Here is a 53,386-nt window from a genome sequence, read left to right on the forward strand (position 1 = left end):
CTGTGAAATAAATGGAATAGTCCATAGGAAGACCACCCCATTGTGGCCACAGGCCAATGGAGAAATTGAACGTCAGAACAGATCAATATTGAAGAGACTGAAGATTGCACAAGCAGAGAAGAAAGACTGGAAATCGGAACTTCAGACTTATTTGCTGATGTATCGCTCATCACCACATACCACAACAGGAGTGAGTCCGGCCGAGTTGTTGTTCCGCCGAGTTATTCGTACAAAACTACCAGATATCCACACGTATCGTGAGACAGATTACCGAGTTAGAGATAGAGATGCGGAGAAGAAGGCAAAAGGGAAGATGTATTCTGATGCTAAGAGAGGAGCTACACTTAGCGACATAAAACCTGGTGATCTTGCTTTGATGAAGAAGAACAAGGAAAACAAGTTATCTACGATATTTCATAATGATCCATTCAAAGTTGTCGAGAAAAATGGAAATAGTGTTGTGTTAGAATCCATGGAGGGAGTTCATTACAAAAGAAATGTGTCTCATTTGAAAAAGTTTGTGAATTCTAAGGAATCTGTGAATGTGTCAAGTGAAAATGTGAATGAAAATGTGTTAAGTGAAAATTCCAATGGAAATGAAGATTTGTGTTCAGGAAATTCAGTTCCAAATCAAATTGCGAGCGATAAAAGTGTGATTTCAGATGATGTCCAGGAAGCGTCATCAGGAAACTCATCAGCAGAGGAATCCGACAGCAATGTTCAAGATCCGACGACAAGTTCACCGCAATTAAGCCGACCAGTTCGTCAACGCTCTTTGCCGGTGAAATTCAAGGACTATGTAATGAAATAACATGTTCTGTGTAACCTTTGTTCAAATATGAATTTTCAATGATTTATAAACACTGTAATGATTTATAGACTGTGTTAAAGTTAAATGATAATTAGATTTGTTCATTTACAGTTTATTTGAAATAATTGCTATTTGTTTAAATGAAAAGGGGGAGGATTGTAGTGTATGATTATTATAGTAAACTTATATTTCGTGATGTAAGAAAGATAACTCTCATTTATTTTATTGTGATTTATCTCCCTTTGTACTCAACCGGAAGTTGATGTTATAAATAAAAGTATGGCTGATTAGTTTGTGTTACATGTGGTTAAATCCGATAATAACTTTGTATGGGACACTACAGGCGGGTGTGACCGGTCGGTTATTTTATGGACTTGATATTGAAGACTGTTTGTTATCTCCATATCCTTCCCTGTATTACATTGTGATTGGTTTGTTACACATCGAGTTTATAAGAGATCAAAATTAACAATCATTTAAAAATGCGCTGCGTGAATTCCATTTTAGATTTTAAAATAGATGTGAAATTATTTATGGTAGGAAAGATAATATGCTTCCACTACGTTTAATTGATTTTTGCCCATGTCGACTATACTTTTTTAATTGTATATTTTCTCTAATTCAATGTAAGGTCAGGAGTTATTGTTGCATCATCATTCACTCTAGCGTGATTTATCTTAATCGAGCTTGATCGTTATAAACACAATCATGATGAATCAAAAAAAAAAAATACAGTAGTCTTCAAAGGAAGAACACCGCAACAATGATACAATTTGTTTAATTATAGCGAGAGCATACTAGTTGCAGTGTGATCTATAAATATGTCCAGTGATGACCCGGGGCTGTTGTAAAGTAGGTCACACGAGGTGAAGAAGTTTTAAACTTCCGCAAAAACAAAAAATATGAAATTTTCCTCAAAAACACAAGGAAAACACATAAAATCCTCACATATTTACTTAAAAATTAAAATTTAAAAAGTTTCTCTATATTTAACCTATAAAGACTAATAATGACATCAATATAGGATTTATTTATGTGATTGTTTTTACGTTGTTTTACGTTCGATTCTTTCCATTTGAAATATTCTCTATCTATCTTAGCTTGCGGGGCAAAATTGAATAAAAAAGGGCACTTCATCTTTGCAAATCTATAAAGGAATTTTAGACATTTATGTCATTCAGGGTTATCTCTCTTATCACAGTATCAATGAACCTTAAATTTCGAGCTTATGGCACTCTGGTTTATTGACCTTGAGTTTTACGGTCTTATCCGAAGGACCCACAACTTCCACTTCAAAGCCCCGATCGCATGGCGAAGGAACAGTTGCCATCCATTTTTTATTGACCTCCCGATCATTTAATTAAGTAGTTCAATGTACACACAGATTAGATTTGATACTGTAGATCACGAATTTTAAAAGTTTTCTTCCTACAATTTTCTATATATTCGATCAATGCATACTATCTTTGCAAGATATATAACTGTATTCAGCGGCAGCTCACACATATTGGTCCGACCAAAATAATTCCATCATGATAAGTAGATACAACATTATTGTTCATGATAAGAGTAAAGTTGTGTATGTCATACGTTAAAGAAATCAAAAATAACGTCAAAATATCATTAGAAAGTCACTTTCCCCCCGAAATGCAAATAAAAAATATCAATATTCCTACGCTCGCTCCCTCCTCAGCCTTTTTTTTTACGTGTTTGATAACAGAGAATAATTAGGTCATTCTTCGATTCATATCTTTTCACCAATGAATTAATAATACTATATCAACAATTGTATTAAGTACATGTTTATAGTCCGTTAATTATCATAAAATTTGTTCTTAAAGAAAAAATTAATCATTCTGTGTGTGTGTATTATTAAATGACGGAATTTTCAATCCCTGGCCTGCTCGTGTGTACACTTTGTAAACTGTAGGGTATGTGTGGCAAAACGAAAACTGCATGGGTTGGAGATTCGGGTTCGTGTTGAAGTTCAGCATACCATTATATATAGAACTTGAATAATGTAAGTAATTTCTGCGACAAATATATTAGTATATTTCAGTTATTTTCAAAACAAAAAAGGTTTTCCATGTTTTCAGTTTAGAATTTTCCGATCCGGTCCTGATTTTCCCAACCCGGCCATTTTAAACACAAGTTGTTGCAGATGCAAATGTTAGAACAAACTATATAAAGTTCAACAGGGATTGTATAATTTTTATTAATCAGAATTCGTATTTATATGATCTAATTAAGAAAAGAAAAGTTTTGTCTGACACCGTAACTTCTCGGCAAAACAAAACGTGTTTCTCCGAGCTCGCTGGATGCGTGTGACAGCTCCATTGCACGGTGTAGACCAAGGCTACAGGTACATGTAGGCCTATGTGTACTGTTTGTTAGGAGACTGGGTGACCGTAATGCTATGGAATCACGATATTTACAACAGTTCCATAATTAGATATCTTTGGATATGGGGTAACCCATATCTATTCTTGTTATAATCGTCATTAAACACTGTTAAACATATTAAATCTAAAAGTCGAATATCTTTGGATATGGGGTAACCCATATCTATTCTTGTTTAGATAGACAGTTGATATATTATACACGAGAAAAAAGTCATAAATTTTTCAATGGCTTTTGAGTCATGCAAACCTAGATGCATGTATATAATAAATATAATATATTCATTTTGAATGAATCTTTTGCAAGGAATTATTAAATTAATTTACATTATGTTAAGCAGTGTTCTTTTAAATATCCAATAGCTTAAACATGTTAAAAGAATAATACACATAGAAAAAAATAAATATTCACAGGAACAATCATATAAATTTTGGGTTTAAAATTCGAAATCAATATATCGTTGTTGTCTAACCCGCCTCCCCTAAAAAATCGCTAAATAGTAACTGTTTTAATAGAGAAATTACCCTATGATTGAAATAAATTTACTAAGTCCTCATATATTGGCCGCCCTCTGTTTCATTTGTTCAACACTTACTTGTCGGAATATAAAAAAATAAAATGCAGATCACAGAAAACAGAAAAATTTCTTTCACAACATTTATTCTTCCGTATTGGGTAAATCATGTGTTTGATATTTTAAGCTGCACGTTTGCTGTATAAACTGAACACAGAGGCTGGCGACACTGAAATTTAGAACTTTGCATTGTCGATCAAAGTTACATATGATAGACATGTGTGTAGTCCGCGGAAACACCACTCTGTGTTGGTGAATATCCCAGCTCTCCAACTCTTTGGCAAACATGGCCGCCTCCTGATGAAGGTGCCAGTCCTTCTCAGCTGTTATCACGAGAAAGTTCGGGAGATACGACGACATTTTGTTTTGAAGATGGGTCATTGGACAGGCAGACGACCAATCATCCGGGTCCTTGCCGAAGGTTGGGTGGAGATACAGAGGGCGCACCGCACGAGTGTTGAGCTTCTCTACGTGCAGAACCGCGGAAATTGCCACCACACCCTAGAAAAAGGGAAATAAAGAGGAGTGCAAGACTCATCAATGACATACAGTATTTAGTAGTAGATATTAAGTCTTCAAACTGACAAACTGTACAAAGAACAAGGAACAATAATTCTAAAAAAAAATGTATATTTTGAGTTAAATACTTTTAAACTATTTTCAAATATAGCTCATACATATGAAATTGTATTTAACTTTTAAGCTAAATTGAAATTTAAATTGAATTGTTGAAGAGGTTGGGAATTGTACCTTGATACTCGAGGATGGAACACCCACGTCCTCCAGAGAATTCGGACGGAGAGCAAGAAGAGAACAAAGATGGCCGCCGGCAGAATGCCCAATCAAGTATATAGAATTACAGTCATAGTAATTAGCGGATCTCCCTATTTCATAAACTTTCTTAAGACACTTTGATAAAGCAACAACTTGGTCCTCATGTGTGTAATCTTTCGCTTTTAAGTTCATATATAGCAACGATCCTTGAACTAATATAATGCTAGTCACCCACAGAGTCACAAGGCGGTGTTCGGTTAGCAATGCTGCGTACAGAAGACTGAGAAATGTCGCCCAGAGTGCTGTAAGACGGTGGGATTTTAGATCGTGTTTAGATCGCTGTACTGTTATCACAACAAGAGTGACAAGGTTAACTAAGACAAGATGACCCAGAAATATATCTGACACAGTTAAGTCGTGATGTCTGTACATCACAAAGTTCACAATGCCTAGAGGGGTCAAAAAATCTATCACAAGCACCGATAAAAACAACACAGAAAATAATACTCCTAGAAATATCACAGTTCCTAGGTAGGAAGTCGCTAGCTCTAGGAGCAGCCACAGAGTTTTCAGTTTAGTGAGGGGGTAAGAAATCACCGCACATGGAACCCCCCTCCTCGCGAACTCTCTACCTACATTCCCGTACAAACCATAGCACCAGTAAATGAAAGCAGCCAACAGATTAATGTCCAGAAACACAAAATGTTTCCACGTGTCCTTGTCGCCACGGCGCCACCCTCCACCGTGAACAAACACCACCATCGGAGGAACATTCCCTAGATCCGCGCCACACTTCGGCAGGTAGAGGTCAAAGAGCGACTTGTGAGACGTTTTATCCGATGTCTCGTAAGAAATATCCTCAAAAATTTGATAATCATCAGTACTCGTTTTCTTTCTACAGTCGATCTTCATATCTGATCGTCATGTATGTATATGACCATGTCAATGAACGTAACAGACGACAACTGAACAGGATAAACTTTATGTTTACATTCCGTGTGACCCGTGACTTTAATGACGCGGTCGTGTTTATATAGAAAATGTACTATTACCTGACGATCGCGGAATTGCTCTTTAAAAATACCAGACTTTGCACTCTAGAATTTATCTTCAAAATAAATGATTTTGCTTTAAATCTAGTCATTTTAAATTAAAGCAATGGACAAAAATAATTGAGAGACATTCCATTAATTAAATTCCTAAGGATACTGAAATCTTAACTGTTTTCTTGGCGGCTAATATAAATATTGCTAAAACATGATTAAATAAACACAGTTAATTAAGCAGAAGACTGTACAAAATGTCACTTTAACCGCGGGGTTTTCTTCTTTTCCTGAATTTCTCCAGCAAATTTAGTGATTTCAAATAAACAGGAGCCGGGGGTGGCTGCGTGACCCAGTCCCACAATGGTCAACCCCGCCACCCTGTGAGTGACCAATATATCCTCCCCAGCCATTCCTAACACAATGTCAGTCAGGGTACTGTGTCGGAAGCACGTGTATACCTGTCCGTGAACTTTAACCTTCATTAGGGAATTATGGCGACCGTAGAAGGTACTCCGGACGCTGTTAAGGTCCTCTTTGGTCACATTAAACCCGCGACTGGAGACGATCACGTGACCATGCTGGTCCACTATCGCCGCTTTTTCTACTTTCCCGTTTCTTGTGAGTCTGTACAGCAGATCAGGCCACGAGTTTGACATCATCAGAACTGGAAAAATCCAAAGTAACCTCTGAAATATCTACATTAACAGAGGTGATCACTTAAATGAACAGAAAATCCTGCTGTCTTCAACTTGCGATTTGTTTCTAATCAATATTCTTTTTCTTTAAGAACCGCAATAAAGTCACGCAATGGGACCTACTTATAGAGATAGACCGCGATAAAAAAAATTTCGACATCTGCAGATTTATCAATGAACAGTCTAGCTCTGTTCTGAGGAAGTCACGTAACACGGAATCATGGCTGGGAGTTCCGCGACACGGTCCCGTGTAACCGAGAGTCAATCCCCGGGTAACAGCCTCCAAGTCTGGTCACGCAATACACAACTAACATTGGGTAACTGTGGTTCCCATCCCTGATGACGGTCCTACACGATTCGACAGCGACTCAGGGCTTACACTGGGTGTCTTATAGGTATACCGACCTTAGTTCATTAGAGGATAGACCAAATTTAATAAAGCATGGGAATTTCTCAAGATGATAGATATTTGATACCCTGATAACATTGTTACTGTCGAGGGCCCCGTAAAAAGAATGTAATTTAACCTCGGGTTTTTAAACTTTATGTCTCTGTGTATGTAATATAAATTTCTTTTCTTGCATTTTTTTTTTATTTTCACTGCCTATCATGGAGTTCGGATTTATAGCTACTTATCCCTAAAGTCGGAAAATTTATATACATGTAGATAGAAGGTTGTCTATATTTACATGTAAAAACATAACCGGTATATTTTTCGTGTCTGGAAACAAACCATGTGTATTGGTTAAAGACGATATCATACACTGTCAGATGATTGATGGGTGAGTGTAACTTCTCACCTAGGGCTACATAAATTGTCAGCTGACGAGAGAGGGAGGGAGAGATAGGCAGAGAGAGAGAGAGAGAGAGATAGGCAGAGAGAGCGCGGAACTGTTCAAATATTTTAGTTCCGTTTGAAATGGTCCTTGTTCTTTTTTAGACAAAGGTTTGTCTGTCAGATACATTAACGTATAATGGCTGCTCTTTATCAAAGTATCAGATAAACACATTTTTAAAACAACATGCCATTTAATATGCATTTTGTAATCTAGTATAATGAGTAAAAATTGATTTTAACAAGTAATGGCTTTGCGTTGGTCTTTTATAAAATATTTAAATAGCTTTTTACAGGTACGTATAGTTTTGTCCATCAATATGAAGTGCAGTTTAGTATTGGTTCGTGTAAACTGATCGAACCTCATTACGATCACTTGAGCTAAAGACCTGGATATTTTAATATCTCCAAATTTATTTTCTCCAGACTATAATTCTCCAGATGGATCTACACAAGTTTGTACGTTTCTTGAAGACATTTGTCTATACATTATTAATTTTTTTACATGCCGTGGTGGTTAATTGATTTAGCCCATACTCAACTAAGCAGCCTCAACTTGACCTTTTACCTGATATGCCCTTGAATTGTAGTTACACGCAATATTAAATGTTATAAAAAATATTGAGTATATACTGAAATTCGAATTATTTGTATACACTGCTCATATATCTTGCATTATCAAATTATGAAATATTGCCATAGAATTCTTCTTAAAAAAGATAAAGGACTGCATTTTAATGCTGGTACTGCAGATGGCATTTTTGTGATACTATACAATCTCAGTGTATCTACAATACACGCCTTGGTGCGCTGCCTTACAGGTGACGCTTCATGACAAAGACCCAACACGCTCGCTATTCATTACGGGGTACCTGCTATTGTTTTAAGTGTATAGATAGGTTTATCAGCTGACTGAGTCTACACTTAATATGTGTCAATTACCCAACACGACTTTGTACCGTCGTGTGAAGAACTGAGCAAGACCTAGCAACCAGGCTCGCCTTTCCCCGTGTTGAGTTCTCTGTAGCGGACATGAGAGAGATGTAAGCTGAACAGTTTACACCGTCATTTTAAATGAACAAAGGTTGGTTTATAATCGATTAAATCTCCCGAACAATGTATAAGTAGTTAGCGGGGAGAGAGTGGATTATCGGATTAACGGGGGCCGTGGAGACCATGGATAGATCGGGATTATCCAGTAGAGGCACAGAAACGACGGGGCACAGAAGTAAGTATATATCTACATCACGTCACGCACTTGTCTAGATCATCTCTCACCTGTCGATATCACCTGTGTCGCTATCTATCCTCCGTTATTTATCTTACTTGGGTATGAAAATTGAGTTATGTGCATTGAGAACATATCGAGAATTGTGAATTTCAATGTTAATTAACATGAAACTAGATCTATAGGTCCTAGCAGCACCAAATTTAGATATATACCTTACTATATACCATGAATCCTATCACTTTTCATGAACTTCAGGCTTTTATATATTTAATTGAAACCATTCAATCAAAGAATTCTAATTTAATTTTTGTCTAACAAGAATATTTCAGACAGGACCAATGATGTTTTGGGAATTATTGAATTTGATTAATTAAAAATGATTAACATAATCAAATGTTTACAGACAGTTAAAAAAAATTCTCAGCACTTTAAATGTGCGGAATTTAACTCCTATAAATGTGTTGTCAGTGGCATTTGGCGTTAAATGTTTAATAGATTCCAACTGTGTCTCAGACCGTAAGGTGTTTAATGAGCATTGAGATCGACTGTATGTATACAACATCGTCTTTATAATAATTTATTAAGGTGTTTGAAGGCTACATATCTAAATAATGCACATACTCCAAAAGATTTGTAGATGGCTTTTAAATTGTAAATTTCAATGCTTTTTTTTTTTTTTTGGCATAGACAATTTTGATTTGACAAAGTTCTATAAATAAGAAATCAATAAGAATTTAAACCGCAAATAACAAATTAGCAAAAACAAACTCTGAATAGAATATCAAGAGTGAAATATTATAAATAAATCATACGTTAAAGTGGTTCAAAATATAATACTAACTTTTCAGATTTTGAAAATACCATATCTTAATAAACCAAATTCAAAGTACAATCCTTAGTTATTAGACTTAAGAATAACCTAACGTAATTCCACAACATCTATAGTTGTTCAAAGTACTTCTTAAGTTACTAAAAATAACCGTATTAAGTAAAACAAAGGTGTATAGAAACTAAATATTAATTCCAAATCAGAACTAACCGTAAGCTATAAAACTTTATAAAGTAGAATATTGTCAGTATACAAGACTCAATCCTGGAGGGAAATATAATTTCCAGCTCTAAAGCATTAATAAGGCCAAGTAATTGATATACTTCAAATTTCTGATAAAAGAAATAAATATTTCAAATTATTTTCAAAGTGCTCAAATCAGATTTCAAAGTGTTCAAATTAGGTTTCAAAGAACTCAAATAAAGTTTCGAAGTACAATGATCAATAATCAAACCTTTAATCAAAATTTAAAGCACTGAAATAACCATGTCAATAAAAAAATGCATCAACTTAAAATTTGAAAATGTTATAAATGAATAGATCAAAAAAGGCTTATTGAATTTATTTTTAGTTTAGTTTCAAGATCTGGAAATATTAATGATAAATTAAGATAATCTCTCTACAACAACCCTTGACTCTCCGTACAGAAGTGGTTATATATAATCAGGAATGTCGCTAGTCACTTCCTTACATCAATGGCGATTTTATTTGCCTCCTTATGTCATCAAGACATTCATTTGAAGTTTTACCTTTTCAAACGTTCCGAAACCCTCTTGTCTGGCTCCAATGCGATTTTAAAAACACGACAAAAACAGTCTGTACATTATAGTGAAATTAACCCTAAAACATTAACAAAACAATGCATTTACTGTTGAATTAATAAATAACTCAAGGGTTAGAATTCATATGAATATTCATTTGCTCTGAAAACGTTTTTCTATAGTTATTTAAACTTTTATTATGCTTTATGGTTTTCCAAAATTATACAAAATTCCGTTCATGATTTTGCATTTTTTTTTTTAAGTCACCTTTTCACCTCATATGAAGATCTAAATATACTTTCACGACGAAGTAAGTTTTGAACTTTCAAAAAACCTTTTAATCAAAGATATGCATATTTCTAATATTTTGTTTTGAATTCTTGAACTGCCATGAACATAAAGCTTGCAAACGGTGAAGAGAAGGACATGTTCCCTAAATCAGGCAAAATAACTTTGGTTTTGATTTATGATACACAAGTGAACAAACTGTTTAAATATCTCAAACCTAAGTCATATTAAATCTATCTGATTCCGAGCAAACAAAGAGTCCTATAAATACGTCGTAATCCTTCAGCCCCGAACACAAATATTATTCAACCAGGATTATTCCTCACCGCACCGTAATCCAAAAGCACTCCAAACTGAGCAGCCAACCACCGAGGTTGATATTAGGAAAACAATTTCTCTTTGAACAACAGTTACATTGCCAAATACCAATGAACTTGTAATTGTTGGCCACTTAAAATTTCTTCACTCTGTCTTTACAGGCGCACGAGACAGCATGTCAACGTCCCAGCAGCCGACAGTAGCTTCGGTAAGCTCCGGACTCTTTAAGCGACCAATCAAAACAGCGCTGCATCAGGCGGTCCTCGACTGTCGTCTGCATCAGGTCCGGCTACTGGTAGCGAAACACAACGTCAATGTGGACTGTAAAGACTTACACGGGCGGACGCCCATGATGCTGGCCTGTATGATCGAAGAGGAAGAATTCGGATACAAAATGGCAAAGATATTTCTGAATGCTGGAGCTTTTCTAAATTTGAGAGACGCTCTGGGGAGAACCGCCTTAAGTTATGCTTGTATGAATGGACGTGCATCTATAGTTGGACTGATACTGAAAGAAGACGTACTAGACATCAATGAAGCCGATAATGATGGTAACACACCGCTTCATCATGCTGCCTGCAGCGGAAATCCATCTATAGTGGAAATGCTTGTCGACTGCTTTGTGAAGTTCGGACTCGACGTAGATACAAGAAATAGTCTTGGATACACTGCCCTTCTTCTGGCGCTAAAGAAAGGGCATTTTGTGTCTGCTCATATACTTCTGAAGAAAGGAAACGCCTCACCGACCTTACGTGACAATGAAATATTCCTTAATGCTAGTGAATGGGCTCAGCGGGGAGGAAGTGAGTCGTCCTCGAAGTATACTCCCCGCCGGACTCTCCCTTCCCTCCCGGCCAGCGCCACCACACTTTCATTTTCCCGGGAGTCAACCATGTACCAACCACCAACCACCCAGCCATGTAACCATGGCAGAAAACACAACGATCAGTTGCCCTGGTCCGCGCAGTCTCTTAGATTCCCCAACATACAGACGTCACAGGAATTTGAAAGAAGTGAAACATTTGTAAACGGGATGGATGCCAGACAGTTAGTTTTAGATGAAATCGACGACTTTGATTCAGTACAACGCCCTACATCGTACAAGAAGGGTCGATTTCCCCACCCATCCACCGCTAAACTTATTGCCCTCTCCCGACGCGCTAAGCCTGCCATTATACCGGATATGACGACCATATTCCGAATTTACTCTGATCAATACCAACCAGAGTGGATGAAAAAGCCGGCGTTATCGAAAAGTTTTCTGACATTGTCTACAACGTCTTCAAAATCAAATTCTGAGTCAACCATTGTCGATGCATGTACTTAATCACTGAAAGACCATTGTTACTGAATGTTGAGATTTTCTATTAGAAACTGATTTAAGTGCTCTTGTTTCTCCTTCTAAATAGACACTATAATGCATGCAAGATGCATGAATGTGTGACAAACAATGTGTATGCTTCGGTCCTACATTTTTGGTAGCTACAACCCGCAGTATTAATTAATAGTCATATGAGTGCTAAATGTTTTATTTGTTTACTTGACAAACCATGATTTACAATCAGTCTTTCATTTGTTAAACATTATTTTAATGCTTATATTTGCCAACTGTATTGTCCACATTCAAAGTAAATAAATCCATGTGAACAATCCCATGTTGTTGTAAGTGAAATAAACACCAAACTCTACAGAACAATTAAATCTCCCCGATCATCACTCAATCTAAGGCCTGGAACAATAAATCTCATTGTAAGCAGCTAATTCCTTCACTGGGCAGAACATCAAGACCTCTGGCTGGACGGTTTACACGCGTTAAGTCTAGATTCCCAAGATTCCCTCTCTAAATTTTTACCTGCAGAGAAATTTTGTTTATGTCAAATAAAAGTTTCATACAATACTTTAAAGCAAACAAACCTTTCCGTTGTCAGAGAGAAAGAGAAACAGATTCACCCCAACCATGACGTTGGCGCGTAACAACGTCAGATGAATATAAGGCTTTTCATCGTACCACCTGTTCAATCGCCATAGTATAAGCCTAAGCAACTGCTGAGGGTTACAGTGAAACCAATTCTAATATAGGAGACAATCAAATACATTACATGCACTACAAAACCGATAGAAGAAGGATATGGAAATAACGAACAGCATTAAACAAATATACAAAATAAGAGCAGAGCAAACACGGACCTCCGAAACATCAGAGGTGGGATCAGATGCCATGGAGGAGTGAGCATCCCCTGCCGACCGGTCACACCCGCCGTGTGCTCGTTATCATAATCAGGAAATAACGGAAAAAATCCGTGGTCAATTCAGTGTATAAATAATGGACTAACAATTGGTATGAAAAACGTCAGTCAGCATTTCATTCAATGATAAATTGTATTTGCTGACAAGGTCATGGTATCGACCATAGAATTTACGAAATGATGACTTTAAACGAGACTGTTGATATTCTTGTTTCATCAACTTGCTTGTCAATAATTTACCTCGTTTAAGAAATTGTTCATACGTAGAGCATGCTCTTGCGTATCGAATCAACTGAGATATAAATACTCCGTATGCAGGTGATGAAGGTATATTGCTCTAATTTAGTAACTGAGATCGTTATTTTTTTGTTGGTCGTACTCTTACTCGCGAACTTTTAAGCCTAGTTATATAGCATATTCATTCCAAAAAGGTTGTACGTCATATGAATTGTAATTATAAATCTAAAGAGACTTTGGTTACTTGGGTTTACTCTGTATTTCCTTTCAGTATAATTATCTTTAATATTTCTTGAAGTGATAATGCATGCTTCTAATTTTATTCTGTGATTAACTTGTTGCTTATCTTGCAATGCTGTGAAAAATTACAAATGATTTTATATGATTGTGTGAAATTTAGTTATAATCGTTATCAACTCATAACATGATTCTACTACATGTACTTCCTGTCACTATCTAGAGACTGGTCCTTCAGATGAGACCGTATAAACTGAGGTCCCGTGTCACAGTTGGTGCTGGCATGAAAAAAATCCCTCACTGCTCAATGGCCCTATAATTGTTTACCTATAGTCTGTTTTTACCCTATGTGATGTTCAATAGCCACAGAAGACTTGGTTCAGAATCACATAGGAGTAAAAACAGACTATGGGAACTCTTTTATTTGAGGAGGTAAACAATTTCGTCATGGGAGCCATTTTTCGAACTGGAGATTTCAGTGAATATTTTTATGTTGGGATTTACATGCCTAAACAGTAAGCTATGAAGAAATAAAAGTGACAGAGAGTCAAATAAACAACTAAATGACTTAATTGAAGCAAACGGCAGTGTGGTCTAGGTGAACAATTCTTGCTATAGTCGGCCGAAGTTGGGGCCTAATTTCCAGACGTGAATTATTAATGGCCGTCCAGAGATTCTGCGACGGCGTCAAGTCCAAATATCTAGCCAAGCAGAATCTCAACAGAGATTACGGCAAGTGGTAGCGTCTCCATATGAGTGAAAAGTTCTCGAAAGGGACGTTAAACAATATACAATCAATCCTGTCACAATCTCTGTGTTCCGAAATGAAGCAACGGGGAGCACTTTCTTCTAAACGTAAAATTTACTTTTAAAATGTTAAGTAAAAGACTGATTGCCCCCCTTTTTTTGCTACAGTAAAGAGAAACACTGTGGGACGTGGAGACCGGTCCTTCGGATGAGACCATGTAAACCGAGGCCCTGTGTCGCAGTAGGTGCTGGCACGAAAAAGATCCCTCAATGCTCAAAGGCCCTGAGTGCCGAGCATAAGACAAAATTTGTAGCCCTCCACCGGTTAGTGGTGGCGTCTCTGAGTGAAAAATTCTCGAGATGGACGTTAAACAACTTATCAATCCCAGTTGTTGGTAAAAAAAAAATGAATCGTACAAAGCGTGAACACCCTGGACTACTAAACATCTATCATCACTGGCCACTGATGTTAAACCCAACAACAAAGAAAAAATAGAAAACATTGATGTAACCATCAATTGACGCCCGGGTAATAAATAAAGGAAACAATGGAAATTAGTCTTGATCATCCAACCGCTTCGATATATGTGCAAAAGGCATGGAGAGAATAGTCGAAGATATTTTGAAAACTTATAGTCGGATGAACATTAAATAAAAACGATACCCTTTTTAAACTTTATAAATTATTCAAGTAAATGTTTAGCTGCATAAAATTTAAATTGAAACTATACTCATGCATCACATATTTTCAAAAATGTATTTCACTTTAAGAATATAAAACACGAACTGTGTAGAGTATTTTTATGCGATATGTAAAATTCGATGTTCTAAAAAACAAAAAGGCCTGTCATTTTTTCGATAGTAAATGATAAACAACTTTAAATATTAAATAACAAAAACATTTACATTTTCACAAACTCACTTTATGAAAGTAAATATATTATGTTTCTCATGATTTATAAAAGGGAAAGAACATTCTGATTAACAATCTTTTTAATGTTAATAAAACATTTAATTTTGAATAACGTCTCCCACCTCAATCCCCATACACCAATGTATAGAGCAGCCCGGTCCCACGGGCTGCAATAAAATCATACACACATCCGTATAATCAAAACAACGAATCCAGCCTGGACCACTACTCGTCTATCATCACCAGCCACTGATATTAAACCCTAAAATAATGAGATACTGAGATAAATCATGGCAAGGAAATTGCCTTAACTTAAAAAAAATTCGTGTGAACCCATGATTGAAGGAAAAATATGATCAAGAAATTTTACTTGAGCTTTAAGCTCCGGGGATATATAAAATAGCTCCATAGAACATTTGGCTAAGCTATTAGCTAAACAAATTAAAGTCTTCATTACATAATGAAGTTTTCACGATTTCAATTCCTCTGGCCCATAACTCTTGAGAAGAAAATTTGTAAAGAAGTATTACTCTTCACTCCTATGTAAAACTTCCTTTCCTATTTTGACCAAACCGTAAACCTTAAACACTTTACTGATTTGAACAAACTTAAATATTAACTTGTCAGGAAGCTTTAAATAATTTTTCTCTTTTCTGGCCTAGTTTTTAAAAAGAAGACTGTTAAATAACCCTTCCCTAATTTTGGATTTTTAGCTCACCTGAAGTGAGTTTTTCTGATCAAAATTAGTCCGTTGTCACAGACACCTGACTTTACTTATTTTTCTTTTAATATAAAAAAAATATACACATATCTAATAATATCATTATTAGGTATGTGTATATTTTTTTATATTAAAAGAAAAATAAGTAACGTCAGATGCCTGTGTCCGTTGTCTATCGTCGTTGTCGTAAACTTTTCACATTTTCATCGTTTTCTCAAGAACTACTTGTCCAGTTTCAACCAAAATTGCTTCAAAGTATCCTTGGGTGAAGGGAATTCAAGTTTGATCAAAAGAAGGGCCACGTCCTCTTTCAAGGGGAGATAATTATGAATTAGTGATAAATTAATGGTATCTTTTAAAAATATTCTTCTCAAGACCCACAGAGCCAGGAAAAATAAACTTATGTGGAAGCATCCTCGTGAAATGTAGATGGGGTATCAAAGTTTAACATAGGAAAACATCGGAAAAATCTTTTAAAATCTTCTCAAGAACCAGTGGGCCAGGGAAGATGAAACTCATTTAAAAGCATCCTCTGGTAGTGAAGATTCAAGTTTATTCAAATTATAACCCCGGATGTTGGGTGGGCAACAATGGGGTATCAAAGTTTCACATTGGAATACACAGGAAAAATCTTTTTCTCAAGAACCACTCGGACAGGAAAGATAGAACTCATGTAGAAGCATCCTCTGGTAGGGAAATTTAAGTTTTTTTTCAAATCATAAACCGTGTAGACTCAACTTTGTTCAAAGCATGACCCCCGGGGTAAGTGTGGGGCCAAAATGGAGTATCAGAGTTTTACACAGGAATACCCGGTGCATAGGAAAATCGTTAAATTATTCACAAAGCCTTGATTGATCATCAATTTAAATACCTCAAATACCTCCTCCGTCAAACCCACTTTTATAATTAAACTTTTCAATATTGAACTGATTTTTGTTTTTACCTAGCTAGTTGCTCAGGTAAAACCCTAACCCTAACCCCTGGGCGTCTTGTTTTATAAACACTTATAAATGGGTGTGGCCCTTCATTTAAACAAATTTAAATATATTCAACATAAAATAATTTGTGCAAAGAAGTCGGTTCACTTTATGCATAAAATGGCCCTGTAGATATACCAGTTAATTGATCAACACTTGATTTTTGTATTTGAAGCATTAAAATAAAATAGATACTTTGTGCTTTCATATCCTATTAAAAATTCTCCTCAAAGTCAATGTATTAGAGAACTGGCTTTATGAAATGGCAATGTTCTTGAATTTTTAGATAAACAGGTATAATTGAGTACTTTCAGTGAAGAAAAATAATATGAGCGCACCCTCTGATCTAAAAAAAACATGTCAATGAATCCTCAGAAACAGTTCTATCATTTACTAGTTGCATATTTTAGACCAGAGGTTGCGCTATATATCACATATCAAAAAATAACTTTAAAAGTTGGCCGTTTTTATAGACTTTTTCTGAATATCAGGAATTTAACGCATTTCGTTACGTCATAATGCATTGACTAGCCAGAAGATGACGTCATTTTTTTTATAGGATCGCAGTCACCAAAGATCTAAGTGATATTTTAATGCATTGTTAACTAAAACTATGCAGCTTCAGTTTTTCAGAAATTCACAAGGCCAAATAAGGCAAAAGTGAACCTTGTTCTTTTCATCAAAATGATTCATCGACGAGGTATTGTCAATTACCTATGGTAATTTCCATTCCTATGTCGATACGTTAAATCCTGGTGAGCTTGAGATAAAAGATACCACAGAGTCTGGCATATCTGTTTCATACTTGGATATTTTACTTGAAAAGTATTAAAGGTAATCTAACAACCAAGCTCTATGATAAACTATGACGACTTTAACCTTTCTATCGTCAACTTTCTATACTTATATATGCAGCAAAATACCTTCATCACCTGCGAGTTTATATATCTCATTTGATTCGATACGCACGAGCATGCTCTACGTATGAACAATTTCTAATTCATCATTTCATAATTTATATACGTTCTATGGTCGATACAATGACCTTGTCAGCAGTATAATTTACCATTGAGTCAAACTATGTCCTCCGCCACTAAATGTCCGCCTTTCATATAAAAATTTCGTCACGTCATGTCCGCCCCTACAGAATATCTGTCCAATTTGTAAATAGTGTTATATTTTGTAATTTCTAAGTGCTTTTCAGAAATATCAACCGATTTTAATATGAAAGAAGTAAAAAAAAAATTACATTTTTGATTTTTTTTATTTGTATACGTATAAGAAAAATTAATAATAATGGTCTATTTATATGAATGCCTATAAATAATTTCATTGAACTATATTTCTAGTATTTTCGAATAATTCATAAAGATTTGTTTAATTTCGCTAGATAATTTATTTGAGAATATATCGTGAAGTCCGCGGATTTTTAAAATAAAATAAAAGTATTTTGCATTCGTATATGGAATATCTATGTAAGACTCCAAAGTCTGATGGTGACGCCAAAGTGCGATGGTCTCGCCAAACCCCGATGGTCTGCGCCAAACCCCGATGGTTTGTTGTCGGTACGGACGCCAAAGTCCAATGGTCACGCAAAAGTCCGATGGCTCGTTTCCTATGAGACACGTTGCGCTAAAGTGCGATGGTCTGATAAGCCAAAGTCCGATGGTGCAGAGAAACAATTAACGCTTATGACGTCACAATAAGTCGACGTCAATCATTGATGCCGTTGTCCTGCATGCAAAAGCCAAAATTTCTGAATTTGTCCTCGCATACAATTTTACTGATTTTGCTTATTGCTTGCACCATCCAGAGATATTAAGGTTAGTTCTCGCACACCACTCGACTGATTAGGGTTATTCTTTGCTTCGCACTAACCCGAGAGAGATTTAGGGTAAGTCCTCTCACACAAGTCGAGTGATTAGAGTTAGCCTTGCATCCACCCAAGATATCTAGGTTATAGTTGTTACACACTTTTCGAACGATGAGGGTTAGTTTCGTGCCTTACTGAGAGATTAGGGTTAGTTTTCGCATAATGATACTAATTTATTTAAAACCTTGGCCTGATGAGGCATTGAGGTTTGAGGCAGTAGTTCTATGACATCATAAACGTTAATTGTTTTCCGCACCATTCGACTTGGCGTGTCAGACCATCGGGGATTGGCGCAGCTAGACCATCCGACTTTGGCGTGACCATCGGACTTTGGAGTCCCATCGCACTTTGGAGTCCTACATATATATCAACTGAAAATAAATGTGACTCAACAGCCGACCATGTCACTGATACATACATTGAATTTTGGGCAAATGACCTTTTTACCGTGAAAGTTCGAGATATTGTAAAACTAAACATGCTAGAAGAAATATACCGTGCCGTTGCACTTTACTTTCAAATTCAATTTGTTTACAACTAGATGCGTACAGCACCAAATGAAAATCTCTAACCAAAGTGCATCCTTTCCTTCAAGTTTTATCTGTAACTTCTATATATCTAAAAGTCTTTTTATGAGATTTTCATCACCTTTATTACAGCCCTGATGACCGGGCTGCTCTATACATATAAATTTAAGTGTTGGTGTGGGGATTAATGTGGGAGAAGTCATTCAGAATTAAATGTTTTCTAAATATGAAAAAGATTGTTAATTAGAATGTTCTTTTCCTTTATAAACTACGAGATGCATAATATATTTGCTTCCATAAAGTGAATCTGTAAAAATATATATGTTTTTCATATTTCATATATTTTGCTTATCATTTACTATCGAAAAAACGACAGATCCTTTTTTTAAACATCGAATTTTACTTATCGCAAAAATAAGTACTCGACAAAGTTCCTGGTTTTTTAATTCTTTAAGTGAAATACATTATTAAATATAGGTAACCCATACATAAACAAATACATGGGCGCAGACATTTTTGGACACCCACCCATGTATTTGTTTCTATAGGAGTTTTTTTCCATTATTATTCAGTATAGGAAAAACTCCTACATAAACACATACATGGGCGCAGACATTTTGGACACCCAAAGTTGTGCGGAGGAGAAAATACTACCTGGCGCGTGTTTGGTCAATAAGTAAAAAGACTTGTTATGTATCTGACAAGTGAAATAAAGTTGATAAAAATCTCTTATCAAGAATTGGGTTTCTTTGAGATATATAGGAGTTACAGGTAAAAAATTGAAAGGAGGAGTGCCCTTTGGTTAGAGATTTTCATTTGGTGTCAAACGCACCTTGTTGTAAACAAATGGAAATTGAAAGTAAAAGTGCAACGGCACGGTATATTTTTTCTGGCATGTTTTGTTTTCCAATATCTCGAATTTTCACGGCAAAAAGGTCATTTGCCTAAAATTCAATATATGTATGAGTGACAGGGGCTCAAGTTTGTATGGAAGTCTATGGGAAAATTTGCCCAGTATTAATATAAAGCGAAAGTAGAAGTGGGATTTTTTTACGCTATTTATAGCACCTGAAACTTTTCAGATATTATCTACAAATCATGGACGCCACTAGAAGTTCACAAATGTAAGTTTATTGAAAAACCTTTTTACAATTTTACCATCTGAATCAGTAAACGATTTTACAATTTTCCTCCACTTCAGTAATTCTTTACAAAAATTAGGTTGGTTGAAAACAAATGCTACTTGTAAAACATTCTTTGAATCAAAATAATGTTTTAGCATTTTAAAAAAATACTTGATATTTTTACTGATTTACTAAACTGGCATAAAGTATGAACTATCCTTAAATCATTGCCAGTGAGACAGTCATACAACACATATCAGAGTCAGTGTTTGTGGGACTGTGTCGCAAAGTGGGGAATTCACAACTGGTGGCCATAAGGAGAGATATGACCGACATCAGTGAGATGGTGAACAATCAACTGTCAAAAAATGATGAGATCAGTATGATGTTTAGTGGTAGTAACAGAGAAGGTTTCAGACTGGAAGGATCAGATATAGACATGATGTTCTGGCCAAATAATCCCCATGTGATCTGGGACTTATCTCAGTCTCAGTATTACAACACACACAGACAAACACTGATCCTAAGTGACTGTTCTAAGAGTCCACCAGGATTCACTTTGTTATATTTACTGTCACCAAGCAGGAACAGAAGAATCCAGAAAGTGTGTGTTAGAATGCATAACAGAAATTATATATCTAGTTCTAAACATCGACAGATCATGTATTCTGCACCAAAAACTTTGTCAACTCAGCATGGACCTTGTGTCAGTGGAACATTTCAAAACATTGAATACGATTCTGCCCACTGTTTTGTTTGTGACTTTTGGCCTCCATCTGCCTCCTCATGGATAGAGAGATGTCACTCATGGCCACAACCTTATGTTGTTGATGATATAGTAAATAATGGATGTCACTTTGTAGCAATTGGACATAAGCTAGGAATTTATGAAGATCATGAATGGAGAATTTCTTTCTCTCTGGCGGAACAGAAACTTGTGTATACAATGAACTATTGTCAATTCTTAACTTATGGCTTACTTAAATTGTTCTTAACAGAAATAATTAACAGTGGAGTTGGTGAAGATGATAAATTACTGTGTTCCTATCATATGAAGACAGCAATTTTCTGGGTGATTCAACAAAATACAATACCTCACTGGTGTCCACAAAATCTCCTTTGGTGTTTCTGGATCTGTTTTAAACTTATTCTTAAATGGGTGTATGAGGGGATCTGTCCTAATTTTTTTATTCCAGGTAACAATATGTTTCTGAGTAAAATTCATGGTGCAGCACAACATCAATTATTCGTTGGACTGTATGGCTTGTATGAGAAGGGTTTAACATTCCTACTATACAGTCCCTCCATAAGGTCTTGTATTCTAAATGTCCTTTATAACCCCATACTCTCCATCTGTACAGATATACATACTCTGATTTCTGAGGCTCAGTTTGATAGAAACATATATGATGAAGTACAATGCTATGACACAGTTTACAAATTGAACAAACAAAGTTGTATGAAGTGTCTATATACAATAGAACAGATGATAGGTTCACCCCTTCTGACCCAGTATCAAGTCCTTAAACTTCAGAAACTTACAACTGATGCCCTTCAGACAGCAGCTTTTACATTACATTTGGAAACTTACGCACAGGTTAACAAACTGAGGTATAGAGCTGACAAAATCTCCTGTCACATGCTGAAATTAGCAGCCAGGTTTGGTTGCATTTCTGACATGGCATTCCAAGCCATGTATTATTACAAGACACTTAGATACATGGAAGCTTTATCTATTATAAAGATGATCAAGGTCAGGTTAGCACAGCCATATGTGATGTATTGGTCAAATGTAGATATAGAGATGTATACTGAGGTTGTTAGGGGACGATCTTGGTCTAAGAAGATGAGACAGGCTGTAGCTTGGGATATCAGACTCGAAAATGAAATCCATTACATCAGTGAATTGACACCAGAACAACAGTCTGCTCTACAGAATCATATGTCTGTATTTTATGTCCCACCCTTTATAATGATATACATGCTAGAGATTTTGTGCTACAAAAAAGTAGAAACAATGAGGGTACATACAGCTCTTGATGATCTACAGACCCTTGTTCATTATGATCAGGGACAGCTTATAAATTTACAATTCAGAGACATATCATGGCAGATTCTGGGGATCTGTCAACAGGTGACAGGGAACCTTCAGGCTGCTCTATACTCATACCAACAATCTCTGAGACAAGAACCATACGCCAAAATACACACAGCTACAGAAATGCGAATACATGAAATTTTTTCATGAAAAAATGCACAATTCCTTGATATATCTTGTAGAGATCAAAACCCTTTTTTGTACAAAACTTTCTGGTTTGAGTTGAAAAGTTCTTGAAATTGAATGATTATTGTAATGAGAATTTATCAAGCATTCCCTTAAAATGAAGCAGCTTTTGACAATAAACAGGTTCCTACCTTAATCCTTAATGTTTAATTATACAGATTACATCATCATTATATATAGACCACTCACCTGGTCAATCCTGTGTTCCCTGTCTTTGTTGAATCCTCTCTCCTGAAACAACTCTCCTAAACTTAACCAAGATTTTAAGAATTGTGCATCTATATCGCACTTTCAAAAATATAGATATGTATAACAGACTTTAGTTTGAAGAAGGATATTGAGATAAGGAACAGTATTCAATTGAACTATTTGATTGTAGTTGTGTAGATTTTTATTTCAAACCCTTGTTTCTAAATAATATTTTACAAGTATTTGCAGATATTTTAGTCTGATAATTCTCTTTCCCTTTGCTTTTCTGTTGTTACTCACGTAAAACCTCTTTATTGTTTGTTTTTCATAAGTTAGGATATGAGTTGACATTCTATATGTTTTACTTTTTAAACAAGAAGTGTCATCCATGTTGGCAGTCTTTCCGTAGCTGTGTTCTGATTGGTTAACATAACATAGCTGTGGGATTTTCGATAGTCATTGGCTTTTATTTCTGGACCTAGCTGGGGTATTTAAAGCTGTGTCTGATCAAATTACTTCACTTGGTTAGGTAGAAGCATCATGGCATAGAATCTCTAATTTTATGCCAACCTCAAGGCACACCGCACAATAGGTTTCATTTAGCACACACTGAACGAGCACTTTATGATAAGATATTAAGGGTTTTTAAATGTTAGGTTTTCCAACATTGTTAAGGGATTAGTAGACAACAGATATACTTTCTAGAACCACTATTCAGCATTTTTTAGCATTGTTTATTTTCTATGTCAGCTATTTTTAGAGCCTAGAATTATCAATATCATTTGAGGCTCAACTCTAGAGATGACCCGCGTGGCGCAGTGGTTAGAGCGTCTGCTCTAGAGTCGCGAAGGAAGGAGTTGATCCTTACGTCGCGGGTTCGAATCTCACTGTCGGACGTGGAGACGAGTCCTTCGGATGAGACCTATAAACTGTATCAACCGAGGCCCCATGTCGCAGTAAAAGATCCCTCTCTGCTCAATGGCCCCAGTGTAGGACAAAATTTGCACCGACAAGTGCTAGTGTCTACGTAGGAGTGAAAAATTCTCGAGAGAGACGTTAATCAATATGCAATCAATCAACTATAGAGTGTTGATAGTAGAGTTCATTCAGGGTTATGTAGTTTATTTCCCTGACAATTTTCCAACTCATTGATTTCATAGGATTTTTGACCATTTTGTTAACTATGGAAGCTCAGTAGGGATAAAATTATATTCCATAGGTTTTCCCAAATTCCTCCCATTTTATACGACATTTTTCAACAACTTTTTACTTATTTATTCAGATTTTAAATATTCAATTGCCAAATTATATTATATTTTTGATAAAGCTTTATTTTTTTCTGTGCAGTTTTCAAAGGATTCACTTTTGTAAAATGTTGATCATTATACATATATCACATGGCTTCGAGGGTGACATACTAGAATATTTGCCCCGAGGTGACAGGAAAGCCCTGGAGTGTTATGTCACCCGATGCCGAAGGCAGAGGGTGACATTACACTCCAGGGCTTTCCTGTCACCGAAGGGCAAATATTCTGGTATAGTCGCCCAAAAAGCCATGTGGTATATGTTATATGACATTTTTAAAATTAAAAGAAAATTTAAAATCTTTCAAAATCGTTAAAATGTACACAAATAATCCAAAAATGCCTTCTTGACGTTAAGAATAACGCTCCGTTGTTTACATTTGCTTAGCAACCGACGTTATAACATCTCGAACCGGAGCTAAAATGCGTAACATAAAAACACGTGAACGTGTTCGAAAGGATGACATAACTGTTTCCGTCGAGGGTTGACATAACTGTTTCCGGCGTGACATAACTGTTTCCGGTGTGACTCGGCATCAGGGTTTATAGCGAAACTTATTACATTTGTGATATGATAGGAAAACTTATTCAAAAATGTTATATTCTTTATTATTATTCATCATTTACAACTGTTAATTCTCATTTTATTAAATTCATTACACTTTACAAGTGTGTTTTCATTTAGAGTTCATCATAGTTCCATCATACTTCAGAAATCCCCTTACCTGAGTTGATCAATGATTACTGGAGATAATTTACTCCTTTAAGCAAAGTTGACTAGTTACTTTGGTAATTTATACACTCAAGAGTTCTACTTCAGGTTACATAATAAATCTCACCCAGTTTTACTCCTGCCATCATAAGCTTTCAGATCTAGAATGGTGTCTAAGTCTGTCATTTAATAAAGAGAGAAGGATATGGAGATAACGAACAGTATTCAATCTCAACGTCCATTAAACAATATACAAAATAAGAGCAGAGCAAACACGGACCTCTGAAACATCAGAGGTGGATCAGGTGCCATGGAGGAGTGAGCATCCCCTGCTGACCGGTCATACCCGCCGTGTGCTCGTTGTCATGATCAGGAAATAACGGAAAAAATCCGTCGTCAATTCAGTGTATAAATAATGGACTAACAATTGGTATGATAAACGTCAGTCAGCATTTGACTCAATGATAAATTGTATTTGCTGACAAGGTCATTGTATCGACCATAGAATTTACGAAATGATGACTTTAAACGAGACTGTTGATATTCTTGTTTCATCAACTTGCTTGTCAATAATTTACCTCGTTTAAGAAATTGTTCATACGTAGAGCACGCTCTTGCGTATCGAATCAACTGAGATATATATACTCCGTATGCAGGTGATGAAGGTATATTGCTGCATAGGTAAGGGAAGTTGACGAGAGAAAACTTAAAGTCATCACGTTTATCATATAGTTTGGTTACCATTAGTGTCTTTTTCAAGTAAAATATCCAAGTATGAAGCAGAAGTGTCGGACTCTGTGGTATCTTTTATCTCAAGCTCACCAGGATATATCGTATCAACGTAGGAATGGAAATTATCATTATTAATTGACAATACGTCGTCGATATATCTAAATGTCGAGTTGAAGGCCACAGCAAGTGTTTTTTTCTTTTCACGCATAAGATTTTGCATAAATTCTGCTACATATGAATATAAAAATAAGTCTGCTAATAACAGAGCGCAATTTGTACCCATGGGGATTCCAATAGAGTGTTGTAATGATAAACTAGCAAATCACTGACAGTAAACAATATAAGGAGAAAAATATTAGCTGACACTGTGGAGTAGACTTGTATGTATTAGTAAGGACCTGACTGTGCTGTAGAATTAAATGTTTTAGTAAGGAGCTGATTCTTTTAGATATACCTTGCGCGTGTTGTCTCTTTTAACTTTGCTAGACTGTTTATTAATCTGTAAATCAAAAAATATTATTAAAACACAGTAATACTGTTTATTAATATGTAAATTAAGGAGGCTAAGTGTTCAGCAAATTATTTTTTTATTAACCATCAGATATAACTTAAAGTTTGGGTTATGGTATCTTAAGCTGTCAACTATTATTTAGCAAAGAAAAATTTCATAAAGTTTAATTTTAAAATTTGATTATTTTATTATATCTTTATATGGAACTCTTCTTCTAAAGGACATCAAATAGTCTAAAAATGGTCACGACCACCCAGCCTCTATATACAAAATTATTAAAAGACACAGTAATCAGTAAACAAATTCTATATCATCTTTTTACAAGTTTTAATTTTATGAATTCATTTTTTGATTGATAAAAGTACAGTTAAACCCATTTACAGCAATCATGCTTATAATGGATTGATGCTCAAAGTGAGAGTGATCTTCAATCCCTGTGGGTCTAGGAATATTGTGAAGCTTATGGGTATCACAAATTACGTTAGTAATGAAGCAAATTTGTCTGTCTCTCGCACTTTGTTAAAAGCCTGTTTTACCTTCTTCATTTTCAGTTTGCTTCTAACCTAATAAGAGACTAATTAAATATTATAAACCTAGTAGTGTATCAGCACCAGCACATGGTGTTTTCCCTCAAAAGAAATACAAAACATGGTGTCAGAAAGTCAGAATTGTCTAAGATATTAATATGGAAAAGCTGGATCTACCAAAGGACTGTCACTGACGGGAAATGTAGCAGATAACTGGGGGGGGGGGGGGGGCTTGAATTCTACTACTACCTGAGAATGCCTCCATATAAATATTGCATATAACTTCTTGAGAAAGTTCATGCAAAAAAGATGTTTAAAGATTTGTTTACATTTTGATTGTATATATTACTCTGTAATAATTTGAATTTGACTCCCCATCATTTCCTTCCCTACCCAAAAGAGTACTCATGATTTTAACAAATTTATGCCATTTATTTTTCACTAATTCATAATTATCTCCCCTTGGAAGAGAGTATTGCCCTTTGTTTGAAAAAAAACTTAAATTCCCTTTACCCAAGGATACTTCGTAGCAAGTTTGGTTGAAATTCGTCCAGTGATTCTTGAGAAGAAGTTGAAAATGTGAAAAGTTTACAACAACGACGACGACAACACGACAGACAAGAAACAATCAGAAAAGTTCACTTGAGCCCTCGGTTTCAGACACCACTCTAGGCTTGGGCCAATACCAACAATTGGGACTGATACCAGGGCCGAGATCAAAACAGGAATGTGATATTCTAAATCTCTGTAACTCCTCAGAATTTACCAGATCAATCTTCTTCATTATAATCACATCTGCTAGTACCACTTAGAAAAATTTAATAAGTTTTTAAATTTTGATAAATAATGTTTCCGTTTTTTTTTTTTCTTGTGAAATACTTTAGAAAACTGGAATCTCTAAGAACAGTGAAATTAATTTTGATGTCCATTATTTGTTTTTTCAAAATAAAATATAAGAAGTATATTACAAATGTATATTACCAATGTCTTGTACATCGGTGTTAAAGGATTTTACCTCAATCTTAATTATAAACAATTCTTCAATGAGTTTGACAACACCTTAGTTCCTGTATAATTACCTTGTGGCCTAATTTGTAAAACCATCTTGCTTAATTTCTTGTAGATATTGAAATAAGAAAGAACAGGATGTGTTTGTGAAACACTGATGCCCCCGCATGGAAACACATAGCGAAGGTTAAGCTTTCTCAAATGCAGATCAAATATGTTGGTACCAAAAGTAAGACCTTTATAGAAGAAAAACAAATATGAAATAATAAACCTAGCTCCACCTGTTCAAATGTTATGACCAAAGATATCATTTTTAAAGATAAAACAAATTCCGAGATCAAGGTCAAGGGGTCAAGGTTGTTGGTTTATAAATAAAGGCCTCTCTCAAAGATTACATATAGGAAGTACGAAAGTGCTGGCCCTTACCATTCAAAAGTTATGGTCAAGGTTAACGTTTGTAAAAGTAGGTCAAACTTTAAGGTCAAGGAAAAAGGGTCAAAGTTGTTGATATTTAATAAAAGGTCTTGTAAAAGGGATTAAATATGTGAAGTATTAAAATTCTAGTCCTTACTGTTCAAAAGTTATGACCAAGGTTAATGTTTGTAAAAAGTAGGTCAAACTCCAAGGTCAAGAACAAAGGGTCAAGCTTTTAATATACAATGAAAGGTCTTCTCACAAGGATTACACATGTGAAGTATGAAAGCCCTACCCCTTACCTTTCAAAAGTTATAGCCAAGGTTAAAGTATTTTTGTAAGTACGGAAATGTTCAAAGTCAATATCAAAAATCGAAATTGTCACAAAGAATTTAGATTTGAAATATGAAATTCCTAGTTACTATCGTTTAAAAATTACGGCCAAATTGAAAGTTTGCATTTTTTTTTTTGGTGTGTTAAAAAGGGGCAAATTTCAAGGTCAAGGTAAAAGAGTCTAGGTTCTTGATATCAATAAAAGGTTTTGTGAAAAGGATTAAATATGTTAAGCATGAAAGCCCTAGTTCTAACCCTACAAAAATTATGTTCAAGGTTGTTTTTGAAAAGTAGGTCAAACTCCAAGGTCAAGGTCAAAGTTCTTAGTATCCAATAATGCGTCTTCTTACAAGGATTACATATGTGAAGTATGAGATTCCTAGCTCTTACCAAGCAAAAGTTATGGCAAAGGTTAAAGTTTTTTTCATAAGTACGGAAATCTCTAAGGTCAAGGTCAAAAGGTCAAAGTTGTTGGTATTGAATGAAAGGTCTTGCCATAAAAAAAGACATATGAAGTTTAAAAGTCCTGGTTTCTACTGTTCAAAAGATATGGCCAAAGTAAAAGAATTTTTGTGTAAAAGTGGGTCAAAGTCCAAGGTCAAGAAGTCAAATTTGGTGGTACTCAAACATAGGTCTTGTCACAAGGAATATACATGTGAAATATGAAAGTCATCGCTCCACTGTATTCACAGTTATGGGCAAGGTTAAAGTTTTTGCGGACAAACAGACAGACAGAGAGATAGAAAGACAGACAGACATAAAGACAGCTAGACAGACCGACCCGACAGAGAGACAGACAGACAGACAGACGGAAGACACGACAAAACAATATATCCCCGAAACTTCGTTTACGGGGGGGGGGGGGGGCATAAAAATGTATATATTTGCCACATGAGCTGTATAGGTACATATTACTTTTAATATGAATGAGTATTTTTTAATTAGCTTCTTTAAAAAAAAATAAAGTGCTATACTATGTCTCTTTATTTGTGTTACTATATAACTTAATTTAAATAAATTAAATTACAAAAAGATTAAAACTTGGTTTTACTACGATGCATAGTGAAATCAAAGCTCATTGGAAAGGTCAAGGTCAAAGAAATTGATTTCGTTGAAGAATTTTTATCAAAGTATGTATATAGTGCATAAACTTATATAAAATCTCATGAATTATTTTTTTTAACTGAGCTAAAGCCATTTTAAGAAAAGTAGATCAAAGATCAAAATATTTTGAGTCGGTTCAATAGCACTCATAAGTTTATTAATTATCAGCAAATAAAGTTTCATAAAAATTTGAATGTGTCTTTAAACTAAGATGAAAACAAATTTGAAAAAGTGTCAAGGTCAAAAGAAAAACAAGATGCGATTGTGAAACACTATGCACCCGGCGGCAACTAAGTTCGAAAAAGCAATTTTTAGCATATATGTCACTGTTAAGGTCACACGATCATCGTCTTGATGTCATTTGAAAGCACTTAATTAGTAGAGTATGCATACCAAATATGAAGTCTATATCTCCTATGGTTCAAAAGTAATGTCAAAAGTTCGAAAAATCTATTTTTAGCATATAGGTCACAGTCAAGGTCACAAAGTCATTTACCTTATAGACATTTGAAAGAACTTATTTGGTGGAGAATGCATACCAAATATTAAGTTTCTATCTCCAATGGTTAAAAATAATGGCGAAAGTTCGAAAAAGCTATTTTTAGCATATAGGTCACAGTCAACGTCATTGATCTTGGTGTCCTTTGAAAGAGCTGATTTATCAGAGTATGCATAGTAGATATGAAGACTCTATCTCCTATGGTTCATAAGTAATGGCAATTTTTTTTTAAAAACTTTTTAGCATATAGGTCACAGTCAAGGTCACAAGGTCATTGACCTTGATGTCAGTTGAAAGTGCTTAATTAGTGGAGTATGTATACCAAATATGGAGTCTCTATTTCTCACGATTCAAAAGTTATGGCGAAGTTTAAAGTTGATAACAGACAGACAAACAGAAAAACAGACAGACAGGACAAAAACAATATACGCCCAGAATCTATTGATTCGGGCGCATAAAAAAAACAGGGTCAGAATGTAAATGTATTGCAATATCTTTCATTAAGATACAATGTGTAACACTATAAAGTTTGATAAAATATCTTGGACTGTTTCATTGGAACTCAGCTTTAAAACTAGTAATCGTTAGGTTAGGTCAAAAGGAAAATCAATACCATAGAACGATTGAATTGACTAGCAATGTTGCAACCACTATTGAAATAACGACCACTATTGAAATAATTATATCAATTGTGGTTGGGAGTGCATTTCAATAGCAAACATAGTTAGTAACCACTATTGAAATACAACCATTATTGAAATAATTATATCAATAGTGGTTGAGAGTGGATTTCAACAGCCACTATTGAAATAATTATATCAACAGTTAGTGAGAGTGCATTTCAATATAATAACCATAGGTTACAACCTCTATTGAGATACGAGCACTACTGAAATAATTATTCAAAAGTGGATGAGAGTGCATTTCAATATGGTAACCATAGGTTTCAACCACTATTGAAATATACTACCAGAATAAAAAGAAAAGTTTCACCGTGTCAGCAACTTTTGAAATAATTATTTCAATATATATTGGATTCATTGTTCAATGCACTATTAAAATCAATAATTTAATCCATACTGAAATTTTTATTTCAACAGTGAACATTATTACAATAGTAGTTGCAACTTATGTTTGTTATTGAAATGAATCTCACCCACTACTGATATAATTATTTCAATAGTGGTCGTATTTCAATAGTGGTAATTCCCTATGTTTGTTATTGAAATGCATTCTCAACCACTATTGATATAATTATTTCAATAGTGGTTGTATTTCAATAGTGGTTACTATCTATGTTTGTTATTGAAATGCTCCCTCACCCACTATTGAAATAATTATTTCAATAGTGGTCGTATTTCAATAGTGGTAATTCCCTATGTTTGTTATTGAAATGCATTCTCAACCACTATTGATATAATTATTTCAATAGTGGTTACTTACTATGTTTGCTATTGAAATGCACTCTCAACCACTATTGATATAATTATTTCAATAGTGGTCGTTATTTCAATAGTGGTTGCAACATAGCAATCTACAATATGTATCAGCATTTTATATTGGCGAGATAAATATTTTCTTTCTTAGGGAGACAAAAATCTCACAAATTGTGGTAATAACTTTTATCTTTAAAAATTTCATGAAAACCAGAAAGAAAATTTCATAAGCACACTGTCTCGCGTAATTACGCAAAAATAAAGTACCGCAAATTAAAATTGATTTACGTATAGGAATCCTTAAAATTTATGGCTCTCCACCGGCAAGTGGCGTCTCAGTACGAGTGAAAGATTCTCGAGAGGGATTTAAAAAAACAACAATTAGTCAATCATATAGGAATCCTTAGATGGTCAGAAGCGTTAAATGCTAAATTGTCGTGATTTGGAGGTTTCGATGGAAAGTGAAAACTGAAAAGTAAGACTTAGTTCGGAGAAGTACACTTCTGACATTGTGGAATGGTTTATACAATTGTATGTATTAGTTTGGAGCTGACTGTATTATAGATATTATCTTAAAGCTAAAGAGTTGGTCCAGAAGAAAGATAGTAAATCGTTCTCGAAGTATACTCCCCGCCGGACCCTTCCTTCCCTCCTGGTCAGCGCCACTAAATTTTCATTTTTTCGGGAGTCCACCATGTACCAACCACCAACTACCCAGCCGTGTAACCATGGCAGAAAACATAACGATCAGCTGCCCTGGTCCGCGCAGTCTCTTAGATTCCCCAACATACAGACGTCACAGGAATTTGAAAGAAGTGAAACATTTGTTAACGGGATGGATGCGAGGCAGTTAGTTTTAGATGAAATCGATGACTTTGATTCAGTACAACGCCCTACATCGTACAAGAAGGGCCGAATTATTCCCCACCCATCCACCGCTAAACTAATTGCCCTCTCCCGACGCGCTAAACCTGCCATTATACCCGATATGACGACCATATTCCGAATTTACTCTGATCAATACCAACCAGAGTGGATGAAAAAGCCAGCGTTATCGAAAAGTTTTCTGACATTGTCTACAACATCTTCTAAATCAAATTCTGAGTCAACCATTGTCGATGCATGTACTTAATCGCTGAAAGAACATTATAACTGAATGTTGTGAATTTCTGTCAGAAACTGATTTACTTGCTCTTGTTTCTCCTTTTAAATGGATGCTATAATGCATGCAAGATGTTTGAATATGTGACAAACAATGTGTATGCTTCGGTTTTACATTCGTGGTAGCTACAACCCGCAGTATTAATTAACAGTGAAACGAGTGCTAAATGTTTTATTTGTTTACTTGATAAACTATGATTTACAATCAGTCTTTCATTTGTTAATCATGCATATTTGATGAGTGTATTGTCCACATTCAAAGTAAATAAATCCATGTGAACAATCCCATGTTTTGGTAAGTGTAATGGACACCAAACTCCACAGAACAATTAAATTTCCTCTGTCACCACTCAATCCAGGGCCTGGAACAATAAATCTCATTTTAAGCAGCTAATTCCCTCTCTGGGCAGAACATCAAGAACTCTGACTGGATGGTCTACACACATTAAGTCTGGATTCCAAAGATTCTCTCTCTAAATTTTTACCTGCAAAGAAATTTAATATCAAGAGAAGTTTGCTCTCAATACTCCACAGAAGACAAATTTATTAAATCTTATTACCTCTTCATACAAATTATTATGTACTTTTTATCTGGGTCAAATTAGTCCGTGTTTGCTCTGCTCAATTTTTCCATTGTTCATCGAACCTTTGAGCAAGAATACTAGTCTCGTCAAATAGGACGATTTTTAGAAACCTGTTCCTTTTCATAAAACGATGTTTCAATTCTGGAAAACGATTATGTAAACTAATGCTACAAAATAAAAATGGAACTCGTAAATTTACTTACCTGGCCATTGGTCAATTGCAAAATTGTTTAGTTAAAACACATTCTGATTGCACACACAAGTAATCTGAAGTTGACATCAAAGAGATGCTTGAGTTTCTGATTGACAATATCTATGTGGTTTTGGCGACCAGGTATTACAACAATCTATTGGAATTCCCATGGGTACCAATTGCGCTCCGTCATTAGCGGACCTATTTTTATATTCATATGAAGCAGCATTTGTGCAAAATGTTATGCATGAAATGACGAAAATACTTGTTGTGGCCTTCAACTCGACACTTAGATATATCGACGACGTATTGTTTATTAATAATGGTCATTTCCATTCCTACGTCGATACGATATATCCTGGTGAGCTTGAGATAACGGATACCAAAGAGTCTGACACATCTGTTTCATACTTGGATATTTTACTTGAAAAAGACTCTAATAGTAATCTAACAACCAAGTGCGAACTGTATAACTGTAACTAACCCTAATTACGGTTACAATCCCTGTATGACATGCGCTATCCTGTATTGATACCCTGTAACTATCCCTTATTATACCTTGAAGTTTCATTTTTAGTGTAAGATCTTGCAGAAACTAGCAAATACTTCTTTTATTTCTAAGTTTGATACTGCATAATACTATAATCATCCCTTTGTAATTTCCTATCTGTAAATGATAAGATACAATAGTGTGTAGTATCCATACTTCACCTATTAATACAATTCTGTTGATTCTTTTGGCGTCGTCCTCCCAGCTGTTGGTAAAAAATGAATCGTACAATTCGTGAACAGCTTGGACAACCAGTCTTCTATCATCACCGGCCACTGATATCAAACCCTACAACAAAGAATGTATACATACATCGATATGTTCAAAATAATGAATCGTACAACTCGGGAACGACCTGGACAACCAGTCTTCTATCATCACCGGCCACTGATATCAAACCCTACAACAGTGAGTTAAAATTATACATTCCTTGGTATTATCAGCATAAAGAACAGTACAAATCATAAACGGCCTCGAGAACCAGTCTTCTGTCATCCCCAGCCACCGATATCTAACCCTATAACAACGAAATAAAATCCTACATACATCAGTATGATAAAAACAATGAATTGTACAACGTGTGTACAACCTTGGATAGCAAGGCATCGTCTATCATCACTGATATTAAATCATATACAACAAAGAAACATATATTGGCACATGCATTGGGACGATTACAACTTATCAGCGGCCTGAAATCATCACCACTCATTCCTCTCTTATCTACTTTATTACAGAGATCTTATATCATGACATTTAAAGCATAAATAAATTAAAATTAATCGTAATGTAAGAGAAAACAAGATGTGTTTGTGAAACGCTGATCCCCCGTGCGGCAACTTATTCCAAGAGTTGAATTCTCTCAAATGCATGTCAAACTCTAAAGGTACGTCAAAGTCAAAAGGAAAAAAAGTGAAATTTGAAAGACCTATTTCTAACTGTACAAAAATTATGACAAAGATTCAATTTTTTAAAAGGTTGGTCAAACTCTTAGGTCAAGAATAAAAGGTCAAAAATATTTTACCAGTTGAAAGGTCTTGTGACAATGAATGCAGATGTAAAGGATTAAAGCCCTAACTCCAACTGTTCAGAAGTTATGGCCAAGGTTTTAAGTGTAGTTTTTTTTGTAAAAGTAAGTCAAACTCCAAGGTCAAGGTCGAAATGTCAAATTTGGTGTAACCCATGGAAAGGTCTCGACACAAAGAATACATCTGTGAGATACGAAATCCATAGCCCAACCACTCTAAAGGTATGGGCTAGATTACAGTTGACAACAGACTGACAGAGAGACAAACAGACAGCTAGACAAAGAGACAGACAGGGGAAAAAAACAATACACCCACGGGATCTTTCGATCCAGGGGTGCATAAAAAGAATAAAAATTGAAAGTAATGATTGGTTGATTGTGTGTTGTTCAACGATTTCCTCAAGATATTTCACTTATATGGAGATGTCACCTTTTGTTGGTGGAGAGCTGCACACTTTGTTTTTTTTTCCTCGGCACTAAGGACAGCAGTGAGATAGAGGACGGTCTCATCTGAAGGACATGTATCACTGTCCAACAGTGATATGCAAACCCAACATATAAGGATTAATATAAGGATTAATAGCCATTCTCTGTAACCACTTAAACTTCGTTGCCACGCATGGTCACCGATTTTGATGAAACTTCACCCATGCTTAGTACATGACACCAGAAACAAATATCAAACAAAATTTCGTTGCTAAGTGTCTCGGTTGCTATGGCAACAGCTGGAAAAGTTTGAAAAATCGAGATTTTCAGCCACTTTAAATCTTGACTGTGGCTTAATAAAAACTAGAAAAAGCAAACAAACCATTCTCACAAAAACATGACACCTTGATGTTACTTATACTGTAAAGAAACTGTTTAGAATATATCTCTAAGTAAGTGGTAACCAAGGGTACATTTGGAATACATTTAAAATGCTGAAATATGCTGAAAAACACTCCATATTCACTAATGGTAGGTGTTACATGCTCAAATTCAATCAACGACTTAAGAAAAACAATGAAAATGTTTGACCTTAAGTATATAAGTATAAGCAATATTATTCTATAAATAACTTTGATGGTTGCCATGGTAACATAGTGTAACCATGCAAAACCAGTAACTAAGATTGGGTTAATGCTACTGTCTTGAGGAAAAACATGAAAATTTAAGACTGGCAAATATACATCCTTAGGACCTTGCAACACCAAAACCATAAGAAATATTGGGTATAATTGCTACTTTGCAGTGTTACCATGGAAACAAAGTACCAGTGCTTAAAAGTGAATTATCATTCGCTGCATTAAGAATCAAATTGCCATATAATCAAGAAACAAATTAAAGGACTCAGCTTGAATAGTACTTATCTGTTAGAACTGAAGTTGAATATCATATATTGATAAAACTTGACGAAGAAAACAACACTGTTGCTATGGTTACCAAGAAGGGAAAATGTTCGATTTTGTGAACTTTATATCAATATTAAACCCTGTGTGCCAGCTTCTTGCATCCAGTTAGACATTGGATGATAGTCAAAATTAAAAGTCAGGTCAGCTGTTAATAAATATCAATCATAAAAGTTTTGGGAATCTACATTTGAGGGTACGTATCCAAGGTAACAAAATATTTTTCAGATTTTTAAGCATATTTTTTCTGCTTATTTCCATAGCAACGCTCTATTTAAAGAATCCGATCTAATTTTTTTTAAATGGGAAAATAAGGACCACACCAACATCTTTAAAAATTGATCATTAGTTATGAGGAAATAAGCTTTCTTAAAAGATAGGATCAGATTTAAACATACAGAGCGTAAATTTGAAGGCTCTCTGTTCTATAAAAACCTTGGCAACCATTGCCAACCAAACTGAAATATCATAATTTGTTCTTGGTATATGTTTCAAGGCTCTTTTCTCTATTATTTGATCACATTTCATCCTATAATTGCTTTTTATTTTTACGTGTATGAGTTTATAAAATTCAATGAATATTTTTTTTTACTTTTTAATAATTTGTTACCATAGTAACGTATGTAATAGTTGATTTACCAAACCTGTTTATCATGCATTTGAGGCAACAGGCCTTCAACTTTTGGAAACAGTCAATGCCAATTGTTTGCTTTGCCGCAAATGTTAATTATGGGGCTCTAAACATGGTAAAAAATGTCATTTTTTAAACTTTTAGACATGTTGCCATGGTAACTATAACACATAGCAACCAATTTTTGCCTGATTTTAGTTAAGGGTATCAAAGACTTTTATCATAGAGAGTTTGGAGAAATTCTGAGACTATGCGTGCCACAGCTCCTATATAAAATTTCAAGTCATTACAGAGAATGGCTCTTAACTCCTTACATCGGACTCTAGAGCAGACACTCTAACCACTGTACCACAATGCAAGTAATGAAAGACGAGGCCCATGGACCTTATCGCTCACTTGAGCACTGTGAGCTAAGCAAAAAAGCAAAAATCAATCCAGTTATGGAAAGCTTAAAATGCATTTGATCCCGATTTACTTTTTAATGATATTCCATATGTATTTCAATGTAAAACTTTGATCGTCCATTGTGGCCCTAACCTACCCCCGGGAATGATGACTTAAACAAATTTCGGCATGAGTTTCATCTTTCTTGGTCCAGTGTTTCTTTAGAAGATTTTTCCTATATATTCATTTGTAAAACTTTGATCGTCTGTTGTAGACCCATCTTATCCCAGGGGGTAATGATTTGTACAAAGTTAACTTAAATTTACATCACCTGAGGATAATTCCATATGTTTCATCTTTCCTGCCCAAGTAGTTCTTGAGAAAAAAATTTTTTAAATGCCTCCAGGACGTCAAAAATGTTGGTGGTGATAGTGTGATGATATGGAAAACAGTATTACATAAAAGAAAGACTAATCTGGTTTGCATTCAAAGGACTTTGGTGGAAAAAAGGTACTTTAACGATGTTCTACAAGCACATGCCTATTTAGTTTTGTGAATTTTAGAGCTGCATTTCAAACATACAATACACAGCAAGATACGACTCCTTTGACACTCCCGTTCCCGTTAAGCAACAACAACATGTTTCTGCCATGGTCATCTAAATCGCCAAATTTAATAACCCCAATTGGGCAGCATGGGACAAAATGAATTGACATGATTTGTCAAAGACAAACGCATACCCAGACTCACCAAATTTCTACATTTGGAGTGGGAAAATATTCCTATACAGTTTGTATAACACAAATGTTCTTCTATTAGATACTGTTTGTCTATCATCTGTGTCTGTGGGGGGCTTACCAGATATTGATCTTTAATTATCTTAAACTGTCAAAGATTTTTAAAATCTTGAGTAATTATGACATTAAGAAAGTATTCCATATTTCTGTATTATCAATACATCATTTTATTGAATAACCTTTATTTTCAACGTGTCATTTAAATTCTACTTAGCATTTCTGTAAGAGTATACCAGGAATTTATGCTTTGAAATTATCCCTTATTTTCGTTAAATAAAATGTGAAGCTAAATATCTTTATTGTTAAATAGCTCCCGTACATTGTACTAGTGTAAAGTAATACTTCAATTGTAAATGTAAAAATCAGTGCTCCTCGCCAAAGCTCATTAATTCCTATAACGAAGGACCAAAATGGCACATTCTGTACATTGTTATTTTTTGCTATTCTTCCATACATTATAAATACATGTTCTTTTTAATTGAATGTATGTTTTGGGCTTTTCATCTTTTGACTGTCCATTTACTATCATTTTTTAGATTGAAGAGAAAAGATTATATGCAAGAATTTAATCCAGTATCATAATGTTTCACTCAATCTTATACTAAGGTTTCAATATTGAGAACGAAATTTTTATTTGATTTATAATTTTTTGCTTTTATTCCATAAAAGAAAGGTGATATAATACAGTCAATACTATAAAACGAAAGTAAGTGAAGTGGGATTTTTCTACAATCTCTAAGCAGAGTTATCGTTCCACTTATTGTATTCCATCGTATTGTAGCGAAGCGAACGATAACTCTGGGTTGAAATTGATTTTTTCTATATCATTTATAGCACCTGAACATTTTCAATCTTGCCTCTCAAAATGGACTCCATAAAAAGCTCACAAATGTAAGTTAAAAAAATGAGAGTAATTTACATTTTATTGAATATTTTTTAAACTTTAAAACTATATTACAAGTTTCATCTATCTAATGAATTCTCTAAGAAAAAGAATATTAATTGAAAATAAAGGTAACCCTATCAAATATTTTTTTTAAATCAAAACAGGGAATTTACATTAAATATGTTTGAACATTATAAAAAAAAACCTCAAAATATTTGATGTTGATAACTTATTTAACTTGTATAAATGAATTCCCCTCTACTCATTGTCAGTGAGACAGCTAAACAACACATATCAGAGTCAGTGTTTGTGGGACTGTGTCGTAAAGTAGGGACTTCACAACTGGTGGCCATGAGGAGGGATGTGTTGGATATCAGTGATGTTATGGAAAAGCAAGTGTTGAAAAATTTTGAGTACAGTGTGTTGTTGAGTGGAAGTCACAGAGAAGGATTCAGACTGAAAGGATCAGATGTAGACTATATGTGCTGGCCAAATAAACACCGTGTGATCTGGGAAAAAGCTCAGTCTCAGTATTACAACACACACAGAAAAACACTGATCCTCAGTGACTGTTCCGATAGTCCACCAGGATTTACTTTGTTATATTTACTGACACCAAGCATGGACAGAGACATCCAGAGAGCTCATGTTAGAATAAATAACAGACAATCACATTATATATCTAGTTCTACATTCAGACATATCATGTTTTCCATATCACCATATGACTCCATTCAACATGGGCCCTGTGCCAGTGGAAAATTGGGAACATTAGAATATGATAATGCATACTGTTTTATTTGTGACTATTGGCCTCCATCTGCCTCCTCATGGATAGACAGATGTCACTCATGGCCCCAACCTCATGTTGTTGATGAAATAGTGATACATGGTTGTCACTTTGTACCAATAGGACATAAACTAGGACGACATGAAGACCATGAATGGAGAATTTCTTTCTCTCTGGCTGAACAAAAACTAGTGTATGCATTGAACCATTGTCAGTTCTTAACATACGGCTTACTTAAATTGTTTTTAACAGAAATAATCAACAATGGAGTAGGTGGTGATGATAAATTGCTGTGTTCATATCACATGAAGACGGCAGTTTTCTGGGTGATTCAACAAAATACAATACCCCAATGGTGTCCACAAAATCTGTTAGAGGGTTTCTGGGTCTGTTTTAAACGCATCCTCAAATGGGTGTATGAAGGGGTCTGTCCTAACTTTTTCATTCCAAATAACAACATGTTTCTGGGCAAAATTCATGGCGAAAAACAAAATCAGTTATTTAATGTACTGTATAGGTTGTATGAGAAGGGTTTAACATTCTTGGTACACAGTCCCTCAATTAGGTCTTGTATTATAAATGTCCTTCATAACCCCAGACTCTCCATCTGTACAGATGAACATACTCTGATTTCTGAGGCTGAGTTTGATAGAGACCTATATCATGAAATAAACAGTCATGACGCATTATACGAATTGAACACACAAAGTTGTATGAGGTTTCTACATACAATAGAACAGATAATTGATTCACCCCGCCTGACATTGTATCAAGTCCTAAAGCTACAAAAATTTACAGTTTCTGTCCTTCAGCAAACTGCATTCATATTACACATGGAAAAGTGCAATTATAAAAACAAATTGAGGTATAGAGCTGACAAAATCTCCTGTCACATGCTGAACTTAGCAGCCAAGTTTGGATGTATAACTGACATGCTGTACATAGCCATGTATCATTACAAGACACTTAGATACATGGAAGTCTTATCTATTATAGAGATGATCAAGATCAAGTTAGCACAGCCATATGTAATGTATGAGTCAAATGTAGATGCAGAGATGTATACAGAGGCTGTAGGGAGACAGTCCAGGTCTACAAAGATGAGACAAGCTTTAGCATGGGATATCAGACTTGACAACAAAATCCATTATATCAATGAATTGATTCCAGAACAACAGTCTGCTCTACAGAATGAGTGGCCTGCATTTTTCATTCCACCCTTTATCCTGGTATTCATGATAGAGATCTTGAGCTGCAGACACGAAGACACAATGAGAGTACAAACAGCTCTTGATGATCTACAGACCCTAGTTCACTATGATCAGGGACAGAGTATGCCTTTACGATACAGAGACATATCGTGGCAGATTCTAGGGATCTGTCAACAGGTAAAAGGGAACCTTCAGGCTGCTCTGTACTCATACGTACAATCTCTCAGACAAAAACCATCCAACAACATACACACAGCCACAATAATCAGAATTATTATATTGTTGTACAGACTTTATTTCAGTTAATTGTTGTTTGCAAACACAGTTATATGGATGATATATATCGTGGCAGATTCTGGGGATCTGTCAACAGGTGACAGGGAATCTCCAGGCTGCTCTATACTCATACCAACAATCTCTCGGACAAGAACCATTCAACAGTATACATTGTACAAGCAGACACAGATCCAAGAATACAGGGAATTTAATATAAATGCAATTGTAAAGATGAAAAAAAAATCATTTCTGTACAAAAATGTCTGGTTTGAACTGACCAGTTATTGAAAATGAAAGACCATTGTAATTAGAATTTACCAAGCAGCTTTTTCCCCTCAATATACGGCATATACATACAATCAACCCACTTTTTTAAAAACTCACATCACAAAATTGTACAATGTGACAACTTCAACTCATAACATAATATATTTCAAATATGCTTTATAACTTAATTTTGATCATATTCCATTATTATAAACATAATTCACACATAATGATTGGTAAGATTTTTTTTTATGCTTTTGGATGATATATTATGAGTGTTTCCAAATGTTTTTTTTTTCATGGTTTCTCATCAAATGCAACAGTCTTTGTATCCATTCATTTTAAAGCATATTTCTGCCTTGCCTTATTACAGAAACAGTGTAGTTCATGTAAATTTTGTATTTTCTGTACATTAATATGACTCTAACGCACAAGATGATAGAAGTATTTCTCATCCATTCCAATGCTTTCCATGTTAAAAAGATTTTATACCCCCCGCTTGAAAAGCAGGAGGGTATATAGTAATCGTTAATTCCGTCCGTCTGTCCATCCATCTGTTATGCTTGGGGTACCCATCTCTTATCTGCAACTCCTCTTATACCACTGAGTGAAATTTAATGAAACTTTCACAGAATCTTTATTACATATTGCCATTGTGCACCTCCTATTTTACTTTTTGATCTGACATATATTTTGGATTTTCCAGAGCAAAACATGGACACTGCCATTTTAATCATATGGGAGGCGGGGGGGTATCATTTAGTGAGCTCATTGCTCACAGTACCTCTAGTTTTATATAAACTTTCTGAAATCTAGCATCACAATGCAAAATTTCAAAGTTTCAGACCATAAATGTAAAAGAATTTTCTTTTCAACATTTACAGTTTGCTATGTTGAAAGATATTAAATAATACTTTATGATCCTACCCTTTCACATGATTTCTTTATGCAGTTTTGTCATTTTTCAACAAAACCAAGACAAGTATGGAAAATGTGCAAAGTACCTAGGAAAAATACTCATTTGTAAGAAGTCAATCTTAATATATTTACACAAAATAGTATCAAATACAGTTCGATTAATTGATTTGTAAACACTTACGATAGAATCTTACACATTTAATATCACAAAATTAAAAAAAAAATCCCATTTAAGGCCATGCAAAGTTAATTACTTGGTTCTCAGGCCTTTTTTCAAGAAATATGATGAGGGAGGGAGGCATTTTTTTTCTTTTTTATTGCCCCCAAAACATGATGAGGCAGCTTTTTACATTGTACAAAACCTCAAAAAATGATGAGGGAGGTGATTTGGTGTTTATATTTTATTGATTTAGCAATAAAAAGGGTCAATGAGGCACCCTTGGAAGAGATGAGGGAAGGCCTGAGAACCAAGAAATTAATTTTTTTTTGCCTAAGGTATTTAATCCCTAATTGGGACAAATTCAGTGAAATATGAATATGTAACTGATATGTAGGCATTGAATACTCAGTTTATTTAGACATATTTCCCATTTATTACTATCAGTATGTATGGTGGGATGTGTCCTTATTTATGACCTTGAGTTTTGGTAAGAGTTATCTCGCCTATTTTTAATTAATAAAAAAAATTAATTAAAAAAAATTTAGCCGGTAAAAAAAATTGTTTTTGATTGTCATTCTATTTTAAAAGTTTCAATGCATCTTTCCACCACAGGATTTATTGATATTCAAATTATTTGAATTTTTATTTTGAAAAAACGCTTTATCCCATAGACTTCAATGCAATCTTTGTTAATTAACTACTCTTTAAAATAAATGACATTTTTAAAACTTCCTGGCGGCCAATCCTTCCCACTATAAAATGCTTTAATATAATATCAGTGTTTTATGTACTTGACGGACATTTAAGGGTATGGAATTAGGTCCCATTAGAGATGGAAATCCTTAAAACATTGATTTTTATAACTTACAATAATAATTTTAGAAAAAATCACCTTTAGCATGAAATATTCAATAATTCAAGGGAGATGTCTCATACTAAAATTAAATAATTTCAAGTTTTATTGCAAGAAAAATGTGACTTTAATTTGTGCTAAAAACCATGTGTGTTTAAAAAGTGTGTTAAGCTATACATTATTTTCCTTCCTTATGTAAATTTCCTGTTTTCATTCCTACCTTAAGCCTGTAGATTTCCTGTTTTTTATTCCTACCTTAAGTCTGTAGATTTCCTGTTTTTTATTCCTACCTTAAGTCTGTAGATTTCCTGTTTTTTATTCCTACCTTAAGTCTGTAGATTTCCTGTTTTTATTCCTACCTTAAGTCTGTAGATTTCCTGTTTTTCATTCCTACCTTAAGTCTGTAGATTTCCTGCCTTTCTCCTTTAGAATTGATAAGGTCTCTGTCCCACAATATGTCCTGTAATACTTTATCTAACTTCTGTTTGTCTACATCTCCAGTAAACTCCAAAGTGAAGGTTGTTACATTCTAAAACAATGGATAAAAAGTAAAAATATATATTCTGTAAGTTAAAATTTTACACCAATTTTAGTGCCTTGTTAATACATTAGTTTAAAAGATTTTTCGCAAAAAGTATGAACGAAATTTTTATAACATACTAATAGGTGTTCATTTCTGTGCACAAAGCATGATTTATGTTATGAATCAACATAATATTGTAAATATTCAATCCAGAATACGTAATACCGCGACTACCAATGAGTATCTCGCAGTTATCTAACTTACTACCGCTCTTTTGCGGAGGAGTCGAGAAAAGCTTACATTTCTGGGGGCAAATGAGATTGTTTACAGTAGTGACAATCGAATGATTCGAACAATTTAATGCTGAAATCACGATGTTTTGCCAGATATTGAACTTCAAATAGTAGATCGTCAAATAAGGAAAGTTTAGAATATTTTATCTGCTTGAAAATGTGACGATTTTTACTGAAAATTTAACGGAAAAAGTCAGCTTAATTAAAAATATCGTTAAAAATGTGACAATTTAGAATTGGCTCCTCTCAAAAATATATTAGGCTGGTTCAGCGATTGCTTAGCAAGGTATTCTACCAGGATTTTTTACTTATAAATGCTACAATGACCGATCTTGCATTGTATTGAATAGCACATTGCCCCCACCCAACAGACGATTCCTACCTCCTTCGCGAAAGAGTTCCGCTAAGTTAAGTAATCGCGATATCAAGTATTAACGTGAAAACTATAGTTCAACATTTTGTTGCATAGCAAACACAAAGGTCACGTGACTGCGACGTCCAATCAGTTTCCATTTTACTTGTGATTATTTATATGAGGTATAATAATATTGAATGTTTATTGTTGGTTAATGTCAGCTGGCAATATTTTATCCATATTTTGACAGTAGTATACACATGTTCACAGATGACTAATTTGTCTGTTGTAGTAACCTGTGTGTATAATTATACAGATTACATCATCAGTTTACATAAACCCGTCTGTCTGTTGTAGTCCTCTGTGTGATAATTATACTGATTACATTATCACTACATATAGATGACTCACCTGGTCAATCCTGTGTTCCCTGTCTTTGTTGAATCCCCTCTCTTGAAACAACTCCTCCAAACTTAAAATTAAAGATCCATATCACACTTTTCAAAAACAAATATATATATCTATACAGACTTTAGATTAAACTAATTCATAAAACCTTACCCAGTTTTACTCCTGCCATCATAAGCATTCAGATCCAGAATGGTGTCAAGGTCTGTCCTGTAATAATCAATGGCAGTAAGACAATGTTAGGAGAAGTATTGAGCCGACACTGTGGAGTAGACTTACAGATTTTATTAAAGAGCTGGCTATGTTACCTTGCCCGTGTTGTCTCTTTTAACTTTGCAAGACTGTTTATTGATCTATAAAAAAAGGAAATTATTTCAATGTCATCCTTGTTTTCATTAGTAAACAAATTAATTTCTAAAGCAAGTTTTTGATTCTATGTAGTTGAACTGGAAAACATGTAATTAGAATTAAATATGTCATCACCTGACTGTGATGTGTTTCTAATTAAACATGAACTTTATTTTATGATCAATATATTAAATATTATTTTTCACCTGTCTTTGATGTGTTTCCTATTACCTTATATGGGACTTAATATATTAAATATTTATTATAATCACATCTGCTCTGTCTGTAATGTGTTTACCTTATATGGGACTTAACTCTCTTACTCCTTGAATTATGTCTTATTTATTATAATCACATCTGCTAGCACCACCTGTCTGTAATGTGATTCTTACCTTATATGGGACTTAACTCTCTGTAACTCCTCTGAATTAACCAGATCTGTCTTATTTATTATAATCACATCTGCTAGCGCCACCTGTCTGTAATGTGATTCTTACCTTATATGGGACTTAACTCTCTGTAACTCCTCTGAATTAACCAGATCTGTCTTATTTATTATAATCACATCTGCTAGCGCCACCTGTCTATTTAAGAAAAGGACAATTTTTCTAATTTTGAAAAATAATATGATTGTATTTTTTTTTTCTTGTGAAGAATGTTTTAGAATTGAAATCTCCAAATATTTGCCATATCAATATTTTGTTGTATCAATTAAAATAAAATATATTACAATGTTTTATACTTTGTTGAGAATGAATGTAATCTCAAATGATTTATATATAACTAAATCTTCAATGAGTATGACATCAGAATGATTACTATCTACTAACCTTGTGGCCTCATTTGTAGAACCATCTTGCTTGATTTCTTGTAGGTGCTGAAATCAGACAGAAAAATGCAACAATTGACATATGAACTGTTCATCATGATGTGTACTTGTGACTTAATTTTATTTCCTTGTACATTGTAATTTGCAATTAATATCTATGCTGTACTTATGTTTCTTTATTTGTGTAACAATGAGACTGAATGTAAATTAATTGTAATAGAATAAAACTTGACTTTAAGACATGTACACGAAATACACTGCCTAAAGTTCATCTTCCTCTGCTAAAGAGAAAATCTTTGGAGAAATATTTACCCACCTGTATACAATGTTTAGCATCTACCATAGTGATGACACCTGCCAAGAGGATAAATCTATTTATAGATTTATAGCAGATTTATAATTAATAAAGTCAAATTTCAGCCTTCCTAAAAGAGTGAGTTCATCATGCAATCTGCATTGGACACACAACTTTCTTCAGACAAATTTAAGCAAATAGTTTCAATCAAATCTGAATGTGTCCATATTCACTTGTTTCTGTATTAAAGCTGAAGAATTACACTTTAAAATGATAGAAATGGCTGTTTTCAAGTAAATATACAAACCTCTAGAATGGTGCTGTCCAATAAATTTCTTAATAATATAATACAAATAATAATTCAATATTCAAAATATAAATACAAAAACACTATTGTACATTTTACTTACCATCTAAAAATATCTCACTACACAGTTCTTCATCTAACCAAAATATGGATGCTATAGGACCTGAAAAACAGAATAATATACTTTAAAAAATAAAACTGGCATTATTGTCTTATTTTAAATCTTAAGAAATAAGAATATACATGTAGAAAGTTCTTGATATATTAATTGGAACGTGGTGGTATAATTTTTTTGAGATGGTTTTTTATTGGGACTTACCAGGATCTGCCAGTCCTGTGGTCTCCAGAAGAACATAATCAAAGCGCCCTCTTTTGGTCATCAAGTTCTCAATGGCCTTCACGCCATTGTCTCTGGAAAGCATTATAAAGCCAAAAATTCAGACAATTATACATGTTATTGAAGAAAAATATAGATCAAAGAATACAATTAAAATAAAGAAAAATGAATCTTACTTCAGAACAACAAACTAAATTTACTAGACTGGTTTATTTCAATGTCAAATGACAAGTCACATTTAATGAAGATATTCGTAAATCCCTCCACTATTATCATATAGCCCTATAGTGTTATATAAAGATTTTATTATTATATGTCTGTATTAACAACAGACTATTAAAGGAGTTTATAAATTGTTGGTATGTTAACTAACTTGACTGAGCAGCACAGACAGCCATTTCTGAGTTCCAGCCATTCTTCATACAGCTCCCCCTCCTGTCCTACTGACATGGACTTCTCTATGGAATCCCCTTACAGACATAAATAAATAAATTAATTAACTGCCCCTCCTGTCCTACTGACATGGACTTTTCTATGGAATCTCCTTAGAGACATAAATAAATTAATTAACATAATTTACAGTATATTGATAACAACATAAGGAAATTTTATACAAAATTATTGTTTAAAATTCAATATCATCACTGTTCATCAAATGGAAATTTATAACCTTTCCATTCATGTAAAGTACAATTTCACAGGAAAAATATCCAGTTTACCCTGTACCTTCTCCAAACTCGTTCATGATGACGGCAATTCTCTTGCCATGCTGCTCTGTCAGGACATAATTCAGTAGCGTAGTCTTACCAGCCCCTGAAAATAAATATAAAGGTTTAGTAATTCATAAAATAATATATATGTTTACCTGATATAACTGAACATAAGAGTAATCTCATCACATCACGTACTTGTTACTGTTGACCAGTAATATTTATTTTTTTATGAACATTGGTGAAGTAGGGTGGGTGGGGGGAATTCAGTAATGATGGTAAGAAAGCCTCTTTAATTTGTTAGGAAAAGGAAAAAAACTCCAAACAGCAATTCAGTGATTTGAATTATATTAAATGTACTGATAGGAAGTAATAATTGATTAAGATTTCAGTATTTATTCGGTTAGATGGGGAGGGTGAGTGTGCAATAACCATAGAAATTTTTTTTCATGGGGATGGTGGGTGTCCCATTACCTAAAAATCCTGTTGTTATAATTGTGATAGGAACCCTCTCTATTGTAGCTGGGGTTAGGTCTTTGGTTTGTGTACAGTATATTTATCTAGATGGGGGGGGGGTGATTATGGTGTCTGTATTTATTTAGATGGGGAGGGTGGGTTAGGTGTATGATGTCTGTATTTATCTAGATGGGGTTGTGATTACCTAAGAACCCCGTGATAATGGTACTAGGGACCCTCTCTAGTGTAGCTGGGGTTAGGTTTATGATTTCTGTATTTATTTAGATGGGGAGAGTAGCTGGGGTGAGGTCTATGATGTCTGTATTTATTTAGATCAATGTGGGGGGGGGGGGGGGGGGTGATTACCTAAGAACCCCGTGATGATGGTGATAGGGACTCTCTCTAGGGTAGCTGGCACCAGATCTGGGATTTCTTCCTCCTCGTCTGACATCCTGGCTTCAAACTGGCAATCTCAAGCAAGTTAAACTATACCAGACAAAAACAAGTGAAAATTAATTATGGTGTTCAAACCAAATAATTTTACACTAAAAAAGAGTAATAGTCATCAAACAAACAAAAAAATATTTATTTATTTGAGTTAAATGATTGATCAGAATGATACATACAGCCCCTCTTTATGTATATTTATGTAAAGAAGGGGTATTTAATTCACTTTACTCAATTAATAATCGCTTATTCATTAACATACCGAGAGAAATGCAGAGGTCTATGCATGGCCTCACAACAAGTGTAAGCAAGCATTGTGTAACACCACAGGCACCTGAATTTTTATCAATAAGTCGCTAAATTAGCCAAATATCGAAAAATTCTAACCCCTCTATATATACATATATAAATACAGTATATGTAGAAGGGGTAGAATTTTTCGATATTTGGTTTATATATAGCGACTTGATAAAAATTCAGGTGCCTGTGGTGTTACACAAAATTATTTATAATCAGTAAAAAAACATAAATAAACTTACCGTAATAAATATTTCTTTGTCTGAACTTTGAAAATCTACCGAACGTCCATACAGTATAGACCTATAGGCTATAATCAAGTGATGACCATAATAACATGTGTGCATCCAACAACATCATGAACATGTCGAAAATGTAAACAAAGTTAGAGTTATCTTTCTTGAAATGTTGCTCCCGAAAATCCAAACCAATCACGGTATATATCCGGAGCCGCATTGTTTGATGCATGATGGGGAAATAACATTTTGTTTATTTTCTTTAAATAGAGAAGTGAAAAGGCTTTTGCCTATATCCACTTCCCTAAAGAGAATATTTTTTTGCTATCAAGAAAGTATACACTGTATGACTTATTCACTATGGCGTTTCTTTCAGATGAAAGTGAATAAAAAAAATATAAAAGCTTGATCCTCTGCACAAGGTTATGAAAATCATCTGTTAAAATGGAACGTATCACCGTGTATGCGCATGCACACATTACTAATGGCATATTTTTAAAGTCATCATTGAAAAACATATCAAATTCGATTTTTTTTTCTAGAAATGCGACTTTTAAAAAAGCTATATAGCTGTAGATATGTAGCTCTCCGAAAAAATATATAATTAAAGCCATATATGGCGTATGTACAATGAAAATTATCAGACTAAAATTATAAGAACTTATTATTTGTATCATTACTTTATATAAAGATAGAACTTTTCCGTAAATTACAAATCTAAGTCAATTGCGTTATAAATTAAGATATCACAATTTAATTTGGATTCTCGGAATTTTCTCCGACTCGGAAGAAAATACAAAAGATTTAAATAACACATTACAGAGAAGATAAAATCGTATTATTAGAATAGAATAGAATAGAATAGAATAGATTTTATTTCCAATCATGGTCCCACTGGGGGGCATAACACAGATACAAGTATATCATTACATAAAATAGACAATGTACATAATGAAACATTAAACCAATTTACCATGGTGGTATGCAAATATTGTAAATACAATATAGTAATATTCAAAAATCATATACAATATTTTTCGATATGAACTGAGTTTGTAATCTTAAGATTTACTCATTTTCATTTGTAGAAAGCCATTTTAACTTTTCATTATTGAACATAATAAAAAGATTAAACCAATATTAACATGATGGTGTGCAGATATTGTAAATGTATTTGTAACCGGTTCTTGTTTAGTATGAAACAACAAGATGGTTCAGGGTGTGGATCCGATTTATTTTGGTACAGGATAGAATCAGAATAGGATCAAATCAACCCTACAATAACAGTAACATATAAGCACACACACACAAAACAATACAAAGACAATACAAACAGATAATCACATCTTTAACACAATCATTTATAATTCATTTATACCGTTTAAAATAATTAGGTCAAACTTCACTCAGTTTAATTATCTCTTTAAACTTTACTTCTAATTCATAGAAATATGCTATTTATAAACAATATTTACATTAATCAATCTGATCAATACATACACCTTTGTAATCTACATCAACACATACCCATTTATGGAATAAGGTGAATTCCTACTCCTATTAACCAATCTGACGTACTTCAAATATCTGACCTAATTAACAATACATAAAAATTATAACAAACTCTCAAATCCCTTATTTAGGATGCAAGAATAGATTAAAATGGTTAACTTGCTTTTATAGTTCTTTATCAATCTTTATATACATTCCTTACACACACTCACACTTTATTTAGCAAGTTTAGATTAAAATGAATTATTTAGATTTCTCATTCATAAAGAAATTATTTAGATACTTGTTTAGTAATTTAATATTTATTAAATTACTTACAGGAATAAGGGTGGTGTCTCCAACACTATGAAATCTTATTTATCACTATATACATGTACACCCTTCAGAAACCAGTTTTCAGAATAAGGGAAATCATTATAGTAATTCCCGCCAATTCTACCTTAAAACCAATCAACCACACTGACCAATAGAAATCAATGTCCCACTACATAATGGAATAACCCATTCACAACATTACCTGGTAGTCTACCTGGAATACAACATTAACTAAATAGGGGTGTTTAGGTTTATAACAGACACTGAACAAGACAACATAGAGTGTTAGTAAATCGCATTGCGCAGCGCTGAATGAATGAGTGAATGACTGAATGAATAAAATAAAGAATGAGAATAATGTGTACAATTTAAAATACATATCTTAAAAATATAAAAAGTACAACTACCACAAACTCCCCCCGCTTGAGAAATGACGTCCCTGTCATTTAATTAATCTCAGCGTAACATCATAATCTGCTATATACAGTAAAGTCATAAAAACATAGTTGTACTAAAGTTTGGTAATCAGGTCCATCAGACCTCTCAATAAGATCAACCGTTCCTCTGGAACATCAGTATCCTCCAACATTTGTCTAAGGATATCTACTTTACTCTTACTCCTGTCATCAGTACTTACTTGGTAAACTTGATACTCCTTTAACCGTTTTGGTGGTCTTTTCTCTCTCCTTGATCTCCTTAATACTCTCTCTGTATTCTCACTTGGCTCAGAGCCATTACCCTCTTCCACCTGGGGTACAGGGTCTTCCCGGGCTACCCTCTCTGGCTCAGGCCTCTGCTCCTCTACTCTCTCAGCTTCTTCAGCTGCTTCAGCTTCCTCAGCTCCCTCAGTAGTGATAACATGTGGGTCATCAGCTGGAGCTTTTCTAGCTGGTGGTACCGGTACCTTAAAATAATAGTCAACTTCCGAGTCACTGGAACTTTCTTCTACTACATGTTCCTCTCTAGCTTGATCTGTTTCTACTCTTGATGTGTTCTGCGACTGCGGCTTCTTTTTCCTGGGTTTCGGTTTTGGTCTACTGATAATCTTTTCCTGCTCATCTGGGTCGATGCATCCAATCGGCAGTAATAGATTCCTATGAAGAGTCTTAGTTCTTCCAATGCCATCTTCCCTCTTCACCACAAAGACTGGGATATCAGGATTTGGCTGGTTGTGAATCAAATAGGGCTCTTCTTCCCATCTATCCGCTATCTTGTGCTTTCCATCGAATGTCAAAACTTTAACCAGAACTCTGTCGCCAACCTGTAAATTTGCACCCCGTACCTTTAAATCATAGTACTTACCCTGTTTCCTCCTAGCTTTCTCTGCTGAATCCATAGCCAACTTGTATGCTGCACTCATTCTGGTTCTTAAATCAGCTACATATTTTGTTAGTGACTTGCCTTCACTGTTGTTCAGCCCAAAAGCTAAATCTACTGGCAATCGGGGCTCTCTTCCGAACATCAGGAAATGTGGGGACTGTCCGGTACTTTCATGTCTGGTGCTATTGTATGCCTGTACTAATGGTGACAAATACATCTTCCAGTTGGATTTCTGGGATGGCTGTAGTGTACCAAGCATATCTAAGAGTGTACGATTAAATCGTTCACACATCCCGTTCCCCATGGGATGGTACGGTGTTGTTCGGGACTTCTTCATACCTGTAATCTGACACAGTTCTTTAATAATATTTCCGTCAAAGTTTGCTCCTTGGTCGCTGTGTACCCTGGTTGGAAATCCATACTTGGTGATGAAGTTTTGGTATAAGGCTTCGGCTGTTGTTTTCGCCGTCTGGTTTTTGGTTGGTATGGTCTGGGCAAACCTTGTAAAGTGGTCTGTTATGATTAAGATATGATGAAAACCTCCTTTGGATGGCTCTAATGTGAGGAAGTCCATACAGACCAATTCCAGTGGATACGATGTCCGGATTGGAATAAGAGGTGCTCGCTGGTTGGTAGGAACCTTTCTTCTAAGACATCTGTGACATCTCTTAATCCATAAGTCGATATCTTGATTCTGCCCATTCCAGTAAAAACGGTCTTTGACAAGGGAAATAAGCCGATCTCTACCTGGATGACCAAAGTCATTGTGTAGACTCTTAAGGATGACTGGAATCAAATCGACGGGTACTACTAGCTGCTTCCTAGTGGCTCCATCTATTTCCACTTTTCTCTCCAGCACTCCATCTTCTAAAATAAAAGAATGAAAGTTTCTGATTAATGCTAATGAATGATGAGTAGGTGGCAATTCATCCATTCTTGGCTTCCTTCCTGATCTAACATGCTGTATCCAGTTCCTCAGTATAGGGTCTCTGTGCTGAGATGTCTCCCAGTTGATTGCCTGAAACTGAAAATTACCTGAAGGAGAATTAATCTGATTCAAAATACCTAAATCTAAAGAAAAATTCTCTACATATGGAACCTGGAC

General features: G+C 34.7%; 4 protein-coding genes and 1 pseudogene across 7 annotated transcripts; 3 read left to right on the plus strand and 2 right to left on the minus strand.

Annotated features, from left to right (window-relative positions):
* Positions 1 to 3,854: 3,854 nt before the first annotated feature.
* On the minus strand, positions 3,855 to 6,740 carry LOC134279289 (uncharacterized). The gene is made up of 2 exons (XM_062761642.1): positions 4,536 to 6,740; positions 3,855 to 4,286 (listed from the first exon to the last, which is right to left on the minus strand). The coding sequence occupies exons 1-2, from the start codon at positions 5,469 to 5,471 to the stop codon at positions 3,870 to 3,872; spliced, it is 1,353 nt and encodes a 450-aa protein (XP_062617626.1). The 5' UTR covers positions 5,472 to 6,740; the 3' UTR covers positions 3,855 to 3,869.
* A 1,159-nt stretch (positions 6,741 to 7,899) lies between these two features.
* Positions 7,900 to 12,208, plus strand: LOC134279290 (ankyrin repeat, bromo and BTB domain-containing protein DDB_G0293800-like). Its single transcript, XM_062761643.1, has 2 exons — positions 7,900 to 8,363; positions 10,724 to 12,208. Exons 1-2 carry the CDS (start codon positions 8,312 to 8,314, stop codon positions 11,887 to 11,889), a joined length of 1,218 nt encoding a protein of 405 aa, XP_062617627.1. The 5' UTR covers positions 7,900 to 8,311; the 3' UTR covers positions 11,890 to 12,208.
* A 7,832-nt stretch (positions 12,209 to 20,040) lies between these two features.
* On the plus strand, positions 20,041 to 22,549 carry LOC134279283 (uncharacterized; annotated as a pseudogene).
* Positions 22,550 to 31,911: 9,362 nt separating this feature from the next.
* LOC134279288 (uncharacterized) lies at positions 31,912 to 32,349 on the plus strand. The gene has a single exon (XM_062761641.1). The coding sequence runs from the start codon at positions 31,912 to 31,914 to the stop codon at positions 32,347 to 32,349; it is 438 nt and encodes a 145-aa protein (XP_062617625.1).
* A 187-nt stretch (positions 32,350 to 32,536) lies between these two features.
* Positions 32,537 to 49,300, minus strand: LOC134279291 (zinc-regulated GTPase metalloprotein activator 1-like). Of its 4 annotated transcripts, none has more exons than XM_062761645.1 (15): positions 49,202 to 49,300; positions 48,521 to 48,640; positions 47,715 to 47,801; positions 47,362 to 47,458; positions 46,971 to 47,062; positions 46,755 to 46,814; positions 46,366 to 46,403; positions 46,051 to 46,097; positions 45,718 to 45,804; positions 45,181 to 45,225; positions 45,026 to 45,082; positions 44,876 to 44,936; positions 43,688 to 43,822; positions 33,867 to 33,993; positions 32,537 to 32,863 (listed from the first exon to the last, which is right to left on the minus strand). In XM_062761645.1, the coding sequence occupies exons 2-15, from the start codon at positions 48,603 to 48,605 to the stop codon at positions 32,793 to 32,795; spliced, it is 1,089 nt and encodes a 362-aa protein (XP_062617629.1). In that variant the 5' UTR covers positions 48,606 to 48,640; positions 49,202 to 49,300; the 3' UTR covers positions 32,537 to 32,792. The 4 variants fall into 4 exon arrangements, with proteins under 4 accessions (XP_062617629.1, XP_062617628.1, XP_062617631.1 ...); XM_062761644.1 differs by having other exon boundaries at positions 49,141 to 49,274; XM_062761647.1 differs by lacking the exons at positions 48,521 to 48,640; positions 49,202 to 49,300 and adding an exon at positions 48,360 to 48,450.
* Between the last annotated feature and the right edge of the window lie 4,086 nt (positions 49,301 to 53,386).

This window comes from Saccostrea cucullata, unplaced genomic scaffold (assembly GCF_032062105.1).
Source record: "Saccostrea cucullata isolate Sc308-1 unplaced genomic scaffold, CSIRO_AGI_Scuc_v1 ctg384, whole genome shotgun sequence".
NCBI classification, from domain to species: domain Eukaryota; kingdom Metazoa; phylum Mollusca; class Bivalvia; order Ostreida; family Ostreidae; genus Saccostrea; species Saccostrea cuccullata.

Bases quoted from the DNA above. Each gene is read 5' to 3' on its own strand.
- LOC134279291 (XM_062761645.1), bottom strand. From the start codon at position 48,605: ATGTCAGACGAGGAGGAAGAAATCCCAGATCTGGTGCCAGCTACCCTA. The intron at 46,098-46,365 runs GTGGGTAAATAT...GTCTGATTTCAG, and splicing joins ATGCTAAACATTGTATACAG to CACCTACAAGAAATCAAGCA. The intron at 33,994-43,687 runs GTAGGAATGAAA...TCTTTGTTGTAG, and splicing joins AGGAAATCTACAGACTTAAG to GGTTTGATATCAGTGGCCGG.
- LOC134279289 (XM_062761642.1), bottom strand. From the start codon at position 5,471: ATGAAGATCGACTGTAGAAAGAAAACGAGTACTGATGATTATCAAATT. The intron at 4,287-4,535 runs GTACAATTCCCA...CCCTTTTTCTAG, and splicing joins TTCCATCCTCGAGTATCAAG to GGTGTGGTGGCAATTTCCGC.
- LOC134279290 (XM_062761643.1), top strand. From the start codon at position 8,312: ATGGATAGATCGGGATTATCCAGTAGAGGCACAGAAACGACGGGGCAC. The intron at 8,364-10,723 runs GTAAGTATATAT...CTGTCTTTACAG, and splicing joins AGAAACGACGGGGCACAGAA to GCGCACGAGACAGCATGTCA.
- LOC134279288 (XM_062761641.1), top strand. From the start codon at position 31,912: ATGTACCAACCACCAACTACCCAGCCGTGTAACCATGGCAGAAAACAT.